Source organism: Myotis daubentonii, chromosome 2, assembly GCF_963259705.1.
Source record: "Myotis daubentonii chromosome 2, mMyoDau2.1, whole genome shotgun sequence".
NCBI lineage: Eukaryota > Metazoa > Chordata > Mammalia > Chiroptera > Vespertilionidae > Myotis > Myotis daubentonii.
In genome coordinates, this window is record NC_081841.1 from 164,575,073 (window position 1) to 164,647,161 (window position 72,089).

Below are 72,089 nucleotides of genomic sequence, written 5' to 3' on the forward strand. Positions count from 1 at the left end.
CTGGAACATTCTTTCTTCATCTAAGTAGCATTGTTCACATCTCAGCTATAGTAGCTTTACTAATATCTGAATAACAAATTACCACATATTTAGCTGTCTAAAATATACATTAATCATCTTGCAGTTTCCACATGCCAGGAGTATGAGCGCAGCCTAGCTGGTTTCTCCACTCAGGGTGTCACCAGGCTGCAATCTAGGTGTGAGTTGGGATACATTCCTATCTGGAGTTCAGAGTCCTTTTCCCAGTTCACATGTTAGCAGAATTCAGTTCCTTATGGTTGTAAGACTGAGGTTCATGCTTTCTTGCTGGCTGTCAGCCAGGAGCCCCTCTCAACTTTCAGAGCCCCAACACCCCGCCACACCCATACACACAAAATCTTTACCATGGGGCCCACTCAGACCCTCTCACAATATGGCAGCTTACTTCTTCAAAGCTAGAAGGCAATTCTCTCTGACATCTAGTCTCTTTTAAAGTGCTCATCTAATTAGGTCAGGGCATCCAAGATAAGATCCTTTTTGTTTACTTAAAATCAACTGATTAGGTTCTTTAATTACATATATAAAATCCCTCCAGCTAATATAACATAATATAATCACAGGAATAATATCCTTTCATCTTTGCCCTATTCTTTTGGTAGAGGTAAATTATTTATCCCACCCTCACTCAAGGGGATGCAATTACACAAAACCATGATTCACTGGGGTTCATTTTAGAGTTATGCTTACCACATCAGCTTTAACATTACTTTCTTTAGTATTTCTTTGCTGTTCCCTATAACTGAATTACTCTCCTACTCCCACGTCCTGTACCTTCTCATCATAGAATTTATCCCACAGTAGTGTTATGGTTTTCTCCCTGCTAGATGCCAAGTCCTTACAGCCATAGATTTTTATCTAGTTAACTATAGTACCTCCAGTATCCTTTTCAATGCCTAACATTTTGTTATAATTCAATAAACAGGAGCAATTATTATTCAAAGAGTATTTATTCAGAATATTAGTGCCTGTCAAGAAATAAAGCTCAAATATTAAATATCATATTATCTTTTTTATTTTAATGCAGTTCTCGTATCCACCCAATATTTTCACAGACATGGGTATAATAGCTCAAAAGTCTATTTATTAGTTATACCCCAATAAAGCTGGAGAGAACAAAAAAATCTACATTACACTAATGAACAATAAGTTGAACAAACATTTTGCATTATCGCTAACAACTGATTTTTTCTTTATTATTAAATTTATTGGGGTGACATTTGTTAATGTGATTACATAGGTTAGGTTTCAAAGGCAGATTTCTGATATATGATTTGTATATTGCATTGTGTGCCCACCACTCAAAGGCAAATCATCTTCTGTCACCATATATTTGACCCCATTTACCCTTTACTATTCACCAGTCCTCTTCCCGCTAGTAATCACCATATTGTTGTCTGTGGCTGTGAGTTTCAATTTCATATCCCACATATGAATTAAATCATATGGTTCTTAGCCTTTTCTGACTGACTCATTTCACTTAGCACAAAGTTCTCAAGATCCATCCATGTTGCTGCAAATGGCAGTTTCTTATGGCTGAGTAATATTCCACTGTATTTACTAGTATGTACTACATCTTCTTTATCCAATCATCTATCGAAGGATGACTGTTTTGATTGTTTCCATGTCTTGGCCACTGTGCATAATGCTGCAATGAACATAGGGGTGCATATATCTTTGCAAATAAATGTTTTCAAGTTTTTTGGCTAGATACCCAGAAGAGCGATTGCTGGGTCATAGGAAACTCTATTCTTAATTTTTTGAGGACCCTCCATCCTGTTTCCCACAGTGGTTGTACCAGTTTACATTCCCACCAGCAGTGAATGAGAGTGCCTTTTTCTCCACAACCTCTCCAAACCTTGAGACTACTTGTCTTGTTGACAATAGCCATTTTAACAGGTGTGAGGTGGTATTTCATTGCAGTTTTGATTTGCATCTTTTCATGCATCTGTTGGCCATCTGTATATCTTCTTAGAAGTGTCTGTTTAGGTCGTCTGCCCATTATTTTAATAGGATTGTTTATTTGGTAACTGCAGATTACTGATTAGTTTATTTTCTCACTGTTTTCTGACATATTCTTTTCACTCTTGCAATATGAATTATATCTCTCGTTTCATAATGCATTATTAAGAAAGCAAAACTGCAAGTTAAATCTTTTGGCATTATATAAATGGATAAAGAAAATAGAATTACCTAAAGACTGGAAAAATAGTACTAAAATTCAGGGTTAAAAAGAAGAGTACAAACCATAGAAAGATTATATTACCACAATGCAAAAACAAAAAAAAACACCTATAGACAAGAAAGTCTATAAGGAATATAAAACAGACTATTTGGTAACAAAGTAGAGAGCAAAGTTGAGCTGATAGAAAGTAGATCTGTGGAGGGGTGGGGGGGGGAGTGTTTTAAAGTCCCAAAATGAAATTCCACCATGGCTTATCCTAAAAAAGCAATTCAACACTACAGGAGAAACTATAAGCTGACATTTATCATTCACTTAAAAATGCTATGTCTCTGCATTCATGAGTAACTTAAATTTCATAAAATTACCCTTGAAAAGGGTAATTTATCTCAAATTTTTCACAGGCAAAGACACAGAATCACAGGTTATAGCTGAAACTCCTTAAAGTTTCAACTATTTTATTTCAGCTTTTATGCATGTAAAGAACCATAGCCTGGATAATATTTTAAGAGTCTTTTGCTCTATCTCTGGGTGAGTCTATCACTGGGATAATTACACAGATGTGCCAGCTCTGTAATTATTTACGACTGAAAAAGACATGCTCAGAATTTGGAAGACATTCAAACTATTGCCTACAGCAGCCTTTTTAAAAAGTTCTAAGGAGCCTCCATCACCAGTTTATTGCTCCATTTAGGAAAAGTATATCTTTCCCTGACTTCAGGATTCTCTGTTAGTGAAGGACCTCGCTTTAATATTCCCAAAAAGAAACCTCGTACATCATGCTCTCGGCTGCATGGTGGGGAGAGCAGAGCAACGGAGGAGAAGGAGAAATAGGTTTGGTCCTTTAAAAAGTCAGTCAAGAAGTAAGTGAAAATAAGAAACCAGGCCTAAAATAACAGTTTATTTCTTATTCTGTACCCTGTCTGTGCCTGCAGAAAGACCCAGATAGAATATGCTCTGTTCCCAGCCATTTGTGTCTGCCTGTCGTAGTGAGAAGAGGGAGAGAAAGGAAGGAGCACAAGGGCCAGCAAAGCTTTTGCGGGCAGAAGAGAAATTAGCTGGATATTGATATCTCAGGTCTATATTCGTCAGCCTCTTACAGTAAACTCTGTTTTCTACTGTCTATTAATAGTTGGCACTTCGGCAAATCTGGAGTTCAAAGATAGCACGTGTCCATAAAGATGACCTGAGGCCCACAGGAGCCTGGAGTGTTTCCTGCCCCATCAAGAGAGGTCACATGCCCTTTGTGCCCTGAGTTCCAACCACACCAGACAGGCTTGTGTGCTTCTGCAACACACCCTAGGAGGGAGCTCTATGCCTTTCCCACCATCCATTCTAAACGCTCAGAATTCCTTCCCCTGCTGGCACGGTTTCATGCCCAGCGTAGGGGGCTCCAGAAAGACTTGTTGAATTCATGAATGGAAGGCGATGCTCTAAGTTTTTTTTCCTCTTAAGCTGATGTTAACTCCTCAGGCTACAGAATAAGGCACTTTTCTGTAGTGTGTGTTGGTGATTTTTGTCTGAATGCTCAAGGGCTTCACCCTGTCCTGCACACCTTATACTAATATGTCATTGTACTCTGTCTGAAGGGCTCTCAGAATTTTTTTCACACATACCCTCCTTTATGCTCTCATTGCCTACAGCAGTGTCTGGCATGTAAGAGGTGCTCAGTATACAGTTGGCAAACAAATGAATCGGTAAATGAAAGGATGCATTGCCTCTTCTACGTGTTCTTTCCCACTTGCTGTGAGAGGTTCTTCTTTGGATCCACTACTTACACACCCATAATTTATTTTAAATAGTATTAGTCATTCTTTCCCAGACTGCCTAGATTTTCCCCCCTATTGTTTCCTCCTTCCTGAATGCCCTCATGTTTGAATCCATTTGTGGACATTCTTTTTATTCTCCAAAGCCTGGATCCAATCTGCCTTCTCCCTGGAAGCCTTCCCTGACACCTTGGCTGTCGTCTCCCCTGCTCCCAACTCTGATTCTGCTAAAGTGGATGCTCTACTCCAGCAATTTTCAGCCGGTGTGCTGCAAGGATTTTTAAAGCATGTAATGCCTGACAACTTAGGAGCACGGCCCTCCTTTCCCTTAGATTGTCAAAAAAAAAAATTATAACAGCCAACACAACAATAGCTATCCAGTGTGAATGAATCGGAGTTATATCTATTTTTTGTCGGATTGGCAAAAATATATGTAATATATATTTTGGAGTGCCACAGTAATTAGTTTATGAGTGCCATGAGATGAAAAAGATTGAAAATCGTTTCTCTACTCCATTAATTCTCCTCACAAAGAATCCTTAAAATTAAATGAAATGAGTAAAATTTTATTTTATGGAATTCCAGTGTTTTATGTTTCAGATGAAAGTGACTTTAGATTTAATCATAGAAATTTGGGATATTTGTCTGAGGCTGTTCGTTCTCTAATAAAAGCAGAATGAGAAAGTGACTATATTAACTTTATCAAAAAGTCTGATATTCATTCTCAACATTATATAATAACTAAAAATCAATTTAATTTGACCAACTGATTAAAAATCAATTTTTTAAAAGGAAGTAAGAAAACAGAGTAACAGTTATAAACATTTTGAGGCAATTTGTTAATTGATTGGGTTTTAATTTTTAAAATAGCTTTCCAAACGCTAAATAGACAAAGGCCTAAGGTCTGGATTTCTGAACAGAGAACAGTGCTCCATGGTCTTAAAATCACCCAATCGATTTGATTAGCAAATGTTTCTTGCAAGGTTTGTAAATGACATGTGCAACAAGGGTTGCTTTTTCCCCCCAAGATAACCCTGTTAGGTTTGACAGCTTGTTTGCAATGGCACCCTAAAGACACATTCTGCAGTGCTCAACTGTATAAATATACATTTGAGATACACACTCTGGCTCATAACATTTGTTAAACATCTGAAACGTGAAGTCAATCTGGTTAGTGTGTTCTTTGCACCTCTTTAAATAGTGTGAAGGGAATGGATCTCTAGACCTTACAAGTGTATCTGTAAACTCCTACTTCAATTGGCATGTACCATTGTGAAAGTCAGAAAGTAATTCAGAGACCTCAATAAAGAGATGGGGAATCCAAAAAAGATATTATGAAAATATATGATAAGCAGAGATGGGACACCAGTTATGAGGAATATGAAAGGGTTAAGGAAAGGTCCTCTGCTAAGGCAAACCTATTCAGGGTCTAAATTTCTACCATAAATTTATCCCTTTGCCATGGCCACTGTTTGCTAAGTGGTTAGACCATTAGCCTGCACACCAAAGGGTTGAGGGTTTGATTCCTGGTCAAGGGAGCCTACTTGGGTTGCAGGTTCGATCCCCAGTCCCGGGGCACATGTGGGAGGCAACCAACCGATGTGTCTCTCTCACATCAATGTTTCTTTGTCTCTCTAACCCCTTCTTTCCTTCCCTCCCACTTTCTCTAAAAATCAATGGAAAAAAAATATCCTGAGGTGAGGATTAAGCAAAAATAATAATAATAACTCATTCCTTTGAATCAAAACATTCCATATGCCCAAGAAAACAGAAACACCAATCTAGAAAGAATATATGCACCACTATGTTCATAGCAGCACAATTTACAATAGCTAATATTTGTAAACAGCCTAAGTGTCCATCAGCAGATGGGTGGATTAGAAGACTGTAGTACATCTACACAATAATACTACACTGCTGTAAAAAAAAAAATAAAAATGGAATTCTTACCATTTGCAACAGCATGGATGGAACTGGAGAGCATTATGCTAAGCAAAATAAGCCAGTCAGAGAAAGATAAATATCACATGATTTCACTCATATTTGGAATATAAGGAACAACATAAACTGATGAACAAAAACAGAACCAAAATCATAGAAGCATTGAATAAACTATCCAACCTATGAGGGAAGGCGGAGGGTGAGGGAGTAAGAGATCAACCAAAGGACTTGTATCCATGCTTATGAGCATAACCAATGGACATAGATGGGGGGAGCGGGGGTTGAGGGCATGTGCTGGGGGTTGAGGGTGGCCAGGGTAAAAGGAGATTTATGTAATGCCCTTTAAACAATAAAGAAATTAAATTTAAAAAAATCCCATATGAATGCTCTGTTAAAATATAAAAAATTACCTGGAATATTAAATACATATGAGCTATCAGCATTCTAGGGTCACAAGAAGGGACAATATCTCTTAAAAACCATGAAGAATGAATTTGACTGAAGACTTGTAACAATAGTAACAAAATAGAATGTTCATGGCTCTTTAAGCACCCCAACTCTCCTCAATTTTGAAATAGTTCTGGAAATTAACAAAGGGGGCTTTCATTTATATATAAGAAACTTCTCCTGCTTACGAAGGTGCACCTAACTACAGACAACCAAAGGGGCCTGCGATGGGGCCTCCCAGGGCTTTGTGATGGAGATCTCCGCCATCCACAGGTACCAACATCAGGCAGCTGATGCCTGATGTTGAAGTAATTTATATCTTTCTAGGAAGCCATGTTTTCTCTCAGTCAAAGCTCCAGCCAACCAATGCTCCCTGTGTCTTGAGCCTTAATATATCAGCATTTTATAGTTTTGCTCACTATTTTATTATAACTCCTTTATTCCGGGACTTTGGGTTGAATCATTTGATTTTCATAGATAATTCCATAGTCAAAACATACAAAAAAAAAAAAAAAAAAAAAAAAAAAAAAGGTCAACAACCTCACATGCAACTCTCAGGTTTGGGGAATTAAACCTATTTAGATTTTTATAAATTCTCCAAACATTAGCTCACTATCTCTTCTTTTTTCTTTAATATATTTTACTGATTTTTTACAGAGAGGAAGGGAGAGGGATAGAGAGTTAGAAACATCAATGAGAGAGAAACATCGATCAGCTGCCTCCTGCACACTCCCCACTGGGGATGTGCCCGCAACCAAGGTGCATGCCCTTGACCAGAAGCGAACCTGGGACCCTTGAGTCCGCAGGCTGATGCTCTATCCACTGAGCCAAACCGGTTAGGGCAGCTCACTATCTCTTCTAATGATTTGGTCTTCCACCATCTCTAAAAAATATATTTATTTTTATTATTTTCTTATGTTTCTTGATGAAGGATAATATAAACAATTGAATTTAAGTATAGCTTGGCTCTTCTCTGTTAACATCAATAATATCTTTGATTAACAAACACATAGCTTACCTTTCCACATTTTTTCTAGCCACTTTTGGTGATCTGGAACATTTTTAAATGTTATCTTGTATTGATCCACAACCATTCTGACTCACACCTTACAGATTTGTGCCTCAGTCAATTATTTTTCTTGGTCATGAGCTCTTTCTGGTTTATTTGGTATATTAAAAATTCTAAGCTAATGAGGGAGTTAATTTTGTAGCTATTTTGAGTGCTTTGACCTTCAATCTCATTTTCTTCTCATTTAAATTACTCTCACTTGCATGGTCAGAATTATATATTTTGTAAAACTTCTCATTCTCTTTAAAATCATATTCTTTGAAAGAGCACACCCATGGGATTTCTCTAGCTTTGGGGATCTGTTCTGGTATCAGGAAAAGAACACAGACTGTTTGAAAAGTCTGTGGCCAGATTCTAGTCTAGTGAATGCAGAAGAGATGAACCATAAATACATATTGAGTAAATGAATGAGCAAATGAATCATGATCTCAAACAAATCATTGAATCTCACTGAGCCTCAGTTATCTCATCTGCAAAATGGTGACACAAATATCTATCCTGGAGCACTGTTGTCAGAAGTAAGTGAGCTTTAAGACCTGTGGGAGCATTTCTAATGAAAGTAAGTTCCTTTTTAGCCTTGAACCAGTTCTGGGTTGACTGTTTTTTTAGATATGCTTATAGGGCTGGCTGGCTTTCCTTATAGATGGCTCTCTTAAAATTTTTAAACTTTTGTTTTTATTAAATTTACATATCCATATACTTGTAAGAGTCACCCAGGTTTACAAGTTTTGTTAACAATTACTTGTCATTATCCTTTTCCCCAATCATGCCCAACTTCTCCTGTTCAGAGATAACCAACCACTTTTAACACATTTAGTATAAGTGTATTCTATTAGTCATTAGTATTTACCTCCACATTTCTAAATAACATGCTTATGCTACTGCTTCTTAACTTTTCCAATTCTGAAGACTTCTCACATGGAATATTAGTACCTCACACACTTTCCTTCCTTCCTCAAGGCCCTCCCCTAAGTATAGTTACTGTAAAATGTGTGATTGGTAACTGTCAGCGTGGACATCATTTTGACTCTGTAACATTCAAGACTAAGTCATGGGATACACAGTGGCTACCTCTTCTTTCTAACACTGCAATTAAAATGATCTGTTTCCTTTGTCTTCTGTGTTCTTGTCACAGATTCACTTCAAACTGAACATGTCCAAAATGAAAGCTTCTCCCAGTCTTCTTTACTCCAATTGCTAAAGTCACCCTTACTTGTCCTTTTCCTACACCCCTCAAATTTAATCTTTAAGCAAGATACATCAAATATATATCTTAAACCTATCCTCCCATCTCCACTACACCAACTGGTCCAAGCCCTTTCTTGCTTCACTTAGAGCTTGTCAGAGGGCTCTATAACTGCTGTCTATTCCCCCTTCCACTTCCCTCCCTTTTCAGTGCAGTCATCACATGTACAGCAGAGAGGCCGTCGAAAAATGCAAACTGCACCATATGCTCCACTATGTGAACTCCTCAACAGCTTTCTATTCTGTTTCATATAAAAAAAAAACACAAAAAGGCTCACTCTGCTCCAGGCCCACTGGTCTTTTGCTAGTTCCCAGAACACTTTAATCCCATTCTGGCTGCTGGGTTTTAGCTGTACCTTTTGCTTGAAATAAATTTTCAAAATTTTCTTTTCTTCTGCTCCTTTTCATCTTCAAGGCCCTATCTGCTCTATATAAAGTTCCGCCCAGAATTCTCTAGTTCACCACTCTGATTATTTCTTTCATAGCATAAACTCTAATTTTTTATTTGTTTATTTTGCTCCTCACAAGGTACACTCTATGAGAACAGGGTCCTTGTCCCTTTTGATCTTCATTGTAACTCCCAGCATATCCTGCATGATATTTGAAAGAGGCTCAGTTGATACCTAAGGTTAAAGTATCAGAATACAAGGCATGACCAAATGCTGAAGGTTTTTATTTTAGAAGGACAAATAAACTGCTATGGTTCCCATGTAGATATGATAAACAGTGGTAGTACAATTCATCAGATTCAGAACTGGGTTGATGAGCATTATGTAAGGATCTATCTTATTTGATACCTTTGACAGTAACTTGCATGAAGAGTAGGAAGTATACTTTTCAGGTCTGCATTTGCTATAAGGCCAGGTGGAGTAGCAAGAGTTCGGGAAGCAAAGAGGGCTTGGTGAATCTAAGACAGCTGGAGTGACAGGGTGGGTGTAGAAAGATGATGTCTGAACTACTAAGGGCAGATAGAACATCTGCTAGGGTTCAGGGAGTCATCTAACTGTGAACGGGGAGGCAAAACACTGACTTACTAATGGTTTGCAAAGGGTGGTTATCACTTGTAGGAAGAGCTCATACAACTTTATTTGTGTACTGCACTGCTTACTGTGCCTGAGGCCAGTTCCTGCCACAGTCATACTTGTAGCTAAAACAGTTGAGGTGCACATTCCAGACACAGGCAGGGGGGAGGCATCACCTTGTGATCCTGCAGACCTCACATGGCTTAGAGTGCTCAGTTCTGGGTGCCATCTTTTGGGAAACGTGTTTTCAGGCTGTAGGACTGTCAGGGGTGAGACAACCAGGATACTGAGCATTCTGAAAGTTAGAACATGCCATAAAGAATGATTAAGGGAAATGGAGCTGTGTAACCCAGGAAGATGGATTATTGGAGAGAGCCAAGAGGCTGCTCAAATATTTTGAAAGTGCTATGTAATAACTAAGATGTCATCCAGGACTGTTCTGAATGACATGACTGGAATGCACAAGTAGAACCCGTAGGAGGGAGCCTTCACCCCAAGATGAGGTGTGTTCTAACAACGATCTATTGCTACTCTAGTCTAACAAAAGGATGCCTCCCTAGCAAAGGGGTAAGCTGCTGTTACTGAGGTTTGCTAGCATATCCGGCATGACCTGGGTGAAAGTGCATGGGAGGTTGGTGCCTCTAAGATGCCTTCTGACTCTAAACGCAGCGATGCTGAGTGAACGGAAAGTTCACTGGGGCCCAACCGGTATAAGCCTACATTCAAACACAGTTAGAGGGAGCATACATGAAGCCACTCTCCTGTTTGTACGAAGATTTACTTCTGTGCACTTATTCTCTGTGGAAACAGTGGAGTTAGTGCATGCAACATTCCTCATACAGCTTTCTTATTACCATTGATCAGGCTACCTGGCTGGTGGTCATAAATGAATAAACAGATATAAATTCCCAAATAAGCAGACATTTCTGTTTTTATGTACACCAAATGCTATTGTTCTCTGCTGCACCCTGTGATACCAGAGGAGGTTTGAAATGAGTAGATAATAGGGAACCTTTTTCCTAATGAAAGGAAATTATGAATATGTGCTTTCCTGATAGCCTTTAATACTTCTTACAACCAACCTCTCCCCTCTACCCTACACACACACACACACTCACACCATATGGCTTCTCTTGTAGTCAATTGAATATGGCTAAAGTGCATAAATGAATATTTTCATCCTAGTACTTACACTAAACTTGCCCTGATAAAAATGTTTTTATTAATAACCTAAAAATTTAATGAAGGCCCTATCTTTAAAAATAATATATCCACTGCTCTTTTTACAATGAATTTATAATGAGCCTTTGGGAAATTTCTGAAGTTCTTACACACGTATTAATTCCCATTAATTAACTTAAAGGCTAAAATGCAAATAAAAGTAATTTCGGTCTTTAGAAAGGGCAGGGCTCAAAGTAAAAGAAGAATCTCTGACTCAGGATATTTTCCACACTGGAGTGAGCTGTGACCTTCTTGTTTCTGGCTCCTTGCTAAGACCACTACTGAGAGACAGCAAGACTTAATGGAAGTTTCCTGAGAAACTGGGGCCATCTCTCCATAGTACATGTCAGTACACAAGCTAAGGTCAAATCCCAGCTATATCTTGTAAGACCTTATGAAGTTACTTACTTCAACATGAAAGTAAAGAGGTATGCCACAAAAGCAATGTATATCAGCGGTTAACGGTGGTTGTGAAGGTATTTTCATGATTCTACATCCTGCTAATGCTAGAGATACCTTTTGCCAATTTCCATTGGCAAAAATGATATTATCTCCACTTTCACAGGAGAAAAATGCAGGAGAAAAGTCAAAGGATTTCTCCCAAAACATGAAGTTCTGAGATGTGTGGAATATTATTTCAGAAAACAATCAAACAAACAAACAGCTATTATATCCATGATGCAAGGGTACTATAAATGTTTCCCTGGCCCTGGAATAATTTGAAGCGGACCTGTAGCAGTGTTCTTGCTTAGAAAGAAGGAAGACCAGCCCTCCCCAAATGCACAGCCACACAAGAATTGCTCAAACATTACATAAGGACGAATGGCCTAGTCAGAATCCAAACCTGGCATTTGAAAGCTGATGCTTGAGCCCCTAAACCTTTCCTCCAGCATAATAGCTTCCTAGGAGGAAGATGCTAGCAGGCATTCTTTATCGGCTGGCCTCTGAATACCGTGGCTCTATGATTGTCCTGCAGGAAGCTCTGCCACATGAGGGGAAGTAATTATGTGCCCAAGGAAGGCAGAGAATGTCCTCGGTACGCTTACAGCACAGGAAGGGATTACAAGGCATAGTGCTGTGTTAGAACACGATTCTGGCCATCCACTCTGTCATGGTGCGTGGGCCCCTAACACAGCCCGGCGGGTTGCAGCCAAGAGGCAAAGGGTTTCCATTGCTTGACATTGTGGCCCAGAGAAAAACAGGCAGGAGAGAGAAGGAGATGAAGAAGAGGAAATAGAAGACTGTTGTTTTTTAAATGGAAAGTAGCTACGAGATAAATGGTTGCTTTGGGAACACCAGGGGGAAAGGAAACATATACAAGCTTAATTAATAGAATTCAGATGAAAGAAGGGCAAAGCAATTAAATATTCATTATAGGTCCCATAAAGCTATGATAAAACAAACTCAATTGAAAGATTCATTGGAGACACAAACTTTGAAAATTAAGAATGTGAAGGAAACAGGAAAAAGCAAGCAAATTGTCCACATTAGAATGTTAGTATCTGTAGGTGACAGTGTTCCAGGCGCTTTCCATGTATCTGATTTGAAAGTGAAGGAGGAGAAATTTGTGAAAGTAGACAGTGTGGGGCATGCAGGTGCTGCCAATAAAAACCAGACAAGAGGGTATTTCTATGTTCAATTCAATTCAACTTCAGCCATAATGAACTGGATATAGAAAATTCTGGAATAGAGAAAATAAAACAGACCTTGGAATAAAAAAGATGATGATAACAATAATTCTAAAAAAGGGCTAACATTTTGTAAAATGTTCTCAAGTTCCTGACAGCATGTCAGGCATATTTTAAAATTTATTATCTGATTTATTCTTCATAATAATGCGAAGAAATAGTTTCCATTATCATTCATTTTATAGGTGAGGATATGAAAATTCAGAGATAAACTTGTTGAAAGTCACAAAAGTATTAAAGTGGCAGAGACAATATTTGAATTCCATATCTGTATAACTTTAGTATTTGAACTAATAAAATTTATATAAAATTTCAATAATTGTATATTATGTGTCTTAAACTTCTCCTCAAAAACTCTCTAGTGCATGTATATTTAAAATCATAGTTTCTTGTTTCTTTTTCCAAAAGGTATTCTCCAAAAATAATAGATAAACTTAAAACTGTAACATCATCACATTTGTGGAGGAAGTGGGTATAGGGACACCTAAAAGATGGGCTGTGAAACTGAGTTATGAATTTATATTTTAAAAGATTTGGAAAGTTTTTTTATTTGCATTTTTATCTGAGCTAATTGATACTTTGGAAAATTCAGAGTAGTTCAAAGAGCCAGCCTTTCCAAGACCAGGAAAATCCTCTCGTGTTTCTTCCCAGATCACTCAAACCACGTCTCTCCAGCTCTCTCAAGATATTAATATGTAATCTTCCACCCAGCAAAGGATAGGGTCGTAGAGTGAGTCACAGCACCTAGGAACATAGTGCTTATTGAATGAAAAAGATTGATCCCTCTCCTCCCACCTTCCCATAGCTGCACTTTGGGACTTGCTATTTCAATAAATCAAAGTATTTGCAAATCGTGCGGTGCTCTCTGTGTGCATTCAATTTGGAGCGGAGAAGAAACAGTCTCTCTTCCCATGATAATCATCAATAATCTCACATCACAAAAGGCAGAATCCAGAGTAGATGGATCCAAGAAGGAAAAAAGGATGCTCCAACTCCAGAGGTCCAAACCATTTTGGCAAAGAGGCTTCCTGGGAAGCTAGACTTCCCACTTCAATGTGGCCCCAAATACACTCCAGCCATCCTTCTCCATCCCTCTTTATTTAGGGTGGAGGGCAGAGGAGGAGGGCAGAGCCACCCCATCCTGTCCAAGAAAGACCTGAAGGTCCCAATATTGTCATGCAACAGTGGGTTGCTCGTGATATTTTTTTAAAAGGCAGAAGAGTGAAATCCAATTCATAGATGTAAAATTTTGAGTAGCGTTTTAATCATTGCATGTTATATAACCTCTATGTCTAAATGTTTACGTACACTCCTCTTCTGGCCTTTCACACAAAGGTCCTAAACCACCATCAGCCCTTCATGGATCCAACACCTCCCTCCGAACTTTGGCCACTTCTGCAAAGAATCCTGCTTATTGAGTAAAACTCGACCAAGTACAAGTGTATTAACTACTCTCAGGAATTAGTATTCCCATAGACTGAGAGAATTATTATTGGGTGATAACAGTGTGTTCATTGACTTCATTGGACCAAGGAAATCCAGTCCTTTAAACTGTGGATTTGGCCCCCAAAGCACTGAGCTTTCTTTTCCCAGGAATCTATTCCCTCCTATTTCTCTTGGGAGTCTCTTGCCCACTGACAAGCCATCCTCCCCACCCCTCCACCTATAGAGAAAGGAACTACACAATTTAATCATCAGTTGTGTACCCCGTCCCCAAAGTACTACTTTTGCATCGCTACACTTTCTCCAGGAGCCAAAAATAAATGAGTATATTAACCTGGTTTATTAAATTAAGCAATGAAATATATTCAGGTCTCTTCTTTCTAATTCAGCTTGTTTTTCCTTATGTATCCACCTATCATTTACATCAATGCCTTCAGAAGCAGGCATAAAGTAGCAACAGAAATTCTACAAAATGAAATAGCTATAATAGGGAGAAATTTGTCTCTGAGATTTCAGAAATTCTAAGTTTAACCTCTTTGATGTTCTACCCGCCATGTTGAGTAGTTCATCACAACCCCTTTTTTTCCTTATTATATATAGTTTTAATACCCAGAGAAATAAAAGTGCTGAACTCTATCTGATATTTTACTGAACTCCTGAACTATTCTGAGTTAAGTATGACAGATGCCCTAATGCTTGAGCCAGGGAAGTTGTTCTTTTAGTTCACACACAGAACATTTCCATTAAAAACCAGAGACCTCAGATCTAACCTTGGTAATGCCTTCTCCACATGATTAATTATTTTTATGTGCACTGTAGTCCATTAGGGAAGTGTCAGTGTGCCTCAGGACTCAGATGCCTTCACATGGAGTATTTTTCCCACTTTGTTCTTTCCTCCGTCTTCATCTAGCAAAATAAAGAATCACATATCCTGTACTCTTATTTCAGATATTTGTAAAGTTTTTAAGACTTTTACATTTTAAACTGTGATTCCATTTAGTATTATGCTCTTGAGAGGCTCTATGTTAGTGTTACTGAGCTCATTTAGAAATAAAAAGTTAAACCTAATGAACAAAATGAACTGAATAAAATAAAACCAGAGGCATGTTTACATGGAACAGACTGACAGATCTCAGAGGGGAGGGTGTTGATGGGGACTAGATAAAGCAAGGTGAAGAGATTAGCAAAGAACATACATTCATAGCCCATGAATATAGACACTGGTGTAGTGAAGGCCAGGGTAGAGGGGATTGGGGTCGGGCTGGAGATGGGCAAAGCGGGGGTCATCTGTAATACTGTCAACAATAAAGAAAAATAGAAAGTTAAAATAGAAAAATACAATCAGTAAAATTCATGACAATTATTTAGAAATAATTTAGGAAGGAAAAAAGTCACATATAGTCTTTTTTTCATTTGAGGACCACTATTTACCTCGATAGTATAATCTACTTTACATATATGCATAGTTCATTAAACTATATTCTTTGGAACCCTTGCCTATTCTGTTTTAATGCTTTCTTTCATTGTCACTTGGAAGCATATTATTGACTTGAATCCCAGGTAACAGGACAACTGGTTATCCCTTTATGTGGAATGGTGATCTACTACCATATGAAAGTAAAATATGTTCTGTATGCTTAGCAGAATATTCATGAAGAGGTGAAAATTTTAAGTACAGTACTATTAATAGCTTTATAATTGAGTTAATGAACAAACTCTCTGCATTTTCTAATCTAGTTCTCAACTTGAAGGCAAAAACTGCATCTCTACCCAGCAGGAAAATATACAAAAATACTTCTCCTTTTTTTGACTTTATCTTGCTCCTTGAAATTCCATTATGGTGGTGACCCTCGCTCAATAGTTTCATTTCCCAGCCACAACTGGAAATGCATAAAAATCTGCAGACATTTGTACCATCCTCTCTTTATTTTGGTCAATATCTCTAATTCCTTTTAAAGGTACTTTAAATGCTTGGGGTCTTTTAAATTAAAGTTTTGAAGTTGTTAAATTAATTGTGGCTCTTACTTGTTCATAATTTTCTTGATGAAGAGAAAAAATAGAAAGAACAGAGAATAAGAGGAGCAATACAGTATTGTTATTTTTATTGTTATTTATTAAGAAGTGATTATGTGTTAGGTACTTTACATTAAATATTGCTAATGCTTCCATAAACCCTGTCACTTGTCTTATTTGATATTTAAAGAAATAGTGACTCAGGAAAGGTAATCAACATATCAGAAGCCACACAGCCGCTAAGCAGCAGACCTGAAATGATCTCTCTCCACTTTCAGGTTCAACCTCCTAGGGCCTCACCAAACCGGCTGTCACGGTCCCTGGGCCCTTCCCAGTAGCCTCGCAGCCCCATGTTCAAAAAAGTCATCAGGCATCCACTCTTCCAGATGTTAATATAAAAGCTTAATTACTCTGGGTTAAGGCTTTGATGGGGATCAAAATTCAAATGTCTTGAGCATAGAGATAAGAGTCGAGTGAAATTTTTACCAAAGTCCTATTATGGGCCAAGTACAGGGCATATATTCTCATTTAGTTCTCACAGCCCTCTAACCTGGGTGCATTTGAGCCTTCTACCACTGTTGTACTCTCATGGTGTGAATGAACATCCTGAGACAGCTTTTGGTGAAAGAAGGGTGGGTAAGACAAATAATAATAACAGAAATGACTAGTTCTTTTTACTAGCTTGCATGAATCATTTGGAGGAAAGAGTAAAAGATTTTAAAATAAACTGCTACAGCCCTAACCGGTTTGGCTCAGTGGATAGAGCGGCAGCCTGCAGATTCAAGGGTCCCAGGTTCGATTCTGGTCAAGAGCATGTACCTTGGTTGCGGGCACATACCCAGTAGGGATTGTGCAGGAGGCAGCTGATAGATGTTTCTCTCTCATCGATGTTTCTAACTCTCTATCCCTCTCCCTTCCTCTCTGTAAAAAAATCAATAAAATATATTTAACAAATAAAAATAAAAATAAATAAACACATTGCTACAGGCAAAACACAATCCAAGTATGGGCCCTATAAACTCTTCATTTTCTGTATTTCTTTTCAAATCCTATGTCTATTAGCATTTGTATAAACATATATTTATTGAATATGGAAAGAAGTGTAATAAAAATGTAAATGTCTGATCCCTAACCCAGCAACTCCCCACCCCATTAATATTTTTATAATGTTTCTATTTAGGTCACACAATTTTTTGTGTTCCACCAGGTTAAGCTCTGCATGAAAAGTTTTATAGAATATGCAAAGATGTGTAAGACACATTGGAAATATAGTAAGAATGCAAGTAATACTCAGCTTATAATGACCAAAAAGGTGATGAAGAATAAATAAGACAGTAAAACTTAGACCAGGAGTAAATTATGCCCAAAATAAGGATGCTCTAGATTCCAATTGTTTGACTGCAATGTTTGTAAACTAATTTTGTTTTTTTATTGAATTTATTGGGGTGACTTTGGTTAATAAAGCCATACAGATTCAAATGTACAATTCAATAAAGTATCATCTGCATCTGCATAGTGCAGTCAGCACCCAAAGTCAAGTTTCTTTCCTTCCCATTTATCCTCCCTTTGCCTACTTCTACCTCCCCTCACCCCCATGTATCTCTATCACCATACTGTTATCCATCTCCATATTCTTTTGTCGAATCCCTTCACCTTTTTTCACCCTGCTCCATAACCCCCACCCCTCTGATAGCTGCCAATGTCTTCTATGTATCTATACTTCTGTTTCTATTTTATTTGTTAAATTATTTTGTTGATTAGATTTCACATAATGCTCTCCAGGTCCATCCATGCTGTTGCAAATGATAAGAGTTCCTTCTTTTTCACAGGAGCATAGTAATCCATTATGTAGATGTAACACAGTTTTTTTAATCCACTCATCTATTGATGGGCAGTAGCCCTTTACTTTAAAAGATCCAAAAATAGAATTGTTTATCACTGATGAGTACAGTCTTTACAAAAATAAAGTGTCTCTTGATCCACTTGATTCCAATAGTTTGGGAAAGTTATTAGAGGATTTTAAAGCAGGGACATCTCATGAGTCTTAAAAGCGAAATATCATGTTATTTTAAAAAACAAAAGGAGCAGTTCAAAAGAACTAGAGTTCAGAGTGTGTATCAGCATGGCTATTAATGCTGACAAAGCTGGAAAGATGTCGTGATGATATTGTGAAAGGCTTTATTTGCAGTCCTAAAGTGTTTGAACTTTATCCTGGAGGCCATAGCTAGCAAAAAAAAAAAAAAAAAGAGAGAGAGAGAGAGAGAGTTTTTAAATTTTAAGTAAGGAAGTGGCATGCTCAGATTTAATTTTTGAAGGAAAACTCAGGTGGTACAGAGGATGAATTGGTGGGGACAATCTTTAGCAGCAGAGAGACCACTTGGAAAGCTGAGGCAATAGTTCTTGCTAAAGGTGGTTCGAATGTAGACCATTGACTTCAGGGTGAAAAGAACAGTTTGGGAAGATATTTAGAAGAATTTTTTTAAGTGGGTGGAGTTGGGAGGAGAGAGGGCAGGAGGAGTAGAGAATAATTTTTGTTACAGACAGGAAGAAGACCAGGTTTGAGAGGGAAGGCAATAAATTCAGCATGTGGTGTTTGGCTGCTTGCAGAATGTACAGATGTACCAGTTGGTGTCCTGGAGGCCACTGGAAGTATGAATCCGGAGCTCAGGATGAATGGATGTTGAATAACTGGCCTAGTAGACTTTGCTCTAAAAGCCCCCGTATGTTCACAGGCCTTTGAAAAAAGGAAGCTAATTCTTTGCCTCTTTCAGCACCCTGTGCTTACATCACATTCTCTTTCAAATAGTTTCTCATGCCATATATTAGAGGAGAATTGTTGAAATGAGAACTTCTTCATGAACATGATCCACTAGCAGTAGCCTGAAGATTATAAATATTTTTGTAATTTAAACACTCTGTCTATGAGAGGAATGACTATTTATTTAAAAGGTTTGTTTCTGAGTGCTTATTATGTACCAGGCACTGTGTTAGGTGCTGGGATTATAATAGTAAGCAAAAATAAACACAAATCCAGCTCAAAGAGCTTTCCAGTAGAGGAGGAGACAGGCTTTACTCAACTAACCACACAGATGAAATCAGGTGATCTAAGAAGATGAAGTTTACTGAGTACACAGGAGAAAAGAAGCTGTTCTAGCGGTTTGCCCATGAAAGGTAATATTCAAACCAAACTCCGCAGGATGAAGATGACCAGGAGGCAAAAGTCCCTGTGGTGAGAGGGAACATGATGCATAAAGGAACTGAGATAGGCTAGGGGCTATGCACAAGGAGTGAAGGGGAGGGGTTGCTATATGATGATGCTGGAGATGTAAGCAGAAGTTATAGGTCTTGTAAAAAAAATTAGCCTTTAAACCAAGAGCAATGGGAAGCCACTGTGGTTTGAGCAGTGAGATGACAGAATCCAATGTTCATCTTGGGAAACCCATTTTTACCTCCAATGTGAAGGACAGGATTGGCTCCTCTCTTGTCATGGTTTTACCCTTTGCTGCTCTTTGCCCAAATTGATTGTCTCTTCTCTTCATCTTTGTACAATGCTGATGATCAGGTTTGGGCTGAGCTATAGTAGACTGGGAAATGACTCTTGTATGTCCATATAAGATGCAGGTTGCCATCCCACTGGTACTTGTGAGAGTTGTTCGAGTGAAAATGATGCAAGGGCTTGCTACTTATAAATCCATGACTGGCAGAGTGTGCAATGAGAAAAGTGAGGTCACTTGGGTTCTAGTTCCCTGGCTGCCACTTTCTACACTAATAAAAGAGAAACATGCAAATTGGCATCACTCCACTACGCCCACCAGCCAATCAGGATGAGTATGCAAATTAACCCAACAAAGATGGTGGTTAATTTGCATATGCAGGCACGGAGTGAAGAGTGAAGACTGAAGACGACTGAAGACTGAAGAGGCTTGGCTTCTCTATTCCAGCAGAGAAGCCAAGCCTCACTGCTGCAGCCGAACCAAAGGCCTGGGTCCCGGGTGCCGGAGGAAAACCGGTGCCAGCAGCCAGGGGAAGGAAGGCCTATTGCATGAATCTTCATGCAAGGGGCCTCTAGTCTGGCTATAAAACCATGAGAAAATCATTGAAAAGCTTCCCACTGCAGATGCCTCATCTTCAGAATGAAGGCAGAACAATGAACAGGCTCTCTTATGCCTTTCTGATTCCATTGAACAAATAATGAAGAAAGTGTAATTCCTAGACAAACCACCATATGGGTCCAGAGGCAAAAGAAAAATGTCTTGATATAAGGAAATTCACAAGTCTGGATTCTGCATTAAAGCATGCAGATATATATATATAATTTAAAGTTTGCCCTTTTTACTTTTTAATCTACCATTTCAAGCTGCATTTTTATGTGTGGAACTAAACACACACCCATATTGACTTCAATTTATAGCTAGTATAAATACTTTGAAATTTGTCTTTGAGCTCTTAAAAAACTTGAAATAGGTACAGTTTCCTTCCCATGTAAACCAGACTGCAAATAATTAACAGACAGAATTATTGGATACATTTTTTTCACAATCTCAAATCCATGAGGAATATGTAGCTAATTTAAGCTTTGTTGTATTAAATTGTAGAATACACCATAAAATACTGATACTACAACTTGCATCAAACAAGTAAACATTTGTTATGGGGACAGTAAAATTTACTTTTCACAAAAGGAGCCTACAGTAATAATGCATTCAATTCTATTTCCCAGAATGCTTCTTAAGTATGTTAATAAAGTCTTTATTGTGTCTGCTTATAAAAGTCGCCACCATTTCCCATTAGAAAGTCTCTGTTTATTCATCAAACATTTACTGACAGTGACTGCTGGGAGCAGCCTCAGATTTCCACTCCATTACACGTTTGTGGCATAAAGCACATTAATTATAGATATATTACAATATTCAACTCATTGAGGAAAAATTAGATGATCAAGGCTCATTTTCCTTGACAATAAGCAAGTTAATGAAAATACTAATTACCTGATGATGAAGTGGAGCCTTCAGGATTGAATGCTTAGCATCTGTAAAAGAGTTCTCTGAATCTAGCACAGAATATTAAAGCCAGAAGCATTGAAAGTCTATGAGGTGGTCCTTGCAATTGTCCAGTGTGCTTTAATTAGAGATAAAGGATAATCAGAGGTGAAGCAGAGTTTTTTAAAACATTTGGGGGAAGTCATTAAAAAGTTATGTTCTTTACCTAAAAATTTAAAAGTATTATTATGTGGGACAGTGACCTGTCCAGAGTCACAGGACTGATTGGCAGAACCAAGAATAGAAACCCTTATAACTAAAGCTTGAACTCTTAACCTGGAAGCTCAATTACAAACCAATAAAAGAGGGGACTGTTACAACATGCAAATTCACTTTTGCTTTTCCACTTCCCAGGATAAGCAAGAAGAAAGGGCAAAACAAAGGACCTGTGAGAATATCTGTTGCAGGCACACAAACTAGAATTTTGGCTTTGGCCATCTTGAAGGCAAACAAAGGCACTTGAAGGATCCCCCACCCCTACTTATCCCTACCCTCTCAACATTCATTGGACAAATATTTACTTTGGGCACAGAGGAATCCATAGTGACCAGAATGTTCAAGGTCTCAGCTTTCAAGGACCTTACATTCTAAGGATGAAGAGGGCCTGGGGACAGTAAAAATGATATAGAAAAGAGTGTTAAGTGCTACCAAGATAATAAAACTGGATAATATGGTGGAAGGAATATGGAAGGGTACTGTGCATAGTCAGGTGTGAGAAACTTGTGTTGTGATCTGCTTAACAAGACACAAGAAAGTCATGCTGAAAGAAAAGCACTCCATGCAGAGAGAAGAGCAAGTACAAAGGCCTGAGGCCAAAATGCAGCTTGACATGCTGGACTGGCAATAGAAATGCAATGTGAGCCCAGTGTGTGATTTCAAATTTTCCAGTGGCCTTCTATTTTTTTAAAAAATGAAAAGAAACAGGTAAAATTAGCCTTAATATATTTAATAAAATATACTATGTGAAATGAAAATCAACTTTATTTTAAATAATTATGCAAAGAATAAACTCATTGTCTGCAAGAATTTTAACATGGCCTAATGATTCATTTTTTTTTTAATAATGCCAGATGTATTTTTAGCCATTTTTAAATTATGAGAGGAAACTTGATTTAAAGATCCCCTTCTCTGGATTTCTAGAAGTTTAGACTGAACAGTGATAAACTCCAGGCACAGGAAAGCCAATTCACATTCAAGTAAGAGGCTGGGGATCCTTAAAAAGATGCCCTTTCCTGATAAGCATGTAAAAAGATGCTCAACATGATTTGTCATTAGGGAAATGCAAATTAAAGCAACAATGAGATATCACTACACACCTTTTTCAGGATGGCTGAAATCCAAGAAACGGATTGCTGATGAGGATATCATGCAACAGGAATTCTCATTTATGGCTGATGAGAATGCAAAACGGTACAGCCGCTTTGGAAGATGGCCTGTCAGTTTCTCACAACGTTAAGCATAGTCTTAACATAGGAGCCAGCAATCACACTCTTAGGTATTTACTGAACTGATTTAAAAACTTATATCCATATAAAAGCCTGCAAACAAATGTTTACATCAGCTTTTATCATAATCACCCAAAACTGGAAGCAACCAACATGTCTTTAACAGATGAATGGGTAAACAAATTGTGGTACACCCACACAATGGAATACTACTCAGCAGTTAAAGAAAGCAATGAGTTACCAAACCACATAAAGACATGAATAAATGTTAAATGCATATTTCAAAGTGAAGCAAGCAGTCTTTCAGACTATATACTGTATGATTTCAATTAAATGACACTATCAAAAAAATCAAACTATAGAAATGGTAAAGACACTAATGAAAAGCAAAGAAACACTAAAAAATAAAAGAATAATGTAGCATTGGATTATAACCCAAAGTATATAGTAAATATATCTGAGTGCATACTGAATCCTATATAATAAAAGCCTAATATGCTAAGTGTCCAGTCGTCCAGTCATCCATTCAACCAATCAAAGCATGATATGCTAATTATATGCTAAGGCCATTCAACCACTGCTATGAAGTGCACTGACCACCAGGGGGTAGACACTCCAACCAGTAGGTTAGCTTGCTGGTGGGGTCTGGCCAATCAGGACTGAGCGAGATGGGCTGGACATGCCCTGGAGCCCTCCTGTGGTCCCTCCCCTGCTGGCCAACCTCCCATGTCCTTCCCCAGCACTGATCGTGCACTGGTGGGGTCCCTCAGCCTGGCCTGTGCCCTCTTGCAATCTGAGACCCCTCTGGGGATGTCAGAGAGCTGGTTTCAGCCCAATCCTGCAGGCCAGGCCAAGGGACCCCACTGGTGCACAAATTTGTGCACTGGACCTCTAGTAAATAAATAAATGAGGAAAAGAGACAAGTCTTCCACACAGAACAATCCCAAAAAATTTACATCAATACTCCACTCTCAAGGAGGTGGAGTGTAACTTCCCAGACTTTAACTGGAGGCTGCACTTAAAGACCTCCTTCCAAAGTGTAAGCATGGAAAGGAGGGTAAAAAGTAACTTTGTAATTGAGTAAGCTGATAAATATTCCCTCAGCCAGGTGATCAAGTTAGGGTTAACAGTAATAAGTCATGATGATAGCATGTACCCTTGACATATGATGAGAATGGTACTTTATCTATATGGTCTTCCTCCCAAAAACACACTGGCCCACTTTAATAATGAACAATCATAATTGAGGGACATTTTACAAAACACCTGACCAGTGTACCTCAAAATTTTCAAAGTCATCAAAAACCAGGAAAACCTGAAGAACTGTCTCAGCCAAGAGGAGCCTCCTAAGAAGACATGATAACTAAATGTAATATGGTATCTGGGTAGGATCCTGCAACAGAAAAGAGACATTAAGTAAAAACTAAGGAACCATGAATAAAATATAGACTTTAGTAAATAATAATGTGCCCACATTGGCTCATTGATTGTGACAAATGTACTGTACTAATGTAGGATGTTCATAATGGGAGAGATGGAGATGGGGTATAAGGGAACTCTCTGTAGTACCTTTGCAAATTTTCTGTAGTTGTAAAAGTATTCTAAAATAAAAAGTTTATTTTTAAAAATAGGCAGTCTCCACACAGGCCGGAATTATTTCTCCCATTTCTCAAACTGGCAGTCTAAATCAGAGTAAGCAAACTGCTGAGTATATCTTCTGATTTTGTTCCAGCATCAATTTGTATTTTCTCTGCTCTTTTGATTTCAACTAATAGCCCTGCACAGCCTCTCCCTTTTCCTGTGCATTATCCATTGAATGAGTTCCAAAGCACTCTGCTGTGGAGGGGCCAGAGATCCCATTTGATGGATGTCCATTTCACACACCTGTTTTGGGGTCTTTGATTGATGTGCTGGCATGCATCTAATGTAACTTCTCCTAATAGGGGAGTGAGGAAAACATACATTTGTGCAAGCCGCAGTCCAGTTTGCTGTTCATTCAAAAGGCTTAATTTAGAAATAGTTACTTAATAATTCAACATGGACAATTCCTTGATTCCCATTGACTTTCAATTCAATCAGCAAAGCTGCCCCTTGGATTTTCCATTATTATGAAGACTGATGTACTTTATAAAAGCAAACAGCTGCTCGGGCAGATTAATGTTCCTTCTTGTCACCCTGCAGTGAAAGCTTACTTGGAATTCTTCTCTTGTGAAAAAAAGTTAAGGTCCAAAGAATTTGACTGGCTGACCAGCAATGACTAGTGCATGTCTCTGCCCTATGCCTATTCTTAAAACCTTGACTACCAAAGTTCATCAAGATCTTTAGATAGTTATCCTCTCCTGTCTCATGTAGTGAAATGTCCAGGAACTTGAAGTTGGGCAAACTAGTCTCTCATTCCAGACTTCTCATTTTCTGTGGACAAGTTATTTAACCTTTAAATGCCATATATATATATTAGAGGCCTGGTGCACAAATTCATGCACAGGTGGGTTCCCTCGCTCTGGTTGTCGATCAGGGCCAATTGAGGCTGCAGGAGGTTGGCCGGGGGGAGGGGCTGTGGTAGATTGGCTGTGGGAGTGCACTAACCATCAGGGGGCAGCTCCTGCATTGAGCGTCTGCTCCCTGGTGGTCAGTGTGCATCATAGTGACCAGTCGTTCGGTCGTTCGGTCATTTAGGCTTTTATATATATCCTCAACTGAAGAGAAACATTGATCTGTTGCCTTCCATACGCACCCCACCTTGGATCAAACCACAACCCAGGTATATGCCATGACCAGGAATCAAATTGGCAACCTTTCAGTGCACAGGAAAACTCTCAGTCAACTGAGCCACTCCAGCTGGGCGACCTGTTTTCTATTTTAATAAGATTATTATAGGTAGATACTAGACAAGGGACAAAGGCAGAGGGAAGGAGATCAGTGACTTAGCTGTTGAAATAACCTAAGGAAGAGATCATCATGCCTTGAGACAGGATCCTGGCAGAGAAAGTATTTAAAAATGACTGGATTCAAGATATATTTTGAAGGCATAGCCAGTAGAATTGTCTGGGAGATTAGATGTGATATATTAGGGAAAAAAGAAACATTTCTTTCCAAATTTTTTGTCTGAAACAATTGGAGAGGTAAAGTTGTTATTTAATGACACGGAATACAATGTAAGAAATAATTTGGAGGGATGGGGAAGAGCAGAAGCTCAGTTCTGGAAAGTTATGTTTGAAAAGCTTGTTAAACATCCAAGTGAAAGTTAAAAGAAGATAACTGGACATATGAGCCTAGAGTCTGGAGGGGAAATCCAAACTGAAGATAGAACGCATGTAAGTTATGAGTATACAGATTGTATTTAAAGCAATGAGAGTTGATTAGTCACAAAGTGAATGTGAACAGTAGAGAAAGAGAAAAGGTCTCCAAGGAGTCCGCTCTAGGGTATTCTGATGTTAAGAGGTAGAAAAGTCAAAGAGGAACTAGCAAAGAATATGAAGAAGAAGCAAGAGTTGAGAATGAAGCAAAAGAAAGGGAGTGTGGTAGTAGTGACTTACTTTAAATCCAAGGGGAGAAAGTGTATTGCAGAGGACGGAATTATCAAGTATATGAAATGTTGTTGGTAAGTCCCATAAGATAAGGTCTGAGAAATGAGCTTTAGGTTTAGTGATGTGGAAGTCACTGCATCTTCATTTGGAGGCAAAAAAGAAAGCACAATTGGAGTGAGATCGAGTTAATGGGAGCCCACCTGGCATGGCTCAGTGGTTGAGCATGAACCTGTGAACCAGGAGGTCACAGTTCAATTCCCAGTCGGGGTATATGCCTGGGTTGCAGGCTCAATCCCCAGTGTGCAGGGTGCTCTGTCATCATTGATGTTTCTACCTCTCTCCCTCTCCCTTCCTCTCTAAAATAAATTTAAAAAAAAAATTTATAAAAAAGAGTTAATGGGAGTTCCTGGTTTGATAATTGCACTACAATGATGTAAGATGTTGATATTAAGGGAAGCTAAGTGGAGGGCATATGGAGAATATCTATATTATTTTTGCAACTTTCCTATAAATCTATGATTGTTTCAGAATAAAAAGTTGAAAATAGTACATAGGAAGAAATCATTGGAAGCAGTAGTATAGGCAACATTTTCATGGAGTTTTCCTAAAAATCTAAGAGAAAAATGGGTGATATTTTGAGGAGAAAATGGGGTCAAAAAGGTTTTGGGTTGTTTGGTTTGGTTTTTGTTTGTTTCTTTTAAGCTACCATGTTTGTATGTCAATGGGAAACATTTGATAGAAAGATTAAAAAAAACTAATGGTACAGGAAAGAGACAGTATTACTGGAGCAATGTCCTTGAAGAGAGAATGCCACCTACTTTGCCTGCTCCATGAAGAGCAAGTGGAAGCATGCTGCTACCGCATTCAGGTAGATGTGCAGATGCTGTCTGATTGCTTTCGATTCCTCATTGAAGGGAGGGACAAGGCCACAGATGAAGGTGAGGATCGAGGCAGGAGGGTGGGTTTTGAAGAGAGAATAAAGGAGGGACATAGTTCCCTAGAGAGTGGGAAAGGGAATTGGTGATAGCATCTGAGATGCTGGACAGTCATTAACATGCATATAGGGAAGAAAGGCTGGGAGTGCAGTGGTGAAACAGTTGACTTTCTACTCTTCTTTCTTCTCATCATTAACGTTAGTAGTAACTCCAATTGACAGACCACACCAAAGAAAGTTCCAGAGGCAATGGCACCGCCCACCTCTGTAGATTAAGTATTGCGATAAAACGTTACGAAAATCTTCACACACCTAATGAACTGCCTCACCTTGCCTTCAGAACTACCTCTACTGCTATGAGGCAGAAGTCAGATCACACCACATGATCCCCTGTTAGATCTGATCATGTTACACTTCACAGATACATGCACTTAATATTATACTTTGAAAGTATATAATACTTTAAAGCAGTGGTATTATTTAAGAATAGAAAATCCAAGAGGAGAGCTAGAAAAAAAAATTGAAAAGTTTCCCCTTCAGTCCACCAAGCACTTCCCTGTGATACTGTGCCCCTGCTAATTTCACAGGAAGGGTATGTTTCCCCAACTAGTGGGCCTCATCTCAGAAGTAGGGTTGGAAAAGGGAAGCATCCCAGGAGAATTGCCTCTTTCCACTCAGGAGTCCAGGGGAAGACTCCTAATTGAGTGACATTTCAACCAAGAGTCAGGGAGATTGTTACTGCCTACCTAATAAAGCTCCTTATTCTTCAAGCTGGTCCCTGACCCGTGAGGGTATGGGATGGGGGCAGGTCCCAAGTTTCCTGGGCTACTGGCTAAATGTGTCTCCTGCAGAGAACAGAAGAATAAAATAACCAAAACTAAAACTGCACAGTCAGGGTGAGGTGGATAACTTGAACTAAACACACCTGTTAATGAAGGAGAACGGGGATTTGAACTTCTGTAGAGTTTGCTAAGGGAATCTAATACCCAGATAATTGCAACTTGTCCACTTCGATGCCACTGAAATAACTGAACAGATTCCTCTCTCCTCAGAAATCCAGATTAAATTAGACAAAATTTCTACCCCAGAGATTCCCTACACATCCCCTCCCCCACCTGCTTATACCAGCCTTTGGGAGCCTGGCTCTTTCTGTCTATGATGCAAAGTACATGGTTTTCTCACAACTGTGATAGTGAGAAGGGCCCATTTTCCTTTGTTTATGTAATTTCTTTTAGTGTCAGGCCCTAGTTATTTGTTAGTATCCTGGTTTTGGCCTGAGCTTTTTACCATAATTTTATCCCTCCAGCATGGCATGTTGCAGTGAAGTTAAAAAGACTGTGGGATTATGAGGAAGAAATTACATGACTGGCACCTCCCGTACAATTACAACAGTTATAAGGAACTACTTGTCCAGGAAGCCCTAATGCCTCCATTAATTTTGAAAAGCTTTGAAAGCTGTAACATCTTTTCAAAAAACAAAAACACTTTTCCTTTATCTCCAAACTGCCTTCCTCTTTGTACGTCGAGGCTGCCTCAAGCTCCCTTTTACTGCCTGTTTTAATTTGTCTTTAATATCAGATGTGCCGTATCGATTTCTTCTGTGTATGTTTTCATTCTGAATAATTCAGAGGCACAATTTTCCCCCCATTATGGTCAATAGCAGGAGCAAATTTTGAGGATAATCAATTGAGCCCTGACTGACGATTCCTGCTGTTGATATCCCCAGAAGTGAGGGAGAGGGATCAGTGGGGGATAATGTGACCCACAGTCAATCACAGCTATCAGCAAATGAGCTGATAGGGGCCTGTGTGAGGAACGGATATCCATACCTCCAGCCCACAAGGACTGCGCTGTACATTTCATCACAAGGCACTCCCGCTGTGCCAGGGAGAGTTAGGGTCCATTCCCATATACATTTTCTTTCCTACTAATGTTCAAAAATGATGTTTGAAGTGTCATCTTTTTTATGAATAGGTATGTCATGAAGGCATCAATTCTTAATGATTTGTTCATATTTTAGCCAAGCTTTTTCCAAAATAGGGTAGGAAAATTGGAAAGCTTCCAGGAAATGAGTCCAGGGAATAAATGTCACATTTTAATTCAGATAATGTGGTTGAAATTAATTATCAGAGAGCTGACAGAAACAATGCAGGTTTGTCTAGTCCCCTCTCACCTACAGTAAAAACACATTTTATGTGCCTGCTTTGGCACTGGCCCCTATCCAAATCTTTGACACACTCCATTGACTACAAAATTGGCAGCCCTCTATCTAATGAAGGAATCCAAGTATAGCAGTAAATATTGGTCCTTCTGTATAATATGACTAATATAGTCATAGTAGACCTAATAAGTATCAGGTTGTTGGGCTTAAATAATTATAGTATTTTATATATTCCATTTATTTCTTAAGACATTTTCATAAAATCCTGATTTAAGGGAATATCCTAGAAGCAGGTGGGCTTTTGCATTTTCCCAGGGATATAGAGATCAGAACAAGGGAGGAAAAGGGAGACTCAGGTTAACCCAAGCAGTTCAATTTCAATTACGTACAGTAGATGGTCTTTTTCGGGTCTGATGGTTTTTGAAAACCACTTGAAGGTCTGTTGTGATTTACATGCAGTTTGCCTTGATCTTTTATAAAAATAAGGGCTTTCCCATTACTTGATTCAAATGTTTGAATGTAATTATATGCCTGCTTGTCATAAATAGATATTCCTAACCTTAAAAAACAACCAAGCAATCCCTAAAGAATTGTTGGTTTTATAATAAAGATTATGGAATTAATATTTCTACAATAGACACCCTGTTTTGCTTATCTTCAGAGGAGATCCATTAAAATTGCAAAAACATCTGTAGTTAATTGCTATATAACTTATAGTTAAATAATAGCTCAATGTATGCAAAGTAAAAGAGGAAATTAGAAGCCCTGGTTTAGTTTACCATAGATAACTTATTTATAAATCTCTGTAATTTATTATTAATATCCCTACACAATAATTGCTCATGCATATAAACACAGTTAAACTTAAAATTTTATTCTAATTCCTTTTTTTTACAAAAGAAGTATTTTGGCTTTAGGATTCATTAGTGTTAAGGGTTTTTTGAAGACATTAAAGAAGTACATTGTCATATTTTATGGAGGAAAACAGTGATTCTTTGTTCACCATCTTATTTTTTTCATCAATAAATTTCATGGAGAAAAAAATTACTCTCATTAAAAAATACAATTTCCTTGAACTAAATTTTAAGGATTCCGGCTAATAATCCAAAAAAAGCCAAGATAAATTATTTGTAAAGTTGGATTTATCTTGTAAATATCAGCAAGGATCTTCTACTGCCAATTACATCAGTACACATGCTCCAATTGCTTTCATCAAAATAAGTCATTATCTGCTTTGCTCTTGTTCTCAAAGGGAAAAGTACAATTTTGGAGTGACAAACTCTTGGAGAATTATGTGATGGATCAAGCGGACCTGTTGCATGAAAATGAAGAACAGAATGATGAAGAAAGTGATTCCTTGTTTTGGTTAATGGTTGGTAATATATGTAGCAAGAGACATTTGCCAGAGTGGATTGAATACTGATATATAGTTGATACTAAAGTGGCAAACAGCCTACTGTAAAGCAACACTAGTTACTTAATAAAGCCAAACATAGTAATATAATGCTTTTAGCCTGTTTTTCTTGATCAGTTGCAAGCATTTCATAGGTTGACATTAAGAGATGATATCAATGTTGATATCAAAATTATAGATCTTAGTTGGACCAAGAAAATAATAATAATAATAATAATAATAATAATAATAATAATCTACACTAATAAAAGAGAAAAATGGTAATTGGCATACGACGCTACCCTTTTCATTGGCTAATCAGGGCTATATGCAAATTAACTGCCAACTAAGATTGGCAGTTAACTGCCAACAAGATGGCGGTTAATTTGCATATGTAGGCACGATGCAGGGAGGCGAAAGGGAAAGCAGGAAGAAGCCCCCTGCCACTGACAGTGATCAGAAACCCAGGGGGGAGCTAAGAGCTGGGGGGCAGGGCAAAGGCGGCCCAGGGCCGCCTTTGCCCTGCCCCCCAGCCATGATCGGAGAATCAGGCGCCTTTGCTGCCCTGGCCAGTGATAGCAGGAAGTAGGGTTGGAGCCAGCGATGGGAGCTGGGCACGGTGGAAGCTGGCAGTCCCAGGAGCTAGGGGTCCCTTGCCTGGGCCTAAAGCGAAGCCCACGATCGCGGGGCCACTGCAGCTGTGGGTCCCCGCTGCCCGGGCCAGACGCCTCAGCCAGAGGCGTCCTGCAGGGGCAGGGGCGGAGCCTGTGCGATTGCGGTGCCCCCCGCTGCCACTGCAGGTCCCCGCTGACCGGGCTGGACGCCTAGGCCAGAGGCATCAGGCCTAGGCAAGGGGCCGATCCTGCGATTGGAGGGTGATGGGGGTCAACGCTTGAGGGCTCCCAGTATGTGAGAGGGGGCAGGCTGGGCTGAGGGACACTCCCCCCGACACACACACACACACACCCAGTGCACGAATTTCGTGCACTGGGCCCCTAGTAATAATAATAATAATAATAATGGGACCTTCCATGTATTGGAAGTTTTTTTTAAACTAGAGATCATCTCATTTAATCTTTACAAGAACTTTATAAGGCAGGTACCATTATAATTCCTATTTTGCAGGTGTGGGGGTGGGGTGAGGACATGGTTGGGGGGTAGGGTTCAATGGGGTTAAAAGGGGGACATCTGGAGGAGGAACCAAGATGGCGGCATAAGTAAACACCTGAACTTGCTGCCTCGCACAACCACATCAAAACTACAACTAAAAGACAAAACAAATGTCATCCAGAACCACGGGAAGGCTGGCTGAGTGGAAGTTCAACAACTAGAGGGAAAGAGAAAAGTGCAACTAGACTGGTAGGAGGTACAGAGGTGCAGAAGAGTGAAGGTACTGAGGCGCATGAAACGGTCCGGCAACTGGGTATGCTGTGGTCTTTTTCAATCGGGAGGGAGATACAAACTCCCGACTGCTCTGAACTCCAGTTCCAGGTGAGACTCTGGGGACCCAGGCTCATACAGGGAGAAACTGGACTGTCTGGCATCGGGCCAGAACATGAGGGCGGCTTTCTCTCAGAGGTGCTTGCAGCGTTCATTGTTCCTGTACGCGGCCGCGGGACACAGAGACCCAGGGACCTATCCGGGGCAGGGCGGACGGGCAACCATTGCTGTTTCACTTCCCCGTGATTCCCTGAGACCCTGCCCCACTCAAATTACAATCCCACCCAAGCTGTGCACAGAGGCTTTTGCATATGAATGGCCTGGCCTTTTGCAATCTAAACCTAACAAACTGCAGCTGGGTCAGAGAACCCCAGAGCTTCCAAAAGAAGGCCTAAGGCTCGTCAGCAGCCCGCATTGCTTCACAGCTAGGCCTCATCTGGGAACCTCCAAACCCAAACAAAGAGGAGGAATCTGCAGATCTCTCTGTAGCTCCTGCTGGGTGGCCTCAGGCAGTGGCTGACTTCGCATCTCTTTGGAGATCCAAGAGCCAGTGTACCCAGTGGTCAGAGTGAGACCACACCAGATTAAAACTCAGATCCATAAGGAACACACTCAGGAGGCAGACTCAGTGAGCACCAAAGCCCCACTGAAGCAAGTCCTGCCCCATAAGGGTGTTTCCAGCACAGCAGTTCTTCCATTGTAGACACAACTGGTCCTCACAGCCAATTGGTCTAGAGGTCAATTCTCCCAGTGATACCAACAGCAATCATGGTTGCTTAGGCTGTGCAAGACTGTGCACACAGCCCACAAAGGGGTACACCAAGAGCGTCCACCTCAGGTGACTGGGGAGGCTGAGCCACTGGGCCCTATAGGACACCTTGCATACAAAGCTACTCTATCAACACAGGGAAGCAGCCAAAATGCGGAGACAAAGAAACATGTCACAAATGAAAGAAATGGAGGAAAGCAAACTACTGGATATAGAGTTCAAAACCACAGTTATAAGGTTACTCAAGAATCTTCTAGAAGCCTCTGAGAAATTTAGAAAGACTCTCAAGGATATGAAAAAGGACCAATTAGAAATTAAGCATACACTGACTGAAATAAAGAATCATCCGAGAGATGCAAATCAAAACAACAATGAGGTATCATCTCACACCTGTCAGAATGGCTATCATCAACAAATCAACAAACAACAAGTGCTGGAGAGGATGTGGAGAAAAGGGAACACTCATGCACTGCTGGTGGGAATGCAGACTGGTGCAGCCACTATGGAAGACAGTATGGAGTTTCCTCAAAAAACGAAACATGGAACTCCCATTTGACCCTGTGATCCCACTTCTAGGAATATATCCCAAGAAACCAGAAACACCAATCAGAAAGGATATGTGCTCCCATATGTTCATAGCAGCACAATTTACCATAGCTAAGATCTGGAAACAGCCTAAGTGCCCATCAGCAGATGAATGGATTAGAAAACTGTGGTACTATGGAATACTATGCTGCTGTAAAAAGGAAGGAATTCTTACCATTTGCAACAGCATGGATGGAACTGGAAAGCATTATGCTAAGTGAAATAAGCCAGTCAATGAAAGAAAAATACCACATGATCTCACTCATTTATGGATAATAAGGACCATTATAAACTGATAAACAAAAATAGATACAGAGGCAGAGCAGGCTCGAACAGACTGTCAAACTACAGCCGGAAGGCTGGGGAGGGTTGGGGGGCGGGAGGGGGGTAAGAGATCAACCAAAGGACTTGTATGCATGCATATAAGCATAACCAATGGACATAAGACACTGGGGGGTAGGGGAGGCTGGGGGATCGTCAAGGGGGGGAAAAAGGAGAGATATGTAACACCCTTTGTAATACTTTAAGCAACAAAAAAATTGTGTATGAAATGCTAGGAATACATGTAAAAAAAAAAAAGAATAATATACAGAGACCCAACAGCAGACTATATGATTCCAAGAATCAAGTCAAAGATTTGAAATATGAAGAAGCATAAAACACCCAACCGGAAAAGCAAAAAGAAAAAAGAATCCAAAAATACGAAGATAGTGTAAGGAGCTCTGGGACAACCTCAAGTGTACCAACATCCAAATTATGGGGGTGCCAGAAGAAGAGAGAGAACAAGGTATTGAAAACCTATTTGAAGAAATAATGACAGAAAACTTCCCCTACCTGGTGAAAGAAATAGACTTACAAGTCCAGGAAGCGCAGAGAACCCCAAACAAAAGGAATCCAAAGAGGACCACATCATAATTAAAATGCCAAGGGCAAAAGACAAAGAGAGAATCTTAAAAGCAGCAAGAGAAAAACAGTTACCTACAAGGGAATGCCCATACGACTGTCAGCTGATTTCTCAACAGAAACTATGCAGGCTGGAAGGGAGGGGCAAGAAATATTCAAAGTGATGAGTAGCAAGAACCTACAACCAAGATTACTCTACCCAGCAAAGCTATCATTTAGATTTGAAGGTCAGATAAAGAGTTTCACAGACAAGAAAAAGCTAAAGGAGTTCATCACCACCAAACCAGGATTATATGAAATGCTGAAGGGTATTCTTTAAGAAGAGGAAGAAGAAAAATGTAAAGATAAAAATTATGAACAACAAAATGACAACAAATACATATCTATCAACAAGTGAATCTAAAAAATCAAGTGAATAAAAAATACGATGAACAGAATAACTGGTGAATATAATACAATCAGGGGCATAGAAAGGGAGTGGACTGACAATTCTTGGGGGAAGGGTGTGTGAGGGGTGTGGGAAGAGACTGGACAAAAATTGAACAGCTATAGACAAAGACAATGGGGGGTGGTAAGGGCATGGGGTAGGGTGGGAACTGGGTGGACGGGAGCTATGGGGAGAAAAAAGAGGAACAACTGTAATAATCTGAACAATAATGACTTATTTAAAATAAAAAAAAAGAAGGTCATCTGTAATACTTTCAACAATAAAGCTAAATTTTAAAAACTATATGTTGAGGATGGAGTAAATGGCCACCTTCCACTTCTAAAAACCCTCATTCCTCTGTTTTATATGCACTGCCAAGCAGAGTATTCCCCAGTTGTTGTTTTTGTTTTTGTTTTTATGAGGAAGCTACTTTTTGTTGCCCAAAAGATTCCAGTGACTATGGGAAGAGGAGGGAAGTGGTGTGGCAGTCGCTAATGATAATGAGCCTGGCCACAGTGAGAACATTCTGCCCACTTGAAATGGCCTTGCTATGGAGATACAAGAATGATGCAGAATAACATTAAATGGTAAATCAATAGCTGGAGGACATGTTTCACTATAACTTCCCAACTGGCTTTGTCCTTGGGTCAAGCTTTCGAACTCATATCCCAGACCAGGGGTGGGCAAACTTTTTGACTCGAGGGCCACAATGGGTTCTTAAACTGGACCGGAGGGCCGGAACAAAAGCATGGATGGAGTGTTTGTGTGAACTAATATAAATTCAAAGTAAACATCATTACATAAAAGGGTACAGTCTTTTTTTTTTTTTTTTAGTTTTATTCATTTCAAACGGGCCGGATCCTGCCTGCGGGGGCCGTAGTTTGCCCACGGCTGGCCCAGACAGTCTCCTGGCATTGTGAGACTAAATTAATTAGTATGCCCTACATAAAGGGCACCTCTGTTCAAAGTGGCTCCAGGTCTTCAGAGAGTTAATGGGGAAGTTCAAGAGACCTGGTACCTTGATCTCAGGCAGAATCATAGGGTCAGAAGATGTATATTGTGGGAGGCACAGGTTCGAGTCAAACCCTTTCTGCCATGTTCTGTGTAAATCTGGGAAATGTACATCATTTCTTTGATCTCTGGTCTCCTCATTTAGACAAAATGGTTAACAAAACATATCTCATCGATACATCGTCCAAAGATGCATCAGCATAGGGTAGTTATGGGGAATCAGCAAGATACTGAGTATACAGTGGCTGTTGCAAAACAGGGGTTCTGTAATGATCACTTGATCTCTTCTCATGATTTGCATTCCTGTCACAGAGAGATCCTTCTCTCACTAGGTCACTAAGGAATTTGGAGTCTTTGAGTATTTAAAATTTAAATATTTAAAGTTGTATTTAGATTTCATCTTTAATTTGAAAAAAAACCTCAGGGTGCTATTTTCAATGAAATGTATCAGTCTTAACTGAAATTCACTTTATTTATTTCACGTCAGCTAGATTAGTTGCTGCGATCATACTATTTAGAGCACACTTCAAAACCACAAGTGAACTAGAGGTTCACTTGAACCATAAAAAGACTAGAGGCTTTCCAACATCCCCTGAGGGGTCCAGGACTGAGAGAGGGAAGTTCTCAGGTAATGCACCCTGGAATCAGGCTCCCTCCTCTCTGGTTCTGGGTGCATGACACAAGAACCGTAGCTGCCAAGTCACCACAGCTCGGCAGCTCCTGTGTTGAGTGTCTGCCTTCTGGTGGTCAGTGTGCATCATAGCTACTGGCCAGTCGGCCGGTCAGCCAGTTGGCCTGTCAGCTGGTCACTTAGCCTTTTATATATATAGACTAGAGGCCCAGTGCATGAATTTGTGCACGGGTGGGGTCCGGCCAACCTGGCTCCAATCATCAAATTGGGGCTGGGCCTGTTGGGAGGAGGAGGCAGCGGGAGGTTGGCCGGCTGGCCCACCCTGATCGGGGCCTGTTCAGGGCCTGGCCGGTGGGGGGAGGGTCCGTGGGTGATTGACTGGCAGGCCCTGCCCCCGATTGGAGAGGGGGAGCGATTGGGGACTGGTCTGGCCATGGGGACGGGCTGTGGGTGGTGGGCCAGATGGCCCGCCCCCAAATGGGGTAGGGGGGCCAATTGGGAATCAGCATCTGGGGGTGGGGCCGTGGGAGGTTGGCTGGCCAGTGCCACCCCTGATTGGTATGGGGGAAGCCGCTCAGGGGCGGGCCGGCCTGGGGGAGGGGCTGTGGGCAGATCGGGGTGGGGTGGGTGATTGAGGGCAGGGCTGGCCAGGGAAGGGCCACAGGGCAATTGGCCGGCCACCCCGCCCTTGATCAGGGTGGGAGAGGCTGATTAGGGATGGACCATCTGGGGAAAAGGGCCAAGGGAAGTTGGCCAGGCGGCCCCACCCCCGGATCGGGCTGGTTTGCTAGCCACAATGGGCATCATAGCGACCAGTCATTCTAGTCATTATGGCGTTTTGGTTACTGGCTTTTTATGTATAGAGATATCCTTTTCCAGACTTTTTAAACTAATAATCTGTTTTAATTAAATTTGTTTAAGGGAAAGGTACCACCATCACACAATGAGTCTACCTGGCACAGTGAGGAGAATATAAAACTTAGTTATTTCTCTTCTTGGTTTGCTCTTCCATTAGAAGTTACTCCAAAGTTGGACATCCTTACAAAGGGAGAAGCTAGTACCGAAGATCCTAGATTGAGAGATGCCAGGGAAAGGAAAAGAATACCAAGTCCTTATCAGGAGCCCTAACATCCTAGAAATAACTGGAAGCCTGAGGTCATTTATAACTACCCAGTTCGAGGGGCAAACATGGCCATGTGCCCTGGGTCCAGAAGAGGGACTCTTTCTTAAAAGCTCCATGGATCTCCATATACCCACAGGATACATCCCTGCCTATAAATTCAGATTTATAATCATTTAGCAGAATAGAAATAAATTGAAGTTTTATGGATAAAATTTCACAAAGTAAATGACAGCTTTTTTATATGTGCATTCAAGAAAGAAAAATGTATCTCTTATGCAGTCCATAATTGTGGAACTTATGCTAATGGAAATCATTGTAACACTTTATTCATAAGGGTCATTTATAAATGATGTATGAATGTCCATAAATGTCTCTCTGATTTGCTATTAATAGTTAGGAATGCTATTATTTTTACATAAGCCAAGTGTGATGCCTTTCAAATGGAAGCAACAATAGGTACAATCTGTTGAAACGAGTCTACAGACAAAACAAGCATATTTTTGCTTGGTTATTAACTACAATAAAGCATTTCCACATGGGTTATTTAAGGTTTTATTTAGATTTCATCTTTAATTTGGAAAAACCTCAGGGTGCTATTTTCAATGAAATGTATCAATCATAAAACTTGGAACCCAATTATTACACTTCAGCTAAATTACTTACTGTGATCTTACCACTGAAAACACACTTCAAACCCGCAAGTGGGTTGTCAAAAATATATGTCCTTTTCTTAGTCTCTTTTTTTTAACTAATAATCTGTTTTAATAAAATTCATTTACGGGGAAGTCACCATCACACACTGACATCACGCAGCACAGTGAGGGAAATATAAAACCTACTGCTATTGGCCTTTTGGTGCGTCCCTTCCTTCCAAAGTACAGAGTCAAATGCCATCTTGCTCTTAATGTAGAGGAGGGATGGGTTGAGAGAAGTGGGAGTTCTTGAATGATCTCATAGGAATTTGGTATATCTCGTCAAATGTTCTACTGGTGGAATTTCATAAAACGATTTGTTTCAGATATAGAAGAAAATGTAAATGTTCTCCGGGGTGATTTAAAGATGGTTCAGTTGGCATTTTGCACACACAGCCTTTCAAGATCCAGGAGTAGCATTTATTCTGCTCTTCTGTTTCATTGTTCCCCAGCAGGTGGAAATGCAGACCCAAGAGGGTCGGGGCTGCAGCCACCACTGTTTGGAATGGATGAATGAGTCCCAAAAGGAGGGGATGTAAATTCCAGCTCAGGATTAAACTGCCACTGCGTGTGCAGAGATCGGAGGGGAGGGGGGAAAGCGTGCCGCCCTCCCAATCTCACTTCTTCTAGCTTCTTTGACCGTGTAGCCTCTGTACGCAGGTTGGGTTTTAAGCAGGCCCAGAGTAGAAGCTGCCCTGCCCTGCAGACCATTTCCAAGATGAAATTTTCCTTAACTACAGCTTTGATGCCTATTTTAAAATGCACAGTGCTTAGGAGAGGAAACGATTTTAGTTTCTCTGGGCGCCACAAAGGATGTCGGGCGCCACGTTGTGAAAAATTGGACACTATGGGAGGAAGGAAGGTCCCTGGCTCAGAGGCCAGCCGATAGAAGACAACTCAGTCAGATTCATATTTTGCCTGAGGCCAGATTTGTCTAAAAGCTTCAGGCTTTTGGACAGCTCCTCCCCCACGATCTTCAGCTCACCCGGGGGTCACGTGCTTATTTCCCCAGCCTCATCCCTCTGGGTAAACATCAGAAGATCTGCTGGTGTACCATTCAATTACACTTCCATCCCTGGTCCTCGTGTGGATTGTGGTGGTTTGGGGAGAGGGAGGATTTTTTATAACATGAGATGTTCACTTCCTGTGAATAAAACCAGGAAGGCTTATCAAACCTGCCCGGGGCTGTCAGAGGCATAGGGCCCTGCAAAGGGGCAGAGATTCAGGTTAGAACACTGGTCATTATTCCAGGGTCAGAAGTTTCATTCTCTGACTACCTTTTGGATTTTAATTGCAGAAATGCAAGGCCAGGTGAAAGGAAATTGTCATAAAGATTTATTGAATAAATAGAAAGATGGATGGATGGATGGATGGATGGGCTTAATATGCCTAAGCATTGTTTTATTTAATTCCACAATCCTATGCAGTAAGCACTGTTGTTAAGCATGTTTCTCAGATGAGGAAATGGAAATTAATAATAGGTGTTAATATTCATACCCTAGTCTTTTTTATTCCAAAATCCATTTATTTTTTTTTTTTTGGTGGAGGTCATGCTTACTCTATTGTCATTCCTTACATATGTCAAGAAATTGAAACAACTAAAATCCTAATGGGCCAGTATTTGAGCCCAGTGACATAATGGAGTTAATAACAGGAGGTTAAAAAAATTTTTTTTAAATGTTTTGCCTTGCCTCCCTCATCCCCAGTCACAAAGTACTCCTAGTAATAAAGAGAGCCGAGGGTCTTGGCCAGTTCCCCTCACTGTGTCCTAGCTTTTATGTATGTGATCTAAGAAGAAAGCCCTAAGGAAATGATACTTGTGTAGGGGCTATATGTTCAACTTTGATTTTTCCCCCTGTATTCATGATTTAGTCTATTTTAGACTTAATCTCATGGAAAGCATTGTGTTTACGGCCAGCACAAGAGAGTCCCTCTTAACTTAGAAGTGACTCAGATATTTAAGATTCCAGTATCTTTAACTGGAGAGCCAACTTGAAGGAGGGCAGGAGGGCAGTACAAGTGAGGAATTAAAACCAGGACTGCTGAGAAACTGGATGATTTAATCTGGAGGGGGAAAAAAACCTGAAACTATAAAAAGTAGTCTCTGGATTGTATGTAATTAGTCATAAGGAAAATACTGTCAAATCTTCTCAATTTTTCTTTCAGTTAAAGTAAGAGTATAAGCTTAAGTTACAGTGAGAGGAATACAAGTAACTTCATACTTTTACCCCTTTACCACTAGGAAAACTACACATGTGTCAAGTTCCTGAGCTACTAGAATGATTTAAAGCAAGCATGTCTCCTCAATCAACATCCTTTGTCTACAGCAGTGGTTCTCAACCTTCCTAATGCCACGACCCTTTAATACAGTTCCTCATGTTGTGGTGACCCCCAACCATAAAATATTTTCGTTGCTACTTCATAACTGTAATGTTGCTACTGTTATGCATCGTAATGTAAATATCTGATACACAGGATGTATTTTCATTGTTACAAATTGAACATAATTAAAGCATAGTGATTAATCACAAAAACAATATGTAATAATATATGTTTTCCAATGGTCTTAGGCGACTTCTGTGAAAGGGTCGTTCGACCCCCAAAGGGGTCGCGACCCGCAGGTTGAGAACCGCTGGTCTACAGGAAGAGGGGAGTCAGGGGAAGCAGCTCAGTTCACCTGGGTCCGGCCCAGGAGAAAGGAGCATGAGCAGCCTTTACCAGGATTCCAGTTGATCAAAGAAGGAAACAAAACAGGGACTAACTAAATCTTCTAAATCCTACTACAAGTGTCATTTGAGCACAATGACAATGTAGCTGCCATTTATTTAGTTTCCAGTTAAGCCCTCTAATTGTATTACCTTATTTATTCTTTACAGGAACCCTATTGTTAGGAGCATTTTTATGCTCGTTTTAACAATAAATAAAAGAAGGTTCAGGGAAGTTATGTAATTTACCCGAGCTTTTACAGTGTGTGGCAAAACTGTAATTCAGGCCATCATGATTCCAATGTCTAATCTCAGATACTAACATCTAAGTCCAAATAACTGACTGCTCAATCAACCTATTTTCCTGATATCTTCTTACTAGAGGCCCAGTGCATGAAATTCAAGCTGGCGGGGGCGGGGGGGGGCGGCTGATGGAGGTGTGTCCCTAGCCAAGCCTGCACCTTCTCATAATCCGGGAACCCTTGGGGATGTCCGACTGCCAGTTTAGGCCTTGTGGGACTGGGCCTAAACCAACAGTCAGACATACCTCTCACAATCCGGGACCACTGGCTCCTAACCACTCACCTGCCTGCCTGCCTGATTGCCCCTAACCACTCTGCCTGCCTGCCTCATCACCCCCAACCACTCACCTGCCTGCCTGATATCCCCTAACTCCTCTGCCTGCCTGATCGCCCCTAACTGCTCGCCTGCCTGCTGATCACTCCTAACCACTCTGCCTGACTGCCTGCCTGATTGCCCCTAACTGCTCGCCTGCCAGCCTGATCACCACTAACCACCTCTGCCCCAGCCCTTGCCACCGCAGCTTCATCCAGAATGATGTCTGGAAGGTCATTTGGCTGCCCGGTCTAATTAGCATATTATGCTTTTATTATTATAGATATTAGAAAGAAAACCCAAATCATATGATAACAGGTATGTGCCCTGATGACTTCTCAGTTGTTTAGAAGTCATCCCATACACCAAAGGTGACAGGTTTGATTCTGGTCAGGGCACATACCCCGGTTGCAGGTTTGACCCCTAGGGCAAGTGCAGGAGGCAGGCAACTGATCAATATTTCTCTCTCTCTCTTCTTTCCCTTTCTTTCTCCCTAAAATCATTAAAATATACCAAGTATTTTTTAAATGAATAAATTAATGAAAACAAATTAAATATATCTGTGTTCTCCAGTATAAAAGTCATCTGTATTATTATCTGTTTTTCATTCATTTATTCCATTGGTCCGTCCATAGAAATTTATTAAAGATTTATGTTTAGACAAAGATCCTAAATAGTCAAGTCACATTTGTCATACTCTATTATATGCTATGTGTGTACTACATATAATTACTATTAATTTATTATATTAATGATAAATGAGAAAGTGATACAAAATATTTTAAATACAATGTTAAACCAGAGATATTTTTAAGGGGGCAGTGGTGGCTCTGTTTTACCACAGGTTCCATCAATTAACCATTCCCTGAACATTGCAGCTTATTTAAGTGTTAGTACAGTGGGGCCTTGACTTACGAGTGTTCTGACTAACGAGTTTTTTGAGATACCAGCTGTCTCTCGGCCAATTTTTTGCATTGAGTTGACAGAGTAATTTGAGTTAATGAGCTTCTTAACGAGCTCCTTAACGAGCTCGGTCCCAGAACGAATTAAACTCGTAAGTCAAGGCCCCACTGTATTTAAATCAACACCTTCTATTCATGGTAGATATGTAGTAATAAGTTGTATAGTGTTTCACATAGACTTAGATGATTTACTATAACAATTAAGAAAATGTCTAGCTAGTTACCAGAGAAGTTCAACTATCTCTAAGCCCCTATTAAAATCCAGTAATATATAAACCAATATCAAGATAGAAAGAGGGAAGAGAGAGTAGGAACCAAAATGTTCCTCGAGAAGACATCTCTTAGTATGATGGACAATGAGTTTCTACTTACTATGTAGCTTATTGGAGAAATGCTTTTGAGGAGTGGAGGATGGTTGAGGAAGTATAACTGGCCATTGGCCAATTAAAATACTGCTTCAGGTCTACCCATCAGACTAGAATAATCAAGCTTCTTCAGGGGAACCCAGGAGAAATTCCTGGAATTGACCAAGCATATTAGATTTCACATTATCCAGCAACATAAAATGATGTATTAATGTTCTCCCTGAATTCAAAATGTTTATTGATTTTTTTAAATCTTAGATAATTTAACTAGGTTACATTCGCATTAAGTAGTATAAAATAAACATTTCAAGTTATTTCTGCTCACATCACAGACTATCTTGACCAAAATATTTCTTCATTGCCTGAATTTATGGTATGAACTGAGGTGGAACAAGTCAACCAAACTTAGGTATCAAATATTTATGTTTGTTAAATACTATGGTTATTCATAGAATCCCAAAAAAAATTTTTAATGGGAGCATGTCTGATAGTCATATCAAGTTGGGAGAAATCTGTGAATGACTCTGTGGCATCTGGTAACTAAGATGAGGTCCAATCCTATATAATAAAAGCCTAATATGCTAAGTGTCCTACCGTTCATTCAACTATTCAACCAGTCGCTATTACGTGCATTGATCACCAGGGGGCAGATGCTCCAACCTGTAGGTTAGCTTGCTGCTGGGGTCCAGCTGATTGGGACTGGGTGAGACAGACCAGACATGCCTTGGAGCCCTCCCGAGGTCCCTCCCCAGACCCCATCGTGCACCGGTGGGATCCCTCAGCCTGGCCTGTGCCCTCTCGCAATCTGGGACTCCTCGGGGGATGTCCGCAGGCCAAGCTGAGGGACCCCGCCAGTGCACAAATCCATGCACTGGGCCTCTAGTGTTATATAAAATAAACAAGAAAAAGTTTCTGCATACATGTCAAGGTGAAGAGTGATAGAAAACAAAGAGAGGGAGGCCATGTCTGATGGTCTTAGCTTTGATGCTAGAGAACTTGGAATTTCTTGACATTTTAGATAGGCTGCTTGCTGGAATGTGGCCAACTGCTTAAAGAGGGGCAAGACCTGAGGGAGGAAGTCTAGTCAAGAGACTAGTGTAACAATCTGGTGAAGAATTGATAGGGGATTGAACTAGGTGAGGCCAGGGACATCTTTGTATCCCCAATATCTGGTCTAATTCCTGGTACATTGAATGTGCTCAAATAATATTACTAATTGAGCTAAACTTGTGTTTCCTCTTTCATATTCCAAGGAAATCTCCTTCTTTTGGCTTTAAAATCATAGTTCTAATGACTATAATGATACATAAGGCTCTAGACAACAACTCCACAAATACACCATACAAAATATAACAAGAGTATATATGCTACTAAGTAAAATAAACTGGGAAATCTGCCTATTGTGATCGTAATTCATGCCACAAACATGATCAATCTTTCCCACACTTTGCTTTACTTTTCCTGGACCCCAGGGCTGAGGATAAAATTATAGATTGTAAAAGATTGTTTCAGTCATGATAGCAATAAAGACACTAAAGCCAGATAGCCAATCAACTAAGCAATGCTCAGTGCAGGAAATAAGCAATTCTGCACTGCCATTGCCTATAAAAGATCACATACTTTGCTGGACACATGATATGCACACGATAAATACTGGCTGACTGAAAAATATTTTCTAGCAGAAATTTAAAAATAAAAAGTGAGATTGACAATTGCAGTAAGTGCATAATAATATATTGCTGTCCTGCAGCATAACTCTTACCTGGAAATTAAATGTCCAGGGAGCTTGGTTATCTAGAAAGGTAAGAACTAGAATAAGAAAAGACTTTTACATTATCAAGTAAATATTTAAAAATGTCAAGTCATACTGGCAGGACTCAAAGCCAGGCACTGCCACATACGTTATGGTTCAAGATACTTCACTACTTTGAGCCTGCCTTCAACTGTACTCTAACATATACGGCTGTTAGGATTGATGTCAATGGAAGTATCCAGAAAGTGCTAACACATAATAGGCTCCCCACATAAAACAATTAGTATAGTGTTATGAGCTGAATTGTGTTTTCCTTATTCCCCTTCACCAAAATTCATATGCTAAACCCCTAAACTTCAGTATCTGAGTACCTGAGAGTAAGTGTGACTGTATTAGGAGTTAGGGCCATTAAGGTAATATGAGGTCATATGTGGGGGACCTAACTCCATATGATTTATGTCCTTATAAAAGAGGAAATGTAGACACATCAGGGGCATACATGCAAAGAGAAGCCTCCGTGTAAAGCAGCAGGATGAAGGCAGCCATCTTTAAGCCAAAGAGAGAGGCCTCCAAAAAAACAAACCTGCCACACCTTGATCTTGGACTTCTAGACTCTAGAACTGTAAGAAAATGCTTAAGCAACCCAGTCTGATGGTATTTGTTATGGGCTATCTAAGTGGTAGCACTCATGCCATAGCAAACTGATACATACACTCATTGTCATTTTCTTTAAAATAGCTTTGTTTGAGGGGGAAGGGAAGCCTGGCATTTGAGTGACATGATTGATGTAAGCTCCTAAACTTCAAGGTTTTTATGGATTCAGCATTTATGCCCACATCTAGTTCAGTGGCCTGGCACATAGTACATTCTCAATAAGTATCTGTTGAATGTCTGATTAAATGAATGAATGAATGAATGAATGAATGAATGACTATTAATAAGAAGATAAGCCTCTAGTGCTAGGTATACTACATCAGCCAGCTAGCTGACAGATTCACAAGAACAATGGCTAAGTGCTTTTTATATGCCAGGCACTGTGCAATAAAAACTATAAAAGGCAAATGCAAGAACATAAAACCTTAGGAGTCTGAGGGTTTTCTCAAGTAAGGAAAAGTGGTCCATGTTACCACTTCATTATCTTTGCAAAGACAGCTGTGTAATCGCTGGTCCAGAGAGGCAATGCTGTTTAAGGGAAGGAGCACTGGCTTGAAGCCAGAAGTCTCTTGTTTGCTTTCTTGTTCTGGCACTCATGAGACATCCTTGGGGAAGTCACTGAGCCCCTGAGACTCTGTTCCCTCTTCTGTAAAACAGGAATATTGATACCTACCCCCCCAATAATACAACACTGTGATTAAATGAGAAGGTATGTATCTGAATATGCTCTAAACTACTAGGTGTTTGGTGGATTAAACACCTCCTGTTCATAATGGTAACCTTGAATCATCCTATATAGTAAAAGCCTAATATGCAAATAAATCAAACAGCAGAATGACCAGTGGAATGACCAGTTGATATGATGCTCATTGACAACCAGGAGGCAGACGCTCAACGCAGGAGCTGCCCCCAGCCCACAGGCCCCAGGCCAGCCAAGGCAGGTGCCAGTGGGCACTCCCCCTTTGATCGCCCCACTGATCACCCCACAGATCAGCCCTGATTGCCAGCCAGGCCTAGAAACCCTACCCATGCATGAATTTTGTGCACCAGGCCTCTAGTTAATAAATATTAGCTTATATTCTACATATTAAGTTTTTATATAAAAGGAAGTACATGAAAATTTTTAAAGCATTCTATTTAAATTGGTAATCTGCTTTAAAAGTTCAGGCCACTCAAATGTCTTTCTGAAAAATTTATCTATGTGGTAGTACTCATGCCTGACAATTCTGGATAAATGTGTTCATCCTTCATTTTTTAAGATGGTATTTCTGATGATAATTATTTGGAAGTGTTTTGATTTGGGCACGTCTGACTCTTAGATTAATGATGTTCTAAAGCATTATAGTAGCACTAATTGGCAAGTTTTAGTGAAAAATAAAACGTATTCTTTTGAGTGAGAAGGATACAGAAAAAAAGAAAGATGTGTGCAAATAGTGATGTATTTTAGATTTGCTTAGTGGTTTATTTTTAATACTAGGGGCCCGGTGCACGAAATTCGTGCACTGGGTGTGTGTGGGGGGGGGAGTGTCCCTCAGCCCAGCCTGCCCCCTCTCACATACTGGGAGCCCTCAGGCGTTGACCCCCATCACCCTCCAATCGCAGGATCGGCCCCTTGCCCAGGCCTGACGCCTCTGGCCTAGGCGTCCGGCCCGGGCAGCGGGGACCTGCAGTGGCAGCAGGGGGTGCTGCGATTGCGCGGGCTCCGCCCCTGCCCCTGCAGGATGCCTCTGGCTGAGGCGTCCGGCCCGGGCAGTGGGGACCCACAGCTGCAGCGGCCCCGCGATCGTGGGCTCCGCTTTAGGCCCAGGCAAGGGGCCCCTAGCTCCTGGGACTGCCAACTTCGACCGTGCCCAGCTCCCATCGCTGGCTCCACCCCTACTTCCTGCTATCACTGGCCAGGGCGGAAAAGGCACCTGATTCTCCGATCATGGCTGGGGGGCAGGGCAAAGGCGGCCCGCCTTTGCCCTGCCCCCCAGCTCTTAGCTCCCCCCTGGGTTTCCGATCACTGTCAGTGGCAGGGGGCTTCTTCCTGTTTTCCCTTTCGCCTCCCTGCATTGTGCCTACATATGCAAATTAGCTGCCATCTTGTTGGCAGTTAACTGCCAATCTTAGTTGGCAGTTAATTTGCATATAGCCCTGATTAGCCAATGAAAAGGGTATCGTCGTACGCCAATTACCATTTTTCTCTTTTATTAGTGTTGACTAGAGGCCCTGTGCATTAATTCATGCATGTGTGGTGTCCTGCCAGCCTGCCCCAATCGGGGCTGATCGGGCCAGGCCAGCCAGAGATAGGGGCCACAGGAAGTTGGCCAGCCAGCCCCACCCCCTGGTTGAACTCCTGGTCAAGGGGACTATTTGCATATCAGCCTTTTATTATATAGGATATTTACATTTCATTTATTACTTCTAAAATTTTAATAAAGAAAACATAAAACTTTATTCCATAGACATAGTCAAAACACACCTTTTCCCCTGCATTACACAAAACTAATAGAAAAGAAAACAAGAAACAAGAGAGGAACAAAAGAAAGAAATAAAGATAAGTAAAATCAAAATTGAGCAAAACCCTGAGGGTTAATTATCTATTCAATGTTTTAAAATATTGCCAACTCTTTAATTTTTCAATAAATGGTAGCAAAGGACTTAATAAATGTTTAGATTTCTGTTTAAATATTGCCAAAAAAAATCTTCTCAATTTCCCCTTTTCTTTATTTCCAGTGGGAAGAAGAGTCTAGCTTCATGCTGTAAGTCCATGTCTACGACATTTGTTTTTATAGAGGCAATACATCAACTTTAATGGAGTGACATCACACTAACATAGTCCACTGGGACACCACAACAAATAACTTTTAAATTCAAGTTGCCTTTTTTAAAATTATGAGCATAAAAAAATTCAAAATATCTTAGTAATGATACAGAAGATTTTATTACTTTTCCAAGGTATTTTTGTCCAGTTAATCTGATACAAAAATTTTCTTCATTCACTTGAGTGAGAAGTAATAATTGGTTCTAGTTCCTCATTTGTAACCCATGTACCATCATAGACTAAGGTTCTTCGTTAATATAATAAGACAAAAATCCTTGACTTATTTGCGTCCCAGAATTAACACGTGAATACAGTCAGGTAATCGGATATTTTGGTGGGAATGCACTGTCTGTGCATTCAGATTAAGGAAATAAGGAATGCTTTACACTTGTAATGTATTGTTACATGATGTTCCTGAGTTTGCCCCAAAGCATCATTATTTGGTTTTGTCTTCAGACCAGGAAAATGACTGACCAATTTATAAGTCTAACAAAAACAAGAAGAAAAAAGAAAACTTTTATATATATTTCCTAGGTGTTTGACAGTCTTTGAAGTTTTTTCTCTGTGAATCTTATTTCCTTTTGGGCTAAGTTTTATTCCTGTCCTCAAACACCAACACATTAGTCAACAATGTCCTATGCTATTATAGAAACAATATAGATACTACTGATATATTAACAATAGCTTATTTTTTTATAGATTTATAATTTGAGTACCTACAGATATTTTATTTTTTTCTAACTTAGAAAAAATTCCAAAGACCATACTAACTTGAAAAAATAACACAAAAATACTCATATAACTTCCATTTGGAGTCAATAATTGTTAGTGTTTTTTCATATTTGCTTTATTATTCTCTGCATATACATGCCTAAAGACATCTCAAATATATTGCATCATTATTATACCTAAGAAAATTTAAAAATTATTATTGAATTTTTATGAAATAAAAATTATTACATAAATATCACCGATATCGAGTTGATATTCATATTTTCCTAGTAGTCCTGAGCCCTACAGAAATGTTATCTTATAGTTTGTTTGCCATTGATATTGTGCTATTTTATATATTTCAAGGAGTTATGATAGCTCCTTGTCTTTTAATCCAGATCAGTCCCTTTCCTTGCTTTTTTTGTTTGTTTGTTTGTTTTTTCATGATATTGAAGTTTTTTAAGCATTTGGGTCCAATTATCTCATATAGAATATACTACTTTCTGGATTTAACTAGTTGTTTTCTCATAGTGCACTTTAACTTGTACCCCCACGTCCTATATTCCTTAAACTAAAAGTCAGATTAGAGGTTTGATTAGATTTACATTTGTCCCTGTAAGAGTCAGTAAGGGTAGTAGCCACCTGACCTGTCCACTGTACACTTACTTCTTTCCCATTTCACTTAAGCCATAAATATCCTATTCCTCAACATCCTTTCACCAAATGGCTTTAGTACCCAATTAGGACATTGGGGACTATAAAATGGTGATTCTCTAAATTTATCATTCCTTTTACATTTATTAATTGACATTTTTCCCTAAAGAAGAATCTTGCTCTGCTTTGTTTTGTTTTTCCTCCCTTCATAATTTGGTGATTATTTTTAATATTTTATGTTTAATCCTCATAACTTCTCTAATATAGATAATATCATCCCTATTTTCTAAGTGAACATTAAAGCACAAAGAAGTTCAGTAACTTGCTCAGCATGCTAGTAAGTGGCAGAAACAGATGTGGAATTCAGATCTCTAACTCATATTCCTATACAGTGGCCAATATATCATAGTTACCACATAATATATACCCTCAATCAATATGAGGTATATGCACAACCCCAGGTACCAATGGTTTTCTTCCTGAAGTACCTCTGCTGTGAAACTGTGACTAAGCCTCCTGTTAGAAAATTCCAGGAACCAACATCTAAATGTTCCCAGTGTAGGTTGCAGGGTTTGGGCTATTATAAATGAAAAGTAGAAAATGAGAAGGTGCTGGCCAGAAATTGGGACAACATTTCTCACTCCGCACTCCAGTAGCTAAAAACCACACTGAAAAATCTAGGAAGCTCCTGGGGGGAGGGGTGGGGAAAGGAGGGAGGCATGGGCTATTGACTCATCTACAGTTTTTAAATCAAATCCCCTGAAATCAGCATTTAGACGATTTCCAGATAATTTCCTTTTTGGCATTGACCTTGTCAGAGTTTGGCTGGGGAAGATAATTTATTCAACATAAAGTTAATTTTGTTTTATTATAATTAAAAGTGTACAAATATTGGGCATATTTATACCTGTAAAACGTGTACAGTCTCCATCTACTTATCCCCCCCCTTCTTTTCTCTGCCTCTTATTTTTCATCAATAATATAGTTATTAATAAAAGCATGAGAGGTTATGTAAGATAGTGCATATAATAGTTTCCACATAGCATTCTGGCACTACTCCTCTTCAATTCCTTTTCTTCTTTTCTCTTCTTTCTCATTTTACAGCTATTATTCCTTCCTGGAAAGAAGCAAAAAGTTTGTCCACTTATTAAAAAAATGTGACTTAATTTATTCTTTAATAACAAGCATTTCCTACTAACTGCTTGTGATTAAACAGGTATGGCGCAAGATCTCTTAGAAACAAAGCAGTAAAAATGTTCCTGGAAAGTGCCAAAGAAAGCATCTGTTATATAATGTTGTAAATGCAAAAATAAAGGTCTGCACAGCGGCTTGGGGAACTCAGAGGAAGAAATATCCTCAGAACATTGACTCAGAGAGCTTGTGAAGGTGTGTGTCTCCCATAAACACTGATTAGTGGAGAACAGTTGTTTCATTTCCTTGTAACAAGGAAAATAGTGTATGGTATTTTGTTTATTTTAATTAAATAAAATTCTAAAATGGGGATTAATATGAACATGAACTGATCTCAAAGAGTAGGCTAGTGGGAAAAGCTTTCCTGGGAGATTTGTTGGAAAATGGGAGCAAAGGCTCTGGGACCCTGAAAATGATCTTTATGAGCAAAATTTGCACAATCACAGTCCAGGGCAGGCCAGAGTAGTGCATTGCCAGCCATCAGCACCACATTTACTTGACATTCTTGAGGAGAGAGAAACGTTGGGCTTATTTCATTAAGTCCCAGACCCACATCAACTCACATTTAGACAACAGAACCCAGGATGAGTGGACTCCTTTGGGGAAGCCATCCACCATCCTAAGACTTTCTAAAGTTCAAGCAAGCCTCCTCAGTGAACTGGCTGTGCGACCTCGAGTGAGTCACTTACCATCCCCTGTCTCCGTCCTCAACTGTACATGGAGATGGAGATGCTGACCTTCCTCCCAGGCCCACTTGGAGGGACAGCTCATTAGCAATCATAAAGTACTTTGAAAATGTAAATGCTGAATTATAATTTTAATCAACAAATTAACCTTGGTGCTTCTCACTCAATCAGTCCCTCCTGGGTAAGTGATCAAAACCGCTGGCTGACCCAGGAGTTTCTGAGCCCAGAATTCAACCCCTGCACAAAACATGGCTCCTCCAGAGACCCCCGGGGAGCCCTTTCATGCCCCTGTCACCACACGGCAGCTGCTTTTCCACCACTAATCTAGACACAGGACCCTGAATGTGAGGGAGATTCAAGCTTATGCTTAACAGGCACTTCAACTCCAAGGAAATTCTGATAAAAAAAAATAACAGGACCAACCCTGGGGATGTGTGGACCACATTTTCTCTGGATTTGTAAAAGTTTTCAACTACTGAGATATGTATTTATTAATTTATTTTTAACAAATTTGCTGAACACCTAAAATGTGCATATTACAGCTCAGCCAGTAGCAATACGATCCTATAGCAATAAGATCAATGTGCGATGGGCCAGTGAGCCTCACTAGATAATTAAACCCCTCTCAAAGCCAGGTAGTCATCTTACAGACACATCCAATGCCCTACAAGGGCCAGGTGGTGGCCAGAATGGGGCTGCACAAACACTCAAGTCTCCAGTTGGGTGCCTGAACTTGCCTGGTCCTCAGATCTCTCAAGTGATTAGTGTCAAGCACATCTTTGTAAAAAAATGACTTCTTAGTACAAATAAAGCAATCATCAAATGCTGGATTGAATTTTAATTGGACACTTCCCAGTTTAGGATAAAAAGTGCAATTCCTAAAATACTAAATAAACTCAGAGCTGAAACCAGAGGTGCTTCCCTTATCACTTGTTGAATAAGTTGGATCATAAATTCAAGTGGAAATACGTGCCATAAATATATCCCCTTAGTTGGACTTGCATATTTTTACTATCCTTAATTAATAATTGCATGTAGAGTACAACATGCAATCTTAGTTTAAATGGTTATATCTTCTTTCACACTTAATCTGAGCATTCAATAGTAAATGCACTTATCTGAGTCATTCAACATTTCAACACCTATTATTAATCACCTGGTGTGATTTTACCTGTCAGAAACTTATAAATAAAACCAGTCTCTAGAATGAGCACTGGACTAGGAGTTAGTACATAAATCCAGGACCCAAGTAGCCCACATTCTAACCTCTTGATTTATAGAATCACTTAAATTGTCTTAGCTTGAATGTTTTAATTCTCAGCTTGAATTACCTCCTCTGTAAAATGAAAATAATAATAAATGTCCTTCCTACAGGCAGGGTCATTGTGAGGCATTAATGGGACGTTGTGTGTGAAAACATTTTTCAAATTATAAAGCACTCTGCAAACTACAGGAATGGTGATGATGATTGCTTCTATTAAATCTTCATGGAATAAGTGAATTTGGAAACCATTCATTGAATGAATAAAAAGGGTAAGCAGATATTAGTACAGTGCCTATAGGTAGTAATAAATATGTATTGATTATTATGAGGAGAGTGAGAAAAAACTATTTTGTTCAGATTCCATCTTTGATGAAAAAGATTTAGCTGGCTTCATTGTGCTTTTCACAGCTATCACATTTATGATCTTTGCAATATTCATATTTAAATGGAATGCTATAAAAATAATGGGTTCATAAAATTACCCATATGTGGCAAGAATAAAGAATAAAACACAACATTTCTCTCCATCCCAAGAAGTTTCAGAGGTTTCATAGTTAATAAAATATTCTCAGTCAGGACAATACATTCTCAGTCAGGACATACAAATAGAATATCGTTTTGAAGATATTTAACTCCCTAGTATCACCAAAGCCTGCAGAATACTGCTATTTACTATGATGAAATACAAAATACAATAAATGGGGTACAGGCAGGTGAAATGCAACAAAATATAGCCATGAAACAAGTTTACATATATTAGCAAATATTTGTAATTATCAGTTTAAGAAACTTAAAATAGTGGAGTGACTAAAATGAAATTATATATAATACATTTTATACCAATGTAAATATGGTCTTTGTCTCACTTTCTTAAAATTTATTTTTACATTTTTTCTAAACACTATTGGAAATATTCATGTGCAATCTATTTTTTATTTAGGATACTATATTTTTTAATAATTTTTCTATTGTTCTATATACCCAGTCTTCATATATCTGAAGACATATTTGGAAGCAAATATGCACTGAATTCCACTCCCCAAGACTGCTATCTTAGGAGACAGGGAAGATACAAAGTTAGAATCCCAAATGGAGTAGAAAGAGAGCCACATTCTCTTTTTCCTCCTCTCTTTACTCCACCCACCCCCTTCACTCTCTTTGTCTTTAGGGCCCTTAACAATAAGAACGATAAAAACTGTTAGGGAAAAAGCAACTCAATGTTTTTCAAACATTTTACCTAAGCATTTTCCCCTTTTATTTAACAGTGTCTTCGTTATCGATTATACATAACAAATCACCCCACAACCTGACTTCTTAAAATAACAAACATATCATTTCATAGTTTCTGTGGGTCAGGCATGTAGGTATGGTTTAGCTGGGTCCCTCAGACACAAGGTCTCGTCTGAGGTTGCAATCCAATTGTCCACTGGTGTTATTTACAGTCATCCCAAATCCCAACTTGTGCTGAAGGATTAGCTTTAAAGTCACTCACATTGTGCAGCCAGGCTGAAGATCCTGGCTACACACCATGCCACATGGGTATCTCCATAGGACTGTCCCCAGCATGGCAGGGCGCTTCCTTTAGTACAAGTGATCTCTGAGAGTGTGCAAGGCAGAACCACAAAGGAGGTCACAGTCTCTTGTAACTTAATCTCAGAAATGACATCCCAGTACTCTTGCCATATTCTATTTATTAGAAACAAGTCTCTAGGTCCATCCCACACCCAAGGGGCTTAAATAGCATATCAGACAAATCACTCTAAGAAACGCAAAACAGTGACAGATGATTTTATTTCTGACTAGATGAAACAAAGTGAACATGTTCAGCATGACTAATTCCACTCACATAATGCCTCTAATTAATTCAATTTTCCCCCCCCAGAAAAACCTAATTTAGTCATTTTCAAAATGGTTTCTCATCAATTCCCTGACAGTACAGAGTGCCTAAGATGTGCCAGGCACTGGGCTCAGTGGTGACTACTCAGAGAGAGACAGCCCCTGCCCTTCAGGAGTCTTTAATTTTGAACTCTGTTTGTTTTTTTTTTTTATTTCCAGGTCTTTGAAAATTCCTTTAAATGTTTTAGTTATTTGGGTTTGGCTTGGTTTTGCTGAAATAAGGAACAACATCCTACTAAATGAATATGCACTTAAATGTGCCCTTCCACAGAGCTCCAGGGACCTTAGACTCCCTAAATAAATGGGAGGGGACTCAGTTTACAGTTATACAAAGTGGCACCAGGTCACCTGTCCAATGCCTCAAATGTAAGAACAGATCATGAAATAAAAGAATCCATCTTACCTGAGTATCCATCCATTTTCCTATTCACTGGGGGTTATTGCAGTCCTTTGTGCTCAACAAGGCAGTTTAGAATCAGTATTAATTTCACAAACCTACTTACGTACTTCATTGTTTCTCTTTCACCTCTTTATTGTTGGGTTTACAGACAAAAATCACTGTACTCTACAATTCTATTACTACTAACCCCTTCAGCTTTTTCCTGCCCTTGTCCTTGCCCTAAGCATTTAAATATTGCACCACATAGTTGCTCCACACCCCATCTTTCCATTCCAAACACACTGTGCTTTACCCTAAATCTTTGAGCCCATCTTTAAAAATCCACATGTGTTTTTGCTCTTTGAAATTCCTGTTCTTTAGTGGGCTTGTAATCAGCTTGGCTTTGAACTTTGAGCTCCATCTGCATGCACCAAGCCAAATCATTCCTACTCCAACTATTCACATTAGAATTTCCACTATCTCCTGATGGTGTTGTTTACCTGAAGTCAAATAATGGGAGAGTCTGCAAATAAAGTCAGTGAGACAAGATACCTGCATCCTAAGTCAGAGTTGGCTCTTTAAAATAATTTAAGGAGAATTATAACATGATGTGCTGACAATCCACCTACACAAGACTGATTTCAGTGATGTTCTATCACATTTTGGTTGCAAAGCAAACAGTTCAAGAGTACTACTCCACTGATAGTGCTATTTATTCAACATTTCCATGGTGATTAAAAATACCCATTCAAGATGCATTTCTGGTGTGTGATAGCACATCTGCCTAAGCCTCTGACATATTTGGTCTTATTCATATGAATAAGCAAGCATCACAAGCATTAGAAGTCTCAGGGATCTAGAACTCTGAAAACTTAAAATGTAAAATATCTCCGAAGAAAGAATTATAAAGCAAAAATAGTTGTTCACCCAATTGAATTACATAAACATGACTGGAACCATGAATTAATAACATAAAATCTAAATGTGTTATAGCAGTGAAGTGGTCATAAGAGCATAAATTGTTGTCACTGACAACCAGGCAATCTGGGACCTGTAGGGAAACTAGATGTGTTCATGGCTTCTACTGTGGTTAGCAATATACTATAAAGAGCAAAACTGGGCCTCCTGAGGAATCTGCAAAAGATTGTAGACAGATGTTCTGAAACTTAGAGTCCAACAGGAGTGTATTTAGGTCAAGGAATAAGGTTGAACAAGGAGAGAAAGAGCAGAAATAGAATTTGTTGTGTGACCCCTAGAAGCTGTTTCAATAGAAAATTGTCTTGATATGTACTTTCTAACAGAGAAATGAGATTAGCTCTGAACCACAGCGAAACTAATATAAAAAATCCAAATCTAAATAAAATTACTCTGAAAATGTTTCAGTATTTGAGAGTACCACAACATTGACTATAGCAAATGAATTGTTTTTCAAACTGAATTCAATATATCAGACAGCAGTATGATCTTCTTAAATAAGGCTTGTTTTATATCAGCCATTCAGTTAAACTTTCTTAGATAAGTCATTTTAGTTCTTCTACCTAGCCTTCCTTTATCTAATATCCACATAAAGCTATAAAAATTGATCTAGTCAATAAAAATTTAAGGCACACTGGAGTGACTGAGATTTCTTTATATATAAATTTTATTGATTGATTGATATAACATATGCTAATATTTATTATTTATATTTGTGTTTATTTATATTTACTACCCATCCTATATAATATTTTCAATATATACATCTATGTACACACATATAAAATTAAAATTATATTTGATTATTCAGTGAGAAAAAAAGAGGGGTAGAATCCTATGCAAACTCAACCTGTATCTGAGTGTAATCTTGCTACCCCTATATAGAAGAGAACTGTGATAATAGCTGTCTTCAGAAAACAGAATTATTTAAACAACTACGCTAGTAGCTATGTTACCAAATTTCCATCTCCTTTTCCTTCATCCCAGCTTATCACTCCCTTGTCACTACTATTTGCTCTCCCAAAACTTGCCTCAGAGTCATACTCCTCACTCCAGGCCATATCACCTTCTTGTACTTGGCTTCAAAAAATCTTTCAAGGACTACAAGATTATTGTATTTCTAGAGTGTGTATCACTCCTACCCTCCAATCCTGTCTAACCCCATCATGAAGAAAATGAGAAAATGACATCAGTTGTCCCCACATGAGATCCATGCAATGTCTCATTAATAGACAAGGATGATCAACTCAGACTTTCACCCATCCTTCCATTTTTAGGTGGTCCTGATGAAGGATGGTTTGCTGATGATTAGATATTAACTCCAAAGAATTGGGCCTCCTACAAAGGGAGACCCATACACTAATCTCAGTCTAGCTTATTTCTTCCTATTTCTGAAAAGCACACTAAAGAGAAACATCATAATTTCAAAATGTTACTACCATGGTCAAAGTGGCCTGTTATGAGAATAATAAAAAAGTGATTATACATGTACACACAATTCTACTCCTGTGTTTGAAGCCATGGAATTCAGAAAGATAAGGAATCATTTAACGTATCATTCAAATATAAAATTATGACTTAATAATAATAATCAGGAAGAGCTGCTTCTGCCTCTTTTTTATAATGGAGATAACAACTTAGTTTTCATTTGAAATTTTTATAAAAGAGTGGTAACCAAAAGTACATCATATCATATCAAACATTAAAGTATGAAATTTTTGTAATTTAAATACAAAGTTAAGGACTACAGAATCTCTGAATATTTAAGAGAAAATGAACAAAAAGAAAAAAAAGAAAAGACTCCCATTAAACACCAAAGCTGAGATTTTCTTACTTTTATTGCAACCCCGTTTTCTGTTTCTAGTTTACACCTCTGTTTACCTAGTATACAGATTACTTTCTTTTCTTTGGTAGTAAGAAGAAAGCCCAAAGAAAGAATCACAGATAGGTGGGTGCTGCATCACCTATCTGGTAGCCACAATGTGGGTTGTAGACAGAAGATCTAAGTCTGTGAAACAATGAGTTGTGCAGGTGATCATTTTCCTCTTGATTTCTGTATAGGGCTTAGGGATGTTCATAAGATTCAACTACACCCTTCTTAGTCTAAATCTTGGGCTGACATTCATGGTGAATTTTTCTTGCCACTTAGTATATTAGAGGAGAAATTTTAATTTAATTCTCATAATTGACCCATAAGCAAGTGGTTAAATGCATCTGTCTTAGTTCTCTTTGGGCACTGTTAGGGTAGCTAAAGAGAATAAAGATGACCTCTGCTTTTCTTGTGTTTAAAATATAACTAAACAAAAATACAAAACACAAGTTATGACACACACATAGTACTTATTCTATATATGTACTGCACTAAGTGTTTTAATTATATTAATCCATTAGGTTTTCCCACCATCCAATGAAATAGAATGTATTATCTCCACTTTACCAATGGGGAAAGTGAAACACAGACAGTTTGTATAATTTCCCCCATGGTTACACAGCCAGAATTTAAACCCAGGCACTCTGATTTCCCAAGTCTATGCTCTACCAACATGTTCAGTGTTATATGAATTTACAGAAAATTTATTTTTAAAAAATAAATAATGAGAGCTGGAAAGGGCTGAGAAGGCAGGTTTCAGGAAGAAAGTGGAATGGACTTGGAACTTGGCAAATGAAGAAACCATGGTCAAGCAAGACGCAAGGAATTATAGCAAGAAGATGAGCCATGAGCACAGAGCGCCCATGGGAAACAAAGAAGCCAGTGTGGCCAGAGAGGATGGGAATGAGGAGAGAGTAGATGAGATAATTAGGACAAGGAAGATATGGAACTCCAGAACATTTCTAGTGAAAACTGAATTCCTAACAGGGTAAAGTGAAAATTAAGTTAAAAGACATTACCTCATAGATGTATTTTATTATATGCCAACAGAAACAAAGCCTCTCTGGAGATGTAGAGGTCTCTAAGTCATGGTTTCACTACTGGCAAATTTGAGCAGAGCAATATACTGACTGAGGTCAAGATCAATGTTTATTTTTAGGTAGCACCAGAGAATGGTAGCCAAAGAGCCAGAGTTTTTAGTGCTGACTGACAGTCCACTTTGATTTGGACTCAGTGTTTGTGATCTCTGTCTACTATATATCAAGGTGGCATTTAAGCTGAAATGTGGTTACAGCCATGAGGCCTGCTGGGAGGAAAAGCAGACTGAGGGGAATTTTCTCAATGCCATCTTCTCCTTGGAAGATCTCTTTGGAAGATTCTTAAAGAAAAATCAGCTTAGAGGTGGAGTAATTTTGTCCTACATGCAAAAAGCAGAAAGGGAGGTGAGGGAGAGGCACTGGGTCTAAATCATCTCTTGGGGAAAATGTGATCGTAAGGATGAGCCGGCCAAAAACAGAGTGAAACCAGAGAAGTCAGGGTGTCTAAATGGGTCACCAGAAAAGTTAAGAAAGCGGCTGGAGTTGGCTAGCTCAGGAACATGGCAAGAATATCGGAAGGAAAACAGGGAGCAATTTCAAAACCTCTTAATCTTCCCATCTCCTTACAATGTTCCAGAAAAGAGAACGTGTGCTTGATAAGAATGATTTATTGAGCAATTACCTCTTTCCGCCCTCAGCTCTCTGGACCTGGAGAGCGGACAAGTCTGGTGAATTATATTTGTGGAGTTGTGCGGCAGAGCTTCCTCTCAAGGATGCTCAGCTTTCCAGGCAGTCATGAGGCAGCTCTACTGTCTCACAGTTTCTGTAATTTTAACTTTCCCTTCCCTGTCCCTTTCTCGGTCCTTGCTCATTCCCTACTGATTTTGGATTATTCACTGCACTTGTCACTACATCATTATGTTTACCCCATGGCTTTTTATCCAGTCCTCCCTCCCTTGTCTCATCCCCCATTGTTCCTTCACACCAGTCCTTCACTGGACTGTCTGCTGCCTGAGCAAATCGGATCCTTCATGTGCTGCTCCGTCTTCCCTCTCTGTTCTCCCAGCCATGCTCTGATGGCTTCCCTATTTGAAAATATCCTGCAAAGGAGAGATTTCCTAAGCTCTCCTCCCCTAGTAGGTCTCTTGGCACCCCAGCATCCCAAGTCTCCACGTAGTCCTGCTTTTTGTGACTTCTGTGGTTACCACTGACAAGCATGAGAGGAAGGATCCAAGAAAAACCTGTGTTTTGGTTCAGTAATTACTTAGATTTTATTTGGATAGCCTAAGAGTGATGCAATGTCTGTTTCCGCTGAACACCCTATGGTCCCAATTGGGGTAAGCTGGTCTCATTTGTCATCCGCAGCCATGGGTAACTGGCAACCTCCAAGCATAGGGTGACCATCTGACACACTACAGCAGGCATTACATGAAGAATGCCAACAGATTATAGACCATCGGGTTCTAGCTGAGTTCTTCTCCTAGGGGATATGGACCAGCATCTTAGATCAATTTTGGCACATTGCAGTACTTATTTTAGAAGCTTTGTTTCAGAGCTGCTGGACACTTGATCCTCCCAGCATTTTCTGCATTACAAAGTCAAAGAAAAAAGCTTGGGGCTCAGTATTTTCACTGACTTGGTGATAGTTATCAAACTCATTTCACTTAACATTGTAGGTTAAACTCAAATTGGGGTCCCTGAAGAAAAAGACTGGTCCTTTATTCGGTACGTGAAAGAAAGTATTTTTTATTTCTATTAAACAACCATAAAAGGACAAATCGTGCAACAGCTGGAAGAGCACTGCAAATACCAGGGTTACCCAGGGTCACCCAGAAACCTTTAAAATAATTTAAAACGGTGATAGAACAAGTAACACTGTGTTTCTATTGATGCAGTAGAACCTAACCCTTGAACCTAACTTGTACTTGCACGAAGAAGTCAGTAGAGCTGTTTCTAGTTGATCTACCAAGACGATTTCCCATAGTTTGATTGATTGGGAATGGTGCTGATGATTTTTTCTTAAATTATCCACAAAGCACTAAAAATTTTGACTCTTTGCTGAAATTACTCTTCTATGAAAAAAGGGAAAACAGTGTTTAGAGATTTACAATAAATAAATGGATTAAGATAATACTGCACTGTGAGATCTAAAGACATCAAAGATAAGTGGAGATTACAGAACTATGACTTCCTCAATTCTTTGCAAGGTAATCAAAGCAATTCCAAAAGGCCTTACTTTATTAGAAATCAGATTTCTTAAGTGTTATCTAAGTTCACAGAGAACAGACAGCTACCTTAGAAGTGGGATTACGACAATGAAATTCAAAGGTTTGAAAATAAGTAAAGCAGAAGCAAGATACTTTAAATCATTAACAACACTACACATGCACACAGAGATACAAAAACAGCTAAAAAAGCGAAGACAAAATGAAACAGTAATGATGATTTATAGTAAGATACTCTGAGACATGACAGAAGTCTCAGTACACCAAAAGGAGAATCTTGTTTGCTTAAATTATTTGTTTCTTCCATCTAATGAATGTAATTCCAATATACAAGTGATAACACTGGCATTTCTTTGAAATGTTGATTCAGTTTAATTATGAAAATCACCAAGGTATTTTCTAGCTGCTGCATCACTCCCTGTACTAAGATTAATCACATCAACATCATTCATTTAATCTTCAAAGAGGAAGCAGTTGTCCACAAAAGCCTTCAAATAGCTTCATTAGTGCAATTTTTCAGCCTCAAACACTTAGCTGGCAGCTTATGATTGAGAGTAAGGTCATTATATTCATCTATTTCCTAATCTAATTTTTTAAATGTTCTCACATTTAATGTAGAAATGTATAAGTGTGAAGTTTTGCCTTCTCTTTGTTTGGCAATCAACTCGAAACATGAAGAAAATATGGATGGTGATAAACAAAAATATTAGTTCTCTTTGGCAGCAATTCCTGACATGTAATATACAGACCCAGAACTGATACACATTTTCCCTTTTGGGGTTTGTTTAATGTGAAAAAGAATTGGACCTAGAAATGTTGTGTTTTCTTGTCTCTGTAGACAAAGAAAAACTTGGAGGTGAGAGACATTCTCTCAGTTCAGGAGCTAGAATTAAAACAATGTTGCAAATAAAATCTCTTTGGTGCCTTCAAATGCACTATGGATTTGATATTTAAAATCAGAAATGGGCAACCTCACTCATGTTTCTTTACTAAGACCCACTTTTAGCACCCCTCCTTTTGTTAATAGCATTAATAATTCCTTCCAATATTGGAAACCAATAAGTATCAGAGTCCTGTAAAATAACACCATAATATGCACTGATCAAATCTCAGTATCAATCATTAAAAATTACTCCGTTGCAATCAAAAGCATTTTCAGAGCGATATGGAACAGAGCCTGGCACCAACGAAGTGTGGTGGTGATCGAGCCATTTGTAATTACTGCACCTACGCTGAAGGGTTATAAAATGTGTCAGAAAGTAAATTTTGCTGAGCCCCATTATAAGAAGTAAAACGGGTGCTTTAAACTTTGCATCTTATAAAGGAATGATTTATTTGACTTTTGACTGGTCCACTTGCAGAAATCATTGCATTGCAATATTCAGTGACTGTGCATAGGAGACAGAAAGGATAAATCATGCAGGGACATTTTCAAGCTCATATCTGGTGACCATAAAACGCCAAGTTTTAAGGCAAAATCTGCCCACGATGGGGCAAATAATGGGATATGCTGGGGATTTAGGCAAAGGGTCGGGGCTTTCGATCTTATGAAAACAGTCCATAACCAATTTCATTGATACAAAGCAACTGCACAAATTTTTCTCCACAAATTATACAAAGACAATTACAACACTTAAACGATGAACTTCTTTTAAATTGCTTTAAAATAAAACTGTAATGACTTTTCCTGGGACTGAATTCTAATTAACACAACATACTTTTAACAAAAAATATAAAGATGAGAATAACTTCAGCTTGGAAAGGTCAGCGTTGCCATTTGTCCAGCGACATGTGAAGTCACCAGGGTAAAATGAGCCTACACAAAAGAGGAGCAAGAAACTGCATTATTTACATAGGCGTTCAATATGATAATCAGGGGAGAAAACTTTGTGCATTCCTTAATTCATATACTCATGAAGTTTTATCATCTGCTATATGTAACACTGTGTTGGACATTCTGGGAAATGTAAAGACAGACAAATAAAATCTCTTCTCTTGAGAAGCCTTGACTATAGTAAAAGGCAGGAGCACAAGCATGTCTTTACAATAGAAGACAATGTGAGGCCATTGACAAAGAAAAGGAAGAACATGACTAAGATTTCACAAGTAGATTTCCTCCTGTCTGGCAGCCCAGGATGCTTCATGGCATGGTGACATCAAGACTTCTAAGGATGGGCAAGATGCTGAAAGGTCAAGATTGGTAGAGAAAAGATTACAGTTTAAAATGTTTTATCGACTCTTCCCAATATTTAATATATTTTCTGGCCTCTGCAGAGAATGGTAAAAGTTCTTTTACTTTCAGAAGTGTCAAATAGTTTTTGTAATAATAAAAAAGGAAGACTCAATGCTCGTTCCAGCTAGCATTTTTGAAATTGAGCCTAAATACCTACTCTAATGATTAACTTCGTGTACTTGATGCAATTAATACAAAGTGAGATAAAAAATATTAGAAAACAATAAACCTGAGCAAGTGTAAAAATATTCTCAAAAAAGTTTACTTTCAAATTACAAAATAATTTTATTGATATGCATGTAAAATCTAGCTGGAAACAAAACAGCCATAATTTAGAGAAAATGTTTAAAACTCTGAATTGTGCAGTTTAGTAAATTTCATATATATTCAATTCTTGCCTGGGGATGGAGGTGGAAATTTGGTAGTGGATAAAAGTGAGTCCTAGCAAAACACGTGTAGTAATATAAAATTTCAAGTATTATTTAATAAAGGGTAGAAAATAAAATAAAACAAACAATTCATAGAGCTTACTGAATTCATCTAATTCACAAGCACTTCTGATATGCTCTTGGTTTCAATTATCGTCTTAAAAGAACCTGCCATGCAGTACTAGGTAACACTGGAAATCAACAAACTAAATGAATCCCAGGAATAATGAGTGTGTGCCCCTGTTTGCAAGCATATAAAGGAGAAATGCAGGTGCCTTGAGAAAATATGAAGAGTTGGGGAAACAAAATGATCATGTACAAACTAATACCTCATCTGAGTGCTATTCTGGGTTCCATTCTGAGCGCCTGGAAGGTGTCTCACGAATATAGGAACAGGCAGTGGCTCTTTTAACTGTAACTGAGACGCCTCTTTCACAGAACTCTAAGGAGCTTAGAATCACCTTTCTGACCATCTTTCCTGTCTCCTATATATCCTCATAAAATATTTACTGTTCTTCTGAATGACCACTCTGATTATCCTTAGACTCCTTTCAGATTCCCTGATGATGTCATGGAAATGTTAAACCCATTATGCTAAGTTAGGACCTCCATCTGCAGTGACCTCTTGGCATAAGCTTCGAGGACAGCATGATATTTTTACATAAAAGTGAGTCTTCATTCAAATCCTCGAGGTCTGATCCTGAAAAAAACACTGACAGTTCAATCAACCCTAATAAATACTTAACCAGGTCCATGGAAAAAATAATAATACAGTTCCCCAAAAAAATCCATTACACATTCACAATTGAGCCATAAAAGTGTCTACTAAGTGTACAATTATTTTATCACATTTTTATTGAAAAACTAGCATTTATCCTAATTTACAGGTTTAACCTAAAGGTAGTACATGATATTCCTTTTCATTAAGCCATTAGGGAAGTGAGGAGTGATGGCACCCAGTTCTAATTATCTCTAATGTAGTGTTTCAAATTGATCATGCATAATGCAATTGCAAATCATAATTAAATTAATTTGTATTGATTTAAGATTTTATAAGTTGTTAATAAGTTCAATGTAGCACATCTATTTCCAGGAGTTAACATTAATATTTTTAAACTGCCAAACCACTTCCTTCTTTTTACTCCCTTTGTCCTCATTTAAAAGTTCATAAACTTGTGCCTACTTTATGCAGGTGAAGATTAACTTCAAAACCTTATAGGTGGAAGTTTTGAGTATTTAGATAAGGTGTCTTCAAGAAATAATGTGTAATAATTTGGATATTCATGACTATCAAAATTTTAAAATATTTCTATCTCTGAAACTCCTTGCCCTCCTCCATGGCCTAATTATCCCACCTGCCACAACTGCCTTCCTGGCACATAACGCCAGCTTCCAATCAAGGGACTGACTCCAGGAAAGCCATGTAAATACAAAACTCCCCTCCTCAACATTACAGGGGGATGAAGAAGAGTCCTAAAGCCAAGGGAAGGGCCAAGCAAACTTTGCCTGGTAACAAAGCTCATAGAGTTGGATCTCCCCAAACAATTCCCTTCCCTCCTCATCCTAATCACATTCAAGGAATAAAGTTCCCTCAGAAGTCTCTGCATCTGAAGGCAAAAGTGGAGAATGGATTAGTAGAACGTCCAGGAAATCTAGGAACCCTTCCTTCCCCTGCTTCTCTCAAGAACTGAAGGGACACTTGGGAGGAGAACAGTGAGACAAGAGAACAGGTTGGATTAACGACTCTAAAAGCTCCACCAGCATGTTTTCGTTACAGAAATGAATATTGGGCAAATTTGCAAATTCAGTCCAACTGGTTTTGTCACATACTAAAGAATTCCCCCGCCTCCTCATACTTAAACTGGAAATCCAGCCAGATCCATGGCATAAACCACAAAGAGGCATAATCTGGTCCTTCTGCCCTCCACAGGCCTTGGAACTCTAAGTAACTGTCCTCTGGATTGCTGCTCTCACACAGACCACAGACCGGTGGGCCTCGACTTGAGGGTTCTTTTCCAGTGCCTTTCACTGAGTGTAGTGAATGCCTTAAGGCCTGGGGGATAAGTGGTGATGAAAGGGGACTTGATTTGGGGTAGTGAAAGCACACTGCAGTGTACAGGTGATGTGCTGTGGAGTTGGGCACCTGAAACCTGTATGATTTTGTTCGGCAGGATCACCCCAATAAACTCAATATAAAAGGGGGTAATATCTTTAGGTCCTATGAAGGGTACATGAAGGAATCCAATTTGGAAGGGACAGATGGGAAACGGAAGTGAAATGTTTATGAGAACGGCTCAGAAATGAGTGTTGTGGGTAGTTTCCCAGATTCCGCAGCTGGCCGGTGGCATTGGTCACTAACAGCCACCTGCTAAACTTAAGGAGTGCAAGCTCACACCAAGTTGAGGCAGGAACTCAGCCTAAAACCCTCAGGCGCCTTTGCAGCCAGCGAAGTTTGCTGCTCATTAGCGACCCCTACAGGTCTCAGGGGAAAACGAGCTGATGCAGAAGCGCACCCGGGACACGGCCTTCCCCCGCCCCCTCGGCTCTCGGAAGGAGCAGAACTTCTTCTTTCTGAGGGCTGCCCCAACCCCACGTTTCTTCACTGAGCACCGCAAGCCACCAGCCCGGCCCTGCACAGACGCGGTATCAGAGCCGCAATCAGGGATCGAGCTCCAGGGGCGGTCCCGGCAGGGGAGTGCGGAGAGAGCGCCCCTGTCATTACCACCATCAAGAAGCCAAAGTTTCGTGCATCCGGAGCATAAACTGAGCAGGAGAGGAAAAACAAAGGAACGCCAAACTTCCGGGGAACTGAGGTGGAGCTCCGAGGGAATGAAACCCAGCAGAGTGAGGGCGTAGACGTGGGGGGCTCAGGGGTCTTCCCCCTATATTGGCTACCACTGGCTTGAACTCTCTTGTATCTGAGGTCCAACCACCGCGATGGTTTCAGATACAAACAAGCTTGAGCAACACTTTCTCTACACATAGTACACACACACACACACACACACACACACACACACACACACACACACTCCCTCCCTCCCTCCCTCCCTCCAGCAAGAAAACAAAAGTAAAGGGTAAGGGAGGGAGGGGTCCAAATTTAAGTGGACTGCCAGGCCCTGCTCCTCCCTCAGCCGAGCTGCTGTCTACACCCCACCCACTCCGCCAGGTGGGAGGGACTACAACCATAGGACACATCTTGTAGGTAAATGCACGCTTTCAGTTGTTTAGCTTACTGAGGCCTCAGCCCAGTCTCATCACCCACTGGCAAAATTAGTTCTCCAGTCTGACTTCTGAAAATGTCTCCGTTTAGTCAAGCACTTGCCACAACAGACGGGGATCCTTGTGGTGTTTCTTTCCCCCCAACACTACACAGAGAAACTCTCAAATGGACGTTTCCTTAGCCTAAGACTTCAGAAAGAGTCTTGAGTGGTGAAGGGATCTTTACACTAAAAGGTGCTGGAAGAGAGGGGGACAAGAAGTGTAGAACAAAAAGTTTCAAGTAATCTCCAATCACACTGCTATACTAGAGAATAAAACGAATTCACTCAAACTCAACACAATATTTTCCTTAACTAGTAATACTCAGAATGGTGATGTGGATTTCCTTGGACTTGAGTTACAGTTTGGCAGTAGACACAACACTGCAGTCTTGAAGTTGAACTGCCAGCAATAATTTATCTGATTTATCTGATGTGTGCTGTCCCTTGGATTGAGATAAAAAGATCTACCCTCCAGAAACTAGGACATTGGGGGGACCAGGAGATTTATCCAGAAAGGGCTCTTTTAAGATTAAAAAAAGAGACTGGTTTAAAGTCTTACAATTGAGGCTGAATTTAAGTGTTTATTTGGAAAGAGTGGGTTTGGTATTTTGTGGGTGTTGTTTTTGTTTTTTGGTGTGTGTGTGTTTATTCATGACTTGCAGTTCAGGTTGTTAAGTTTCCAAGCAGGAATCAGCTTAAAATGCATGGATTCTATTATATGTACAATTTAATCACAAGGTATTTAAAATAGACATTTCCATCTAAAATCCAATCAGAAATCAACACAGTTCCTCCAGGCATTAGATGATCATCTCAATTTTGCATTTGTAAACTGGGAGAAATAAATGTGACTTGTGGATACCAAGAGGTCAAGTACGGCTGCTCAAATATTTTTCTTACAAAATGACGGATTTATTAGACAAATAAGTAGCCCGGCTGATGCAAAACCCCCAGTGATTGAATTTTGACGTTAAGTCAACAACAACTCGAACTACAGCAGTGCTTCAAGATTTAGTTATGATGGTAGAGATTACTGAACAAATAAGAGCCAGAAATGAATACAGATTTCTGAGGATCTGCCCCTGGCACCCTCTTCTTGACATTCTCCTCCATATGCTCCCCCTATTCACACTGTATTATAATTAAAGATTTGCCTATGCCTTACGATTGGAAAAGAACTTTAAAATAATTAGGCATATTTTTCTCTGTGTGTTTTTGTAATTTTTTTTTTTTCTTTTAAGGACAGGCTCAGGGAAAAAAGCCAATTGAGTTTCATTATAAATTCCTTCGTGGCCTGAAAGTCAAGTCATCCACCATTAAGGGAGGGAGCCTACAGTGGGTGTTTAGTTTAGTTTAGTTTTTTAAAGATCTTACTTTCATTAAGAGTTTTTGATAACTTAACTTTCCTACCTTTCCCCTCTTTCCTTTAAAGGAAAGATTTGAGGACTTTGTAAAAGATTTGAGGACTTTTGGCCAACTTAGGATCCCACTCGCGGATGCGGATCCACTGCTAAATAATTAAAGCGCACATAAGATTTCAGAAGTATTTAGATTTCACCTTTCCTGGGTCACAGGCTACGCTCCTCCCACTGCGCAACCCCGTCCACCCTCTGCGGAGCTGGCCGTGGTGCTGAAAACCCAGCGTGATCTTTTGGGAAGGGAGGGCACCACTCATGGAGACTTTGGCTCCTCATAAATGGGGGCTTAAATAATTGAGATTACACTTAAGCACAAAGCAGTTCGTTTCTCATCTTTGCATGGATAAAGGGGAGAACCTGCTCCTAGTGTGCCTTTATTTATGCTGTGTGACTTCCTTATTGTAGTGGAATTGGTGACTCAATTTCCATTTGTCTTTTTGAACCAGCCAAGAACTCATTCTTTCCACGTTCTTCTCTTAGTCCTTATTTTCAGCTTTAGTTCAGTTGCCCCTAGCCTATGAAAATATTTATTTTGCAAGGACAAATCTATATTTGATTTCAAGGCTTTATCTGATCAAGGGCTTGACACAGTTTCTCTTTGTAGCTAGAAATTTACTTTCTGGGTTTCCAGGCACAGACCACTAGAGGCAATAAACTGGTACTAGATTTTCATCCCAGATTTTATTTAAATGTAGTATAATTGCACTCTGTAAATTAAGTTGCCCATCCCGGCTTCTCTCCCAATTTCTCATATTCCTGTCTCATGTATGCAAATACCCATAATTTCTATAGATGTTTTCATCATGCTGGCTTTTAAATCATCCATTGTATTAGTTGTTTTCCTGAGTAAATAAACCTGAAAATACAAAACTGCTAATCTTAAAATAAATAATATAACTCATAAGTAGAAAGGGATGTTTTATAATCATTTTGCCACTCCCCAGGATTAAATAGTAAGTTGTGCAATTGAAGCCCTTCTACCAGGGACAGGGGTGTAGTCCTCCATTCCTCTTCCTTTTAAAATATTGAACAGTACTCTCAGTCCAACAATGCATCTGTTTACAGTTTGCCTAAATTTGTTTCTGGATTTATATTTCAGTGTGCTCTTTAGGATGCAAAATTCCTGTCAAATTAAAGAGTGTTCAGGTCTTGCCCGCTTCCAGCAAATCACTCGCAGCACCTAATAAATCCAGCTGGGGTTCCTTCCATAGCCCGATGCTGCCGAAATCATTATTGTCCTGCCTTGTTTCATGTCAGAGGCCTCTTCGCCTCATCTGTCATGAAACCAATTTCACTTTATTTACATCCATTTGCTAGTTTAATTACTGTGCTGATGAATAGCCTGAAGGAATTAAGTTACGAGTCTTTGGAAACCCAAAGCGACAGATATATGGGCTACCTTTTAACTACAGGGGAAGAAATGAAGGCCAGTGTGTGGCATGCACAAAAATTTAAAGATAATAAGTGTTTCTCTTTACCCAGCTACTCTTGAAATTCAGGATGATCCTGTCTTTATGCATTCATCATCTCCTGGATGAAATATAGTGCATTAGGACCCCTCATATTTACAGATTGACTGCAGTTCTCTACAATACAATATAGTTCTCCATTTTAAAAAAGCATTTTGCATTACTAAAAGAGTGCCAGATGATCTTCTAGCCAAACCAAATAATCTAATGTACTGATGTTTTTAATTACAGGTACCTATAAATGTTAACCTTTCCTTGTAACTGAGAACTATATACACACAAATAGATGTTTTTGTGAAATGAAAGAATATTTAATACAACTAATCTAATATACAGTACAAAGTACTCCACTTATATACTATAAATAATGTAACAAAAGTCAGTTATATAAATTTTGTTTATCATTGAGCACAGTTTCACAGTGATCTCTTTTTAATATATATATTTTATTATTGATAGTATTACAGATGTCTCCCCTTCCCTCCCCACTTTACCCCCCTCCTCCCACCTCTTACCCACCCTCCCCCAGGTCTTCACCCCATTCCTGCATCCATGGGCTATGCATATAAGTATATAAGATCTTTGGTTAATCTGCTTTAATGTGTTTTTAAAACATAAATAAGCACAGTCTGAAGCCTCTTCTACAAGTCCAGCACAACAGAGTGCTGTGAACCTATGCTACTGACAGAGGGCTTGTGGTGTGTTTGAACAATCTGTGCTCTCAAATATACGTAAGCAGTCGGTCATTTGCATATATTTTTAAAAACCTAACATTAATAAACTTCAGTCATTCCTTTATCCTATAAATTAGCTACTGTGGTGTAAGCCTATTAGTCATGACACTATTAAAATCATGCCTAATATAATATCATTTTCAAATTTCCTAAATGTTATCATTAATGTTAGACTTTAAACTGAACATTGATAATCCAGAAATTAAGTCTTTCTATGGTTCATCATCACTGAGTACCAATTAAAACAACAATAAACCTAACTTGACATTAATTTCATATTTTCTCTCTCCCCAGGTAGCATCACACAAGAAAAGAATGCAACTTTAAAATCTAATGCCTATCTATTTTCCTTTCTTTGCTCTGTTTCTGAGAGTTTCTGACATTTTAAAATCAGTACTTTCATTTTATTTCTCTAAAAATGATTATTTTAAGGCACATAACAAATATATTCAGCATTTCAAGAAAGAATCTAAATTTTTTTTTCTTATAGACTTAACATACTTATACCATCTCCATATTGTGCACATAATTACTTCTAAGGTTGTGCAAACTTTCTAAACTATTATATATTGGAATATTTTTAAACATTCATGGAATGGCAAGAAATACTTCTAAACAAAACAGAAATGAGGAAAATGAAGGTTTTTAATGTTTTTTCATTTCCTCTCCTCCTAAAAGAATTAAAAATTTTGTGCCCGTAGACTCTGCAGTGTGGTTTATTACAAAGCCAGCTTTAAGAAAAGGATATGAATATAAGCACTTTATATTTACTATCAGAAGATCTGAAAGTGCTGAAAACTCTACTATCTATGTACCTATATTAATAAATTATATATTCATTACAAATCCTCCAGCCCCCCTTATATCCTCTAAAAATACACTTGCCCCATTCTTCCTCTCCCACAACTTTTAATAAAGCTCACTGACAAACAACCTACATTACAAAAACTAGTTTTTTGTGTATCAAAGAATCTTGCTTATAAAAGTTTTGCAATAAAGGAACCCTAAACAGGACCCTACAGGTAAAATTTTCCTCTATTTTAACAGAACCAGATATTATTCCATTTTTTAGTAGAGATTTATGAACAGTCTTTAACTTGACAGAATGGAAACCTGTATTGGTTGAGTCTCTTTACCTATTTTTCTTCATTTTTTAAATAAAAGAAGTGAGAATGGTGGGGATTTAAAATGCTTTTTCTTTCTCCCTCCTCCTCCCCCATCACTCTCCTTCTCCCCCTTTCTAAGACCTCCTTCTCCCTCTCCAGCTCTTTTTGATTAATAGATCCATGTGGCTAACGGCCTGACATATGGTGTGCGAAGCAGCTTGAGATAGTACCTTAGGCATCCCCTACGGCCATTAACATATTAGGGGCTTATGTGCAGTCAGACAGACCTCATCCAGAGCCTGCATTTTCAGAAAGGCTGCACCCCAGAGCTGTTTGATAGAGGGTTTCAATAATGCACCACTCTTCAATTTTAAGGGAGTTGCTTCTGGTACTGAAACACTGAAACAGAACCGGAATAGAGTTTAAAAAGACTCAGTTACAGGGGCAATGGTAAACATTGTGCTCACATCTATTTGTATATGGAGGCACACCTTCAAACTCACAAACATGCACCAGCTTCTAAGTATTATTGGTAAA